Source organism: Vicugna pacos, chromosome 20 (assembly GCF_048564905.1).
Source record: "Vicugna pacos chromosome 20, VicPac4, whole genome shotgun sequence".
Taxonomy (NCBI): Eukaryota; Metazoa; Chordata; class Mammalia; order Artiodactyla; family Camelidae; genus Vicugna; species Vicugna pacos.
This window is the reverse complement of record NC_133006.1, coordinates 23390628-23459598: the sequence shown is the minus strand read 5'-3', so window position 1 is coordinate 23459598 and position 68971 is coordinate 23390628. Positions and strand designations below refer to the sequence as shown.

The following is a 68971-nucleotide window of genomic DNA, read 5'->3' as shown; positions in this document are numbered from 1 at the left end:
CCCTATTTATAATGTTATGTACATTATTGTAAACTTTACACGTTATATGTCTACTTTATGCATGGGGCTGTCCATCCCAGCCATGGAGCTGTACTTGCGAAGAAAGATAAAGGATTTTCAAGGGTCATTTGGACCATACATAAGATTTACCTTCCCAGGAACCACACTCTTTGTGTAAGATGGGGCTACATACCAGTGGCATTGCTGTGGAGAAACATTTATTTTTCACCTTGCCCTCTCCCCTGAACTCTTTCTGTGGTTCATTGCTCATTCAGTTGATGCTCAGGCTCTCTCTCCAGTTTAAATGGAATGTGTTCCATTAGTTGGTCTCACAGAATACTGTTCCTTAACTTCTGAGTAGTTATTTCAATTTACAGTTAATCCTGATTATTTGATTGATGCTGGGGTCTCCTCCAGAATATAAGTCCCATAGGGGACATGCATCCCCAAAGCCCGAGGTTACAAGGGCTGTTACATTATGGTTACTTAATAAATATTTGTTGAATGAATATAACTGCTCATGTTTCCCTCCTTGTGTTTGCTGCTAGAAGCTCAGGTTAATTTGTGGCTTATATATTTCTAATAATTGTAAATTTTGGATATATACTCTGTCTTGATTTGATTTTATATTTTCATTTTCCTTGACTTCATCTCTTCAATTTATTTTCCCTTACTCATTTATTTGGATGGAGGTACTGGGGATTGAACCCAGGACCTTGTGCATGTTAAGCATGCATTCTACTACCGAGCTATTACCCCCGCCCCTTCATTGCTGTTTTGATAGCATTTTTAAAGAGTTGTTCAAAATTGTTATTTAGAATAAGGTAGCTTATAAATAAATATGCAGACATACAATCAGCCAAACATGAGTGAAATATTTCATGTAGTTGAGGAATTGGACTTTCTTGATCACAACCTTCTTCTCATTTTCTCCTTTTTGGCTCTGTAATGCCAAACCCTTCTGTTCTGCTGTCTCAATCATTTCTTTTTCTTGCAGACTCTCCTTGTACTGGCTTTTAAAATGTTGTTTCCTAGGATTTAGTCTTAGATTCTCTTCTCTTTTCCTCCTAGATATTATTTCCCATCCGTACTCTAGAAGTCAGCCCTCACCCACATACTCGTGACTTCCACAGCTACGTATCCTGTTCAATCCCTTTCTCAAACTACAGAACTCCCTTTTCATTTAATTTCTAGACACCTGAGGCATCATGTGTCTAGAAATACAAGATTTTGTTTTTAATTTCCATTGAAAGAGGAGGTAAATTAATTGGTAAATAATTTCCATGTTACATTTTAAAATTTAACATCATTTTCTCAAGATTATACATCATAATCAAGTGGGGTTCATCCCAGGGACCCAAGGGTGGTTCAACATATGCAAATCAATCAGTGTAATACATCCCATCAACAAGAGAATGGACAAAAATCACATGATCATCTCAATAGATGCAGAAAAGGCTTTTGATAAAATTCAACATCCATTTATCATAAAAACTCTCACCAAAGTGGTTATAGAGGGAAGATATCTCAACATAATAAAAGCTATATATGACAAACCTACAGCCAGCATAGTACTCAATGGTGAAAAACTCAAAAGCTTCCCACTAAAATCTGGGACAAGACAAGGCTGCTTACTCTCACCACTCCTATTCAACATGGTCTTGGAAGTCCTAGCCACAGCAACCAGGCAGGAGAGAGAAATAAAAGGGATCCAAATTGGAAAAGAAGACGTAAAAGTGTCACTATATGCCAATGACATGATACTATATATAGGAAACCCTAAAAGGTCCACACCAAAACTACTGGAGCTGATCGAAGAATTCAGCAAGGTAGCAGGTTACAAGATAAACGTTCAAAAATCAGTTGCATTTCTATACACTAACGAATCAACAGAAAAAGAAAGTAAAGAAACAATGTCCTTTAAAATAGCACCCAAAGTAATAAAATACCTAGGAATAAATCTAACTAAGGAGGTGAAAGACTTATACATGGAAAACTATAAAACACTGATTAAGGAAATTAAAGAAGACTTAAAAAATGGAAAGATACCCCATGCTCCTGGATTGGAAGAATCCATACTGTTAAAATGGTCACACTGCCCAAGGCAATCTACAGATTTCATGCAATCCCTATCAAATTACCCAGGACATATTTCACAGAACTAGAAAAAATCATAATAAAATTTATATGGAACCATCAAAGACCTAGAATTGCCAAAGCATTACTGAAGAGAAAGAAAGAGGCTGGAGGAATAACTCTCCCAGACTTCAGACAATACTACAGAGCTACAGTAATCAAAACAGCATGGTATTGGTACAAAAACAGACATATGGACCAATGGAACAGAATAGAGAGCCCAGAAATGAACCCACAAACTTTTGGTCAGCTAATTTTCGACGAAGGAGGCAAGAATATACAATGGAAGAAAGACAGTCTCTTCAGCAAATGCTGTTGGGAAAACCAGACAGCAGCATGTAAATCAATGAAGCTAGAACACTCCCTTATACCACAGACAAAAATAAACTCAGAATGGATTAAAGACTTAAACATAAGACAAGATACAATAAACCTCCTAGAAGAAAATACAGGCAAACATTATCTGACATACATCTCAAAAATGCTCTCCTAGGGCAGTCTACCCAAGCAATAGAAATAAAAGGAAGAATAAACAAATGGGACCTCATTAACCTTACAAGCTTCTGCACAGCAAAGGAAACCGTAAGTAAAAGAAAAAGACAACCTACGGAATGGGAGAACATTTTTGCAAATGAAACCAAGAAAGGCTTAATCTCCAGAATATATAAGTAGCTCATACGACTTAACAAGAAAGAAAGAAACAAGCCCATCCAGAAATGGGCAGAAGACCTAAACAAGCAATTCTCCAAGGAAGAAATACAAATGATCAATAGACACATGAAAAAATATTCAATATCACTAATTATCAGAGAAATGCAAATCAAAACTACAATGAGGTATCACCTCACACCAGTCAGAATGGCCATGTTTCAAAATCCACAAATGACAAATGCTGGAGAGGCTGTGGAGAAAGGGGAACCCTCCTACACTGCTGGTGGGAATGCAGTTTGGTGCAGCCACTGTGGAAAACAGTAAGGAGATTCTTCAAAAAACTAGGAATTGACTTACCCTATGACCCAGGAATCCCACTCCTGGGCATATATCCAGAAGGAACCCTACTTCAAAATGACACCTGCACCCCAATGTTCATAGCAGCACTATTTACAATAGCCAAGACATGGAAACAGCCTAAATGTCCATCAACAGATGAGTGGATAAAGAAGAGGTGGTATATTTATACAATGGAATACTATTCAGCCATAAAAACAGACAACATAACGCCATTTGCAGCAACATGGATGTTCCTGGAGAATGTCATTCTAAGTGAAGTAAGCCAGAAAGAGAAAGAAAAATACCATATGAGATCGCTCATATGTGGAATCTAAATAAATAAATAAATAAATACAAAACAGAAACAGACTCATAGACATAGAGTACAAGCTTGGGGTTGCCAGAGGGGTGGGGGGTGGGAAGGGACAGACTGGGATTTCAAAATGTAGAATAGATAAACAAGATTATATTGTATAGCACAGGGAAATACATACAAGATCTTATGGTAACTCACAGAGAAAAAAAGTGACAATAAATATATATATATTCATGTATAACTGAAAAAGTTTGCTCTACACTGGAATTTGACACAACATTGTAAAATGGCTATAACTCAATAAAAATGTTAAAAGAAAAGAAAAGAAAACAAACAAACAAAAATAAAATCACTTTCTCATACCACAAGTAATTAACACCTAGGTTGTTCAAAACATAACATGTTACTCCCTCTCCTGATTGCAGAATACTACTTTTTTCCCCTCAATTTTCTCTTAATTCATGTCCTTACTAGCAACCCTGGTGTCTATGTCAGAAACCTGGGAGCCATCCTCATCCCGAATAGCTATAATCTTGAGAACAAAGAACAAAAATATGGGTATCACACTCTAATCTATACTTCAAAGCTTCAGGAATTAAAACAGTATAGTACTGGCACAAAAACAGACTCATAGATCAATGCAACGGAATAGAGAGCCCAGAAATGAACTGAAACTTATATGGTCAATTAATCTACAAGGGAGGCAAAACATACAATGGGAAAAGACAGCCTCTTCAGTACATGGTGTTGGGAAAACCGGACAGCTATGTGCAAAAGAATCAAACTGGACTACTTTCTCACACCATATTAAAAAACTAAGCTCGAAGTGGATTAAGGACTTAAATTTAACACCCCAAACCATAAAACTCCTAGAAGAAAACATAGGCAGTATGCTCTTTGACATTGATCTTGGTAATTTTTATTTGATATGTCTTCTCAGGCAAGGGAAACAAAAGCAGAAATAAACAAATGGGACTATATGAAACTAAAAAGCTGTTTCACAGCGAAGAAAATCATCAACAAAATGAGAAGAACAGTTACTGAAGGAAGAAAAGATAATTGCAAATTATATACCTGATAAGGAGTTAATGTTCAAAATATACAAAGAAGTCATACAACTGAACATCAAAAAACAAACAGCCCAAGTAAATATTGGGCAGAAGACTTTAATAGATATTTTCCCAAAGAAGACAAAAGATGGCTCAGAGACACATGAAAAGATACTCAAAATCACTAATCATGAGGGAAATGCAAAGGAAAACCACAATGAGATATCACCTTACATCTGTTAGAATGGATATTATCAAATGTATAACAAATAAATATTTGCAAGGATATGGAAAAAATGAACCCCTGTACACTGTTGTAGGGAATGTAAATTGGTGCATCCATTATAGAAAATGGTATGGAAGTTCCTCAAAAAATTCAAAATAGAACTTTCATATGATCTAGCACTTCCAATCCTGGGTATGTATCCAAAGAAAACAAAAACACTAATTCAAAAACACACATGCACCTGTATGTTCACTGCAGCATTATTTACCATAGCCAAGATACGGAAGTAACCTAAGTGTTCACCGATAGACAAATTGATAAAGAAGATGTGAGATATATATATACACAATATATATAATATATAAAATAGAATATTACTTTGCCATAAAGGAGAATGAAATCTTGCTATTTATGACAACATGGATAGACCTAGAGGGTGTTATGCTAAGTCAGACAGAGAAAGACACATACTGAATGGTTTCACTTATATGCGGGATCCTAAAAAACATGAATGAACAAAAAACAGAAACAGAGCACGAGTTACAGAGGACAAATAGATGGTTGCCAGAGGGGAGGAAGGTGTGGGGAGGAGATAAATAGATGAGAGAGATGAAGAGGTACTAACTTTCAGTTACAAAATAAATGAGTGATAGGTATGAAATATACAGTGTGGAGAATAAAGTTAATAATAAAGTAATATATTTCTTTGGTGACAGGTGGTAACTAGACTCATTGTGGCAATCATTTTGAAACGTATAGACATATCTAATCACTATGTTGTGCACCAGGAACTAACATAGTGTTGCAGGTGAATTATGACATCAGAAACAAAGAAATAAACAAAACCCAACAAACTCATAGAAAAAAAGTTTTAGTTTTTAGGTTACTCTACTGTGGAGAATGAAGATACAGGCAGACCCACAGGAGACTAAGTCATTCAGATGAAAAGTCTAGGAATCCTGTTCTCAGGCAAGGGTAGAATGGAGGGCTTGTGGATAGGAGACAGAACTAACAGGCCTCGGTACTGGTGGAATGCACGTGGCCCTGAAAACGGAATCTGGAATACTTCCCAGTTACTCTGCAAGGGGATGTGGTGCTGAGACATGGAGTTCAGGAAAAGGAGTGCACTTATTTTGCAGCTTAGGCTACATCAATTAATGAGTCAAAACTTGTGCAATGCTGGCTGTCAAGCTGTATTAATGGGCCTAAGCCATGGGTGGAGGATATAGCTCAGGCAGAGGTTTCACTCTGTTGATTTTTTTTTCTGCTTGATCTAGTCTGTTGAACCCTTCTAATGAAGTTTCCAGTTTGATTATTGTGTTCTCCAGCTTGTTAGTTCAGTTTAGTATTTTGAAATATTTCTACGTCTAGGTTGAAATTCTCACTTTACTCATGCATTGTTCTCTTGACCTCGGTGAGCTTTTAGTCACCTGTTTTGTTTGTGTTTGGGTGAATGGAGGCTATTTATTAAACACATATTATATTCAAAGGGAGCACTGTGTAAGGGTTTGTGGAATATTTCCAAAATAATGACCATATATAAGCCATGCATTTATTACAAATAGCACGATGGCTGTTAAGGAAAATACACATCAGCTATTTTGAATTCTCTGTCAGGTAAATTACATAGCTTCATTTCATTAGGTCCACTTTCTAAAGATTTATTTTGCTCCTTTGTCTGGAACATCTTTGGCTGATTATTTATTTTCCTTGACTCTGTGTTGGTGTCTGTGCATTAGACAGAGGATGAGGGGAAACAGTGAAGAAGGAGGGTTGTGAGGGGACAGAAAGTATGAGAGGTTTGGGGAGTATAAAAATTGCTGGCGAGAGGGCAGGGGAGAGAGTGATGTGCAGAGACGGGAGGTGTTGAGCAGTGTGGGATACTTACAGCTGAGATCATGGAGATGTTACAGGTCCAGGTAATGACAAGACCAAGGCATGACTGCGGCACAAGAGGCGCGGTGCAGGAAGGACATTGTCATTGGATGAGGCGATCAAGGTCAGGGTGTGACGGAGTGGTGAGTGGATTGCCTTGGCTGATAGAGGACGCACCAAGAATGATAGTAGCAGTGAACTCTTCCATGGCTGGAGAGGAGGGTGGTGGGAAGGCTGCTGAACACGGGCACCTGGAGTAGCTGATGGGGGTGTAGGATGGCTGTGCGTACATCGGAGTGGCCGAGGCCTGCGGTCCCCTTCACCACCTGGTAGAGTCTTCAGCTTCATCCCCCACCTTCCTGGGACTCAGCCTTTAACACCTCCCTCCACCTTTGAACCTCTGATTCCAGCTCTCCGGAGCCCATGCCTTCTCAGCAAGGAAGACGCCTCCTCAGAGAGGTCAGGCTCTGACCTGCCATTTTCAGTTTTGTTCCAGGGATATCGGAGTTTCCCTGGGCACCAAAGCTGAAATCGGGGGCACTCCTCCAGGAGCTCTGCCCACGTCTCCCTGAGGTGTGACTTCTCTTCAGTACCTGAGGGTTGTCTTGTTTTGTGATTTTTCTCCACTTCACCGCGTGTCCTGTCAGGTGGCCAGGCTGTGAGGCTGCCTGGGGCAGGAGACTTTGTCTTCTCCGAGTGCTTGCAGCTGTCAATAAATGCGCACTGAGCCAGTGAGTGTAGGGAGTGTGTCCTGTAACCTTTCAGCAGGGACGCCAGGAGAGGTGGAAGGGGATGGGGCAGGTGGAGGGGGAAAGCTGTTGTTTTGGGGGAAATGGCAGAGCAAAGACTGGGTCTTTTGCAAAGTCAGGAAGTGTGTGTGTGTGAGTGTGTGTGTGTGTGTGTGTGTGCGTGTGTTTGGGTGGGGAAGGGTGTGGGAGGGGTCCATCCTCACCTTCCCAGGCTTCAGGGGAACAGTGAGTTTGGGGAGCATTATGGGACAGACCAATGAGTGGGGATTTGGTTGGACAGAGATGCTGACGTCCGAATATTCTTCTAAGCAAACACAGTTTTATCCTTAAAATGAATATTATTGTATTAAAATAAATAAAATAGAAGTAATAAAGAAAATGAATAAGAGCTAACTCTTCAGGAAGTCCAGATGCCCTTCACAGGGGGTGTACAACTCAGTGGTGGAGCCTGTGTTTAGCAGGCATGCGGCCCTGGGTTCAATTCCCAGTACCTCCATTAAAAATAAATAAATAAAAAAACCTAACTGCCCCCTCAAACAAAAGAGCAAACAAACAAAGAAACAAAAAATGTAAGGACTTCAGTTAAGCCCCACCACCCTGGGACACTGCGGGTGTCCCTTTTCTGTCCTAACTAGACTTCAGCAGGTCAGGGTCTCCTCATGCATTTTGCTGTTCTTTAACTTCATAGACCAGGAATCGTGCAGCGTGCAGGATTTGTGTGCAGTTTCCTGTGCTCCTGTCCACTTTTCTAATTCCCTGTCTGCGTCTCCATTCCTCCCTCAGTGTCCTCCCCAGGGAAGCGCTCTTTCAGTTCACCGCGCCGACCACTAGAGGGCGGCAGAACCCGATGGAACGTGGGCTGACCCCGCAGAGCAGCCACTCTGGGTGCCCCTGGGTTACTCCTCCCACCCAGGGAGCTTCTGGGCTGCCTCTCAGGCAGCTGCAGCAGGGTGGTCCTGCTGCTTCCCTCTCTGAGACCCGCTGCTTTGGAGAGGATTTCTGGAGTGGCAGTGTGGAGCCAGGGTCTCCGAACTCTCTAGATCACGCACTCCGTTCAGTAATGTATTTTGAACATACATGCAGCTATCACTTATGCACAAATGTTACACATATTATAAAAACATACAGACAATACCTTAAAAGAAATAACATTAAAGCATTTATCATAGAACTTCTAAAATTTTTTCTACCTCCCTTCTTGCCCCCAGATCCCTGGAGCACCCTGGGGCTGGTCATCCCTCTCTGGTCCGCCGTTCAGAGGTCAGCGGAGCTTGGAAGGGCCTGGCTCCTGTGGGTTTGACACACGAAGCCATGACCCTGGGCCTCCGTCTCCCAGCTGTAACATGAAGAAAGGAAGACTTTCCTCAAGGAGTGTAGTACAACATTCACTGAAATCAAGGGTGTAATGCTCAGAGTGAAATGGCACTGGGAGCAGGTGGACTTGAGTATTTGGTGACGGTCTGCAGAGGGCAGGGGCCCGGCCTCAGGGCTTCAGCCTACAGGTCAGTCTGAGGAGACCAGTCTCCCTGACACGAAGGAACAGGGTGTCGGGCATCCTGGGGACCTTAGAATCAGCCTCTCAGGCTTGGTCAGGTCCTCTCTTGCCTTTACTGCCCCAGGCTGCTCTCCTCTGATTCTCAAAGGCCAAAGTGCCAGGCCTGCAGGCCTTTCCCATGACTTGGCATTGAACTCCCTCCTGCCAGAAGCTGCGGTTTTAGCCTTGAGCCCGGGTGAGCCTGACCCACGTGGGACTGGGAGAGTGAGTAAAGTCTTCCCAGGTCGCTGACTGGGTCACCCACGTGGGGCAGTAGAAACACTCACACCACAACTCACACACTGACATGTCAGTGTCTGGGGAACGTGCTTGAGACACCCTGGGCAGATGTGCCCATTCTGGTGTCCTGTCTCAGGTACGTCAGTGCCGAGGGCCAGGAGGATCCTACCCCTTCCTTTTTCCCTCTTCCTCCCTCCCGCCTTCCTTCTGTCCCTGCCTCCTTTCCTTCCCTCCTTCCTGCTCTTTCTTTTCTTACACCATCTTTCTGTCTGTCTGCTTCCTTTCCTTTTAATTTCTTGTTTATCTTTTGCTTATTTATTAGTGCAAAAAATTTATTAGACGTTTGCATTCCCCCTAGTCTCACTCATTTCATTTATACCCCTCAGGGCTTGGTGGGAGTGCCGCCCCCTCATGTTTCCTGGCATCTCAGACTGTGGAAGCAGAGTGGATTGTCTACTCAGAGGGGATCGGGTAGGTGCTGTGGGCCTGGTGGGCCGGGGCAGCGTCGATTCCTGGGAGCAGGAGAGCGGCCTTAGGGCATCCCTGAGCCATGTTTGTTTGGATATTTCAGTTTGGAGATGACAGCCTATTCTCTGCCCTCACTAGAGGGGCAGAAGTCCAGGTTCAGAGGATGGTCCTGTCCCCAGCTGTGGCCTTGGGGACTCTGCTCAGCAGCTCCCTGGGTAGAGTTCCCCACCATCCAGGGTCATTATGGTTAGAGAAGGAAGGAAGAATTTTTAAGTTGAGCCAAGCCATTGCCTCCTGTGTGAGCGTGCGTGTGAGCCTGATTTCTTATTTTTCAGAAAAAGAACAGGTAGAAATAGTTGTTTTAACTTTCCCTGCAGTGTAAATTAACTCCGTGAACACTTCGATTTAAGTGTCTTTTAAAACAAGCTTTATCAGACTGTGTTTTTAAAAAAGGGAGATTATTCCTTCCCATCCAGTAACATTGAAAAATCACAATTTGTTTTATGTCACCATTGTTCTATGGCTCAGGTATGTATCTGAAACTGTTTTGAAAGTACCTGAAGCAAGCAAAAGATAAGAGGTATTATATGGCTGTTAAGAAAGTAAAATATTAACCCCATTAACATTAGGAAAATCTATACTTTGAGAAAGAAAAGCCATCTGTGGCTAGTGAGCAGTCTTTGTTGGTAAAGCAGCCGGAACATGACCCTGATGCCTGGGAGAGGGCTGTGAAGTTTGCTGTTTTGTCCCTCTTGCGGTTGTTCAAGTGTCCTTCCCGGTGCTTGAGGAAACCCTTCCCTGCACTTTGTCATTTCCACCCCCTCTCCCTCCCCGTATGGAATCCAAGGGCTGGCATTCAGGCCGAGATAAGCTTTCTGTCCAGATCACATCGGGGCATTTTGGAGTCCAGGGTCCGCTTTCAGCCTGTCCTTCGGGTGGAGTTGTGTGGCGCTGGGCGTGGGCAGGGGGCAGTCTCCCTGCAGCTCGAGCCCCTCCCTCCTCTTCAAAGCTAGTGGACTGAGTGTACTCAGTGTGTGGTTGTGAATCTGTGAGACCTGGTTTCCTCTACTGCAGAATGAGGATAATAATGACAAGCACTGGGCAGAAGTCAGGTGGAGTGGGAGAGACACGAGCCAAAGTCACTTAACCCATGACCCCCGGGCACAGGGCAGGCTGGAGGGAGCATGCAAGGTGGAGGAACCTGACGCTTCCCACTGAGGGATGTAGTTAGTGATGCATTTGTGTTTGGGGTAGATGGGAAGATGGAGGGGGGCTGTGGCATCCAACCAGGGCTGACTCCATTAGCTCAGAGGTAAGTCTTCATGTTTCTCAGTTTTCTTCGTCTTTTCTCAGGCCGAGAATATTTTCTGAAAGTGGATGAGGCTGAGTAGCTCATGTGCTGTGGAAGGGACTCCTGCAAACGAGGACAATTTAGGTTTATCGAGTGTTTTCTACGTGCTGGACCCGTGAACAGCACACACAGTGCCTCCTCTCCTGGTTTCCAGTCACTCCCCAGACGGACACAGGTGAGGGCTGTGGAGGAGACAGGGTGCCAGCAAAGCCCCAGCAAGCACGTGTGTGGGGCACATAATGGGGATCAGGAGGTCAGCAAATTCCCTGAGCAAGGTCATCTGAGCCAGGCGAGAAATGAGAGGAGCGTGGATGTAGCTGCTGGCCATCGACTTGAATTTGTGAAGTCTCTGGAACTTTTTGGTAGATTGGAAGTAGACTGGGTGGGAGAGGAGAGTGTCAAAAGAGTGCCCCTGAGATTCTGTTGGAGAAAACTGGGTGCCCACAGGTGGCCTTCACTGAGGTGAGGAATCTGCGGGAAGGAAGGGGCTGGAGCGAAGGCCTGGTCTCCTTGGTTTTCCTTTGGAGACCACAGAACCGGGCCTTTCCTGGTGTCCACTGGGGCCTGGCGGGGGTGGGGGGTGGGGAGGTCCTGAGTGGCTGTACCCAAGCCTTGGGTGATATTAAAATCTTAACAAGCCTTAGGGCACTGTCCCTTCGGTGTGGGCAGGCCCAGTGTTCTGGAGCGGGTCCTGGAACCTCCTGATGCCTGGGGTTAACCCCGTGAAGGAAAAGGAAATGAACTAACTTCCCTGATGCTAAAACCGTTTGCTGACTCTTTGTAAGGCATCCCGCAGTTTGCTTTCCTCCCTTACTGCTTTTGTGCTACTGAGTCGTCCCCCCCCCCCCCCCCCCCGGGGCTTCTCCCTCACACCCTTTACAACAGCTTCAGCCCAGGGGCTGTGCTCCAGGAAGAGGGTAATGGGCCCATAGTCTCAGAAGAGTGCCCAGACCCCCTGCAGTTCCCCCAAGACAGGACGGTTCATGGAGGTTGAGGGGATGTAGCAGCACCCTGTAAAGCGCTCTGATTGTTACCACCTTTTCTGTTCCATCCAGTTTCTTCCAATAAAACCTCAAGACCCCAACTCTGAGATGGATTCACAGTGACTAAGGCATGAGCCTGCCGTGGCTCCCTTTGCCTGGCAACGCAATGAAGCTGTTCTTTTCTGTCTTTCCCAAACTCTGCCTCTGAGTGTCAATCCGTTTTCAGGGCACAGAGGCCAGTTTTGGGGCAGGACCCTCAGCTGCCAGGTTGAGGGGAGCTCCTGGGTCATCGGTTGGGGAAGAAAAGAAACAGCCACATGGGGCTGTGTTTGTGTGCAATTTACCAGCAGACATGGAATCATCCCATAGTGAGCGGCTGGTCCGGACAGAGCCAGGCACGGGGCTGGGTACGGTCCTGGCTGTGCCACACACAGTGCCCTCCGCTGAGGTTAAACGCCAGCCTTCCAGGAGGGCAGCACGTGCTCACACTGTGGTTGTTGAGTCTGTGCCTGTCTGTCCCCCTCAGCGTTGTTTCAGGGCACCTGTACCTCCTCTCCATTTGCTGCTCTGATCGTGCTGTTTCCATCTTGATAGCTGGGGTGACCGTCCAGAGGGCAGGGCAGAGTCTGCGGGGAATGCTTTTTGCGAGTTTCACTTTCAAATAGTGGAAGGAGGCAGAGAAGGGCAGACTCCATTGTCCGGGATCGTTCTGACGGGGTCCCCGTGGGCTGGTATCTGCAGATACCCCTCAACCTGGGCCAGACTTGGCTTCTTGTCCCCTCTCCTGGAAGTCCCTCACCTCTCAGACATGAGGAACTCCGATTTGAACCTGGAGTTAGGATCTGGGGCTCTGAGCCACTAACTGGAGGTGCAAACTGTGAGGGCAGATTTGGGATCTCCTGGGGTCCCTGAATCTTCTAATGCTCCTGAGATTAGAGATGCTTCAGAATTCCCAGCCTTTGTAAGCAGGTAAGTTGGTTTTGAAGTCCCTTGTGAGCCAAGAAGAGGAAGCAGGGAGCAGCTGGCTGTGAGGAGGAGGCTGAGCACATGGTGGGCCTGGGGGCAGGGGCTGGGTGGTGCTGGATGATGGTGTGGCCTCAGGATGACCCAGGACAGCCACAGTGAGGGTTGCACCTTCATTCATTTATTTCAAGGTTGTATCTGTAGCACTTCCTAGGACCGGGTCCTGTTCTAATTACATGTAGTGACAACAGTATGAATTCATGTGATTCTCATTAAAAGCTTGGGATGGAGATGCTGTTAATCTGTCCATTTTGTAGATGAGGAAACATGCAGAGAAAGTCAAGAAACTTGAGTCAGGTCGTCACAGAGAGTGGCCCAGCCTTGGAGGGAACCCAGTACTCAGGCCTCAGAGTCTGCCCTGCCCAGGACCCTAAGTTGCCTCCTCCCCCACCCTGAGCACTAAGCCATTTGCGGGTCTCTTCTGTGACCAGGACTCATTTTACCTCCTGCGCTGCTCTGTTTCCACTGGGTCTTTTACGCTGATGCAGAAATCTTCTTGAAAGATATTGAGGATGGGAGGAGGGTACAGCTCAGTGGTAGAGTGCGTGCCCAGCATGCACAAGGTCCTGGGCTCAACCCCTGGTCCTCCGTCAAAAATAATTAAAAAGCAAATGAATAAATGAACTGAATTACCTTCTCCCCCGCCAGTAAATACATAAAATAAAAAATTATGAAGAGAAAGAAACAATAAAAAAGAGATTGAGAATAAGGATTAACCTGTGAGTGGGACTGACTGGGCACCTGGGTGCAGGACCATGTCTTTGGTCCCTCGCAGGAAAGGGCCGAGTGGATTGAAATTCAGGTGAACTAAGCAAGGAACAAAGGCAGCACTGGGTGCCTGTGACGGGACCCATTGTCTCCTTGAGGAGGAGACAAACTCCGAGGCCTCTCGGTGCCTCCTGGTCCCAGCTCAGCAGCCGACAGGAGCTGGCACGTCCTCCGCGGTGAGGGGCCTGCGTCCGGGCCCTCTGTCCTGGGGCAGCACTGGTGGCTGTGAATAATGGAGAGACGGAGGCCGGTCTCTGCCCCAGGGCCCCGGTGCTGAGAAGGAAGTGCCTGTCTTTCTGGGCAGAGTGGGCTGTGCTGCAGGTGCCTTAGGGGTGGGAAGGAAAGGGGTGTTTTTTCCCAAGCAGACCTAACGGTTGTCTAGCACCACAGAGGCCTTTTAAAGGGCTGGGAGGAGCCCAGGCCCAGTGCTTTCCTGCAGTCAGGGTTGTGGGGGTCCCGCCAGCCCATCAGCATAAGGATCAGGAAGGGAAGGCCCCTCTCCTCCTGGGACTGTTGCCAGCCCTCCCCCTGCCCTCTCCCTGGGCCCCAGGGCTCTGGGCTGGCCCTGCCTGCTGCCCTGTCTCTCTCCCCAGCCCCGAGGAAATGGAGGATTTCTGCAGCCGCTCTGTGCTCTGCCATCTCACCTGCCTGCTCCTCCTCGTCCAGCTGCCCACTGCGGGGTCCGTAGGTGAGTGTCCCCGTCCCTCTTCCGGGGCCCTCTTGGGTGGATGGGAGCCACCCAGCAGCTGGGCTGGTTTGTCCATCAGGAGTGGATGGCTGTTTGAAGAGTCCCTTCTCTGGAAAGATTATGCTCCCCTAGCCGATAATTGTAATTAAATATTTAAGAACAATCTAAACCATAAAATAAGGGTAAGGGACTTTGATAATTGCTCAGTGAGGAGTTTATGATGTTTTCAAAAGTCAACTATGAAAAATGTGACAATTCCTTTCCATTCATTTTTTGTTTCCTGGCTTCATTTTATTAAGCATTTGCTCATTCATTCATTCATGCCATTCCACATACATTTATAGGGTGTGGACTTTGCATTAGGTGCTATATTTAAATAAAACAGGCACATTTCCTATTTTTATGGCGATTACAGTAGAGCAGGAAGCAATGAATAATAAAAGAAGGAAGCAAGTGTAATCTCCATTTTGTTACAAGAGATGAGAGGAGGGGCAGTGAAGTAGCCCCGGGTGGGGTGGGCAGGGGTGTGGGAGGTGGGAAGTGGGCCGGCAGCAGTGTTCAGTGAACACAGTGACTTGGGAACAAAGACTTGGAAGAGAGGGGAGTGACCCTGTGAGGATCCCCTTGCAGGAGAGAAGAGTCAGTGCAAAGCTGCCTGAGTTGGCTGGAGCTGAGTCAGTGCGAGGGAGTGAAGCAGGAGCGGGGGGTCAGAGAGGCCCTGGGGGGCGTCCCTCCTGCCTATGTTTCTCTGGGGTATCTGAGGAGCCATTGTTAGGCTGTGGGCTGAGTAAGGACGTGAGTTACAGTGAAAAGGGTTGCAGATGTGGGAGTAGGGAGAGGAAGACACAGGGAGACACAGTCTGCTGTCATCCTCCAGGGGAGAGATCATGGTGACTCAGGGCAAGTCTGGGCGGCTCAGGAGGTGAGAAGTCATTCTTTGTTTTTCTGTTTTTCTTTTTTTTGGGGGGGGGGCTGTGGGGTCGGGGTGCAGGGAGGAGGTAATTATGTTCATCTATTTCTTCATTTTAATGGAGGTACTGGGGATTGAACCCAGGACCTCGAACATGCCACGCATGCGCTCTGCCACTGAGCTGTACCCTCCTCCCTGAGAAGTGTTTCTTTGGACGTCCAGCGGGGCTCTCCTGAAGAAGAGTCGTGTCATGGTCCATCCTCCAGGTCTGAAAAGGCCAGCGGCTCTGGAAAGATATCAGTGGAGTGAATAGTCTTTTTTTTTTTTTTAAAACAAGCTGAGATACGATTTCCTGTGGGTGATGAGAGTGAGGGCAGGTTTTAATGGAAATAGCATTGGTTTTGCTTTTTAGTGCATGTATGATCCAGCTGAGGAGAAAGACATGAACAGAAGTAGTAAAGTTTTAGGGGTGGCAGTGGAGATGTTCCTGGGCGTGGCTGAAGGATCTGAGAGGTCTGACCTAGTCGCAGGTGTGCTCTTTGCTCAGGGCTCTATCTTATCGAAGTATCAGCCTCTGGGTGGTTCTTTAGAAATGCACATGCTGGTGCCCAGCCCCGACCTGCTGGATGAGAAGCTCTGGGAACAGGGCCCAGCAGTGAGTGATTTATAAGCCCTCTTGCTGATTCCACTGCATGCTGAAGGCTGCAAACCCCTGCGTCGCAGCCCTCCATGAAAGGACGTGAAGTCAGGAGTACAGATGAGGGGATTCTCCGTGACATGATTTCTGGGTCACAGAATTGTGGTCGGAAGATCTTGCCCATATTTAGAGTCTTCACAGCTCAGTCCATCAATTCACTGCTCATCTCATCTGACACCGGGGTCTACCCACCTGATGGTGGGTTCCCTGCCCTCGGTCTATGTCTCTCCTACTTTCTTGCTCCTATGTCTGTGTCCACAGAGGAGTTCCTGGTGGTTGGCCCCTCGGAACCCATTGTGGCAGTGCTCGGCCAGGATGTCGCGCTGCCCTGTCGTGTGTCCCCGACCATGAGTGTCGAAGACATGGAGCTGAGGTGGTTCCGCTCCAAGTTTTCAGAAGCCGTGTTCATCTATCAAAACCGACAGGAGCAGAACGAGGAGCAGGTGGCTCAATATGTAGGGCGGACCTCACTGATGAGGGACCGCCTCACTCAGGGGGGAGCTGCTGTGCGCATCCATAATGTCCAGGTTTCTGACAATGGGCTGTACACCTGCTTCTTCAGAAAGGGAGGTTTCTACAACGAGGCCATTTTGGAGCTGAAGGTGGCAGGTTGGTGACTTGATATTTTTGAGTTGTGGAATATTGGGATTGGGAGCAAGTTTGGGGACCATGTAAAGGGACCAGTTTATAGATGAGGAACAGGAGGCACATTAATTCCTTCCATTATTCAGTGCAAATACATAGAAACCCTACTGTGTTCCACGTCCTCTTCTGTGTACCTGGGACACATCAGTGGACCAAACAAAGTTCTCTGTGCTGTGGAGTTTATGTTCTAGAGGCAGTACATAAATACTTAGATCAAGAGGTTACAGAGGATGTTAGCAGGTGGTAAGCACTTAGGATAAAAGGCCAAGTCAAACAGTGGAAGAGGACCAGGATGTGGGCGAGGAGGGCTTCAGTGTTACATGGGGGCTCGGGGTGGGCCTTACTGACAATCTGAGCAGAAGCTGAAAGGAAGTCAGGATTTAGCCAAATGTTCGTAGCAGAGAAAACACCCAGTGGGAAACCCTTGAGGTAGGAGTGTGGCTGGTTTGCTCTGGGCTCACACGGAGGCCATGATGGTTGGTAAGACGAGTGAATGGGAGGGTGATGAGAGGTGGAATGATGAAGAGATGTTCCTGGTATGGGGTGTGCAGAAAGGGTTGCTTCATGCTCTCTGTGGTGGTCAGGAAGAGTTTATAAGTAATACACTTGAATAGGCACTTGTGTTCACCAGACAATGTTCCAAAGAGTCCTTGAGTTTGATGGACGGGAACGTGAGAAAGCAGGGGGCGCAGAAAGCATGTTGATCGTGGTTCTTAGCAGTGAAGCAGAGTGTCCTGGGGGCTGGAGTGTGTGGTCCCTGAGGGGCGCAGGTAGTGGGAGTTGGGAGGAAGAGGAGAGAAGGTGTTTGGGAGGGAAGGCAGATGCCAGGTCATCGAAGAGTTTGTGTTGGGCTATGGAGTTTTGCTTCATGGCTGAGGAAATTTTAAAGGGAGCAGGGCCTGGAATGTCCCCTTTGCCAGCTGTGAGGAGGCTGGATGGAAGGTGAGCAAGGCTGCAGTCACGGATGCAGCGATGAGGCGGAGAGGATGCCTCAAGTAGAGGCAGTGGCATCACGTAGAGAGGGACAGGAGGGATCACACATCAGAGGTTTAAAAGATAGACTCAGCTGAGTGAGTGGATCTGGGGACACAGAGTGTGTGGAGGGGAAAGGGGGCTGCGGAAACTCCCAGGGTTTTGCCTTGGCTGTTTGTTGTTAGTGGTAGGGATATTGATAATTATGTGTGTCAACTGAAGAAACATATACAACCTAAGAGCCGTGAGCTGAGTTTTTTTCAGGATCTTACTGAGGGCTCTATACTCTGGGAAACAGCCTCTCAGTAGCTCTGAAAAACTGACCCAAAGCGGTAGGCAGAGCAGTCAGTATATATAGAATTTTGGCTAGGGAGTAGGTACAGTCAAGCATGCATCTCAGTACAAATTTATTGCTAGTGACGAGGATCAGAGACCTCGGTTAATGATTTTAATGCTTTGCTATGTATGGGAAGATGCAAGAATCTAGGCTCAGTAAATTTTTTCCCCACTGAGATATTTGTAACTATCTAGGGGGCCTGTTTTTCCAAAACACAGATATACCTTATCCTGTTTTTCATCCTGAATTCCTTTTGGCGTGTACTGTCAGTGAGGGACTGCAGCGGCTAATGACTTGATCCTTGTAGAACTGGATGGTGGGCAGCATTCTTTGTGTTACATGTGTTACTTATGTGTTAGTTACCTGTTTCCATAATAAAGCTGTGTAACAAAGAGCCACAAAAATCACAGTGGCATACAACAATAACCATTTATTTACTTCAGGCGTTAAGGGAGTACAGCTGATTTGGACAGTAGTTGACTGACCTCACCTGGGCTGACTCATAGATCTTTAGTCACACTGGCGAAATATAATTGAAAACAAAACCTCCCAAACCAAAATCCTCTTGACAAAGTTAGTAGAGAAAGAAAACAGTTATATTATTAAAAGGGCATTAAAGCAGAATGTGATACACGTGACAGGCAATCTACCAAGAGATGGCAAAGACAAAAAGAACTCTCCCCTTGTATAAACCCAAGCAGATGCAACCGATTACCTAACTAATTCTCAAGTCATAGGACTTGGAAGCACCATTTGCCACGTGGTTCACCCTAAATTTTCCTGGTATTTGAGGTAATCACCCATGTTAGCTAATTGGCTTTACCCAGAGGAAAATAAATCCTCATATCTTTATGACGGGGGGAAGTTTTACACGTTGGAGCACAGTGCCCCCTGAAGTTAGGCTCCTACCCTCCCACAGGGAAGGGGAAAGTGGGAGAACCAGCTCTCCTGATGTTTGTATTTCAGAGAGATGGCCCCCAGGTTCTAGAGAAAGCCATTGCCGGGTCACAAAGCCATTGCCGGGTCACAAAGCCGGCAGAAGCCTATCTAGCTTTTCCAAAAGGATTTATATACGTTTCAAAGAGGGGAGAAAGTTCCCACAACTACAGGTTTCCCAAAGTAAACGATTTAAGAAAAAGGAGGGGGTCAACCTCTTCCCTCGAATGAAGCCTCTTACTTTAAAATTTTATTTGTCCTTACGGTCAGCTGAGGAGGTCACATGGGACCTTGGCTGGGTCTGTTCACAGGGGTTTGTTGCAGTGACTGTAGGAAAGCTTCAGCTGCAAAGGCTGTGCTCGACCAAACAGGTCCTTCCCGAGGCGGAGCGCAGCCCCAGGCGTAAGCACTTTACAGCCTCTGCTCGAGTCGTGTGGCTGATCTCCCACTGGCCGGTCAAGTCCCGTGACCCAGCCCAGGGGCAGAGTGTGGAGGCGCTAAAAAGTGTGTAGCAGAGGGTGAGCTGGACATGAAGATAAGTGAAGATCTGGCCTAATTTTCGTGATCTATCACTGACAGGGAAAAGTCACATCCTCAGTTCTGGGACTCTGAGGTTGAAGTGGGTGTGAGGAAGCCCAGCAGAGGTGAACTGTGGGTATCAGGAGGGTTCCTCAGGGGACAGGGTTGTCAGCTGATCTAATTTTGGTGATGACTTACAAAGAGAGGCAGTGGGTGTGGAAGCAGGCGCCCTGGGAGAGTGTGTGAGGTGAGGAGCGTTAGGACAGCGGTGGAACCCGGGGCCAGATTCCTCCCGCTGTTCACCTGGGTGTCAGCCGTTCCACCTGCTGACTGGGGAGAAGAGCCTGAGTCCCTGTAGGTCTCCTTCCTTCTGTTCCCCGTGTCAGGGCCGTTGCCTTGCTCCTTGCAGGGGGCAGCCTGTCCCCAGAGCCCCCAGAATGCAGAATGAGTGGCTCCCCCTGCAGTTGTGCAGATGTAACACTGCCAGGGTCCCCAGGAGCCAGGCGGCCCCCCTGGGTTCTACATGTTCCCTCCCGCAGGTGTGGGCTCTGCCCCTGCAGTGCGCATCACAGGCCCGGAGGAGGACGGGGTCTGCGTGGTGTGCACGGCCTCGGGGTGGTTCCCGAAGCCCCAGGTGCAGTGGAGAGACCTCCATGGAGGGAAGTTCCTGGCGTTCTCTGAGGCCCACGCCCAGGATGCTGAAGGGCTGTTCAGTGTGGAGGCCACTCTGGTGGTGAGGGACAGCTCTGTGGGGAACGTGACCTGCTCCCTCCTCAACCCTGTCCTGGGCCAGGAGAAGGCCATGGCCATTTTCATCCCAGGTCAGTGCTGCTCCCAGCTTCCGGCAGGGCGGGAGGAGGGCCGGGCGTTCCTGAGCGTGCCAGGCTGGGCCGCCCCGGGCTGTGGCCCTGACGGGGTCTGTGGCTCTGACGGGGTCTGTGGCTGGGCGGCAGCGCCCTTCTTCCCCCAGGCGTCTCCCTGGAAGCTGGCTTTCCTGGTGAGCCTGACTGTGCTGATGATCCTCCTCCTTGGGGCTGGATGTTACACCAGGAGAGAACATTCCACAAAGTTGCAGGAGGTTGCGAAAAAGAAGAGTCTGTGCCTGGATAAGGAGCAGGACCAGCGGGAAAAGGAGGAGGCATGGAAGGAGATCGGTAAGACAGGACAGCGGCCACGGCCACGGCTGGCGAGGGTGGCAGCCTGTGCTGAGAGGGCCAAGCTGACCGCAAGGCCAAGTCCTGGGCTCCAGCGCTCCAGGGAAATCCAGGCCCGGAGCGGGTGGCTGGGGAGATGCAGGGAGGACGGCCGGAGCCGTGGAGGCTCGGATGGGTCTGGAGTGGGAACGTCTTCCAGGTCACATACAGAGAGGTGGTTTTTTGTGGATTCTTTTTCTCGGGGATGGGAGTTATGCATTCCTTTCACTGTCTTTCAGGTGAACTCCAGGCCCAACTTGGTAAGTCCTGCTTTCCCTCCTGAGCTCTGTGCATCACCGTCGTAGGAGACCTTCTGGTTGTCAGCTCACCTGTTTCCTGTACGTTGCCTTTCAGCCTGGAGGAAGTCAGTGTACCTGGCTGGTGAGTGACTCTCCAGATGTGCTTGGGTCTCCTTTCCTGCCTGTGCCAGGGCACCACTGTCCTTGTTTCTGTCTAGACACCAACATGTGGACCCCCTCCCCTGGGGTGGACGTGGAAGCTGGTGGGAGGCAGAACGCAGCTCCAGGGGTCTCCCCGATCTGGGCTGCTCTTTCCCACCCAGTGCTTGCGAGCCTGGCTGTGACGGTGACCCCTGGGGCCTGCCATGCACCCGGGGTCTTATTCCAACCCTGACTGACCCGCTATACGGATAGTTTCAAGCCTTGAATGCATCTGGTTTTCAGTCAGTACCTGGAAGCCAAAACCATGTGCACTGAGATGTCATTAAAGGAGCTACAAAAGAAGGGGGTGATTAAGTTTAGGAGTGTGACTTCCTGTCTCCATCTCAAAACACCATCCCAGAAGAGTCCAGTCTCTCCAGTTTCTGTGGGTGCTGATCAAAAAGTGGTTTTAGGGAGAGGGGCTGGACTGAGCTGACCATGCATGGGAATGTCATGGGCTGGGTTGTCAACAGCCCAGAAAAATGATGTTTGTGTCTAGAAATATTTCATCTGAGAACGATTGGCTGCTTTTACCCCAGAGCTCACCTCACATTCCTGTGCTTATATAAATCCCATTTCAAGTGATTTCCCAAACATCTTTGACAGAAAAAGACTGGATATGAGAATTCTTTCTTAGAACAATGTAATAATTTGTCTTTTATTTGTTTGATCCATAGTGGCAAAAATGAATGCAGATTGTATTTTAATTTTTGAGGTTTTTTAATGTTTTAGTGGAGGTACTGGGGATTGAACCCATGACCACAGCATACTAAGCATGTATTCTATCACTGAGGTATATTCCTCCTTACCAAAAATGTTTGAGGTTTTTGAGCACAGAACAACTAAGTAACTTGCCAAAAGTCGCATCGCAGCAGCGGGACAGTGGTGGAACTCAGTCTGCAATGCAGGCCTCCCGCCCTGTGGTCCAGGGGATTCCGCATGGGACCTGCTGTCTGCGTGTGGCAGGAGGTCACCTCCGCTCCAGGCTCTCCCCCACTGCAGTTAGTCTCACCTGCAGAGCAGAGGGGAGGCAATGGCCAGCGGAGTCACGCTGAGTGGGCTGGTTCTAGCTGAGGTCTCACCAGGGTGTTTTCCCTTTCAGCCTGGAGGAAGGCCCAGCTGTATGCAGGTGAGCGGCTCTGAGTTCATATGGCCTCCCCTTCCGAGCTCCGACTCTGCCCTCTTCTCCAACCAGGGAGGGGTTGGTGTTCTGTCTCCTCATCACTTCTGTAACCTCCATCCGCAGTCTGCAGGGACTCCTTGTGGGAACACAGGCCTGCCTCCATTCTGGGCTATCCCTCCACAGGTCACTGTTAGGGTTAGCAACACTCTTCCCAGACTCCTTGTCCAGCTGCTACTTCTTGGTGCAGAGAAAATGGAGCGGTCAGTTGCGAGGGGAGATGGCAGCAGCATAATGACTCAGGAATCTCTCATCTTGAGAAGATTCCACAAACCATGCTTGCTTGCTTGGGACTCAGGTTTTCCTAAGGGAGCCTTTTGGCTCTTGATAGCTCTTGCTCCAAAACTCCTACTCTGTTTGGATCTACTTTTGGTTTTCCCGCTTCTTCCTTGTCCTCTGGGTATTGGTCTTCTCTCTGCTCCTTATGCTCTGACTCCCTGTCCAGGCTGTGTTTCTTCCTCCAAGCCTCCTTGGTTACTGAAGAATTCGTTGTTGTAGAACAAGTTTTCTGAATCTGGGGTCCAGAACCCGTGGGATGTTTATGGATTCTTAGGATGAGGGTCTGTGAAAGATCAGAAATTATATGCAAAAATCCTACATATATGTTTGTGTAACAGGAACCAAATGTAATAATCATTCTCTCTCCTTTTCTGTGAAATCTTATTTGCTGATAGGCTCATTCCTTGTTGGGCTTATTAGGGGCGATATGTGAAGACTGGGAAAGGAGCAACCTAGGGGAATCAAAATTGTTTCGCAGAGAAAGGGTGGGGAGCATATCAGGGAAGATAAGAGCAGAAGGAGGAAGAGAGGAGGCAATGACGAGGAAGTAGAGTGTCTGAGATTCACCTTATAGAGATTTGGGGTGGCTTGGAGGGTGGGAGAGAGACCACAAGTCACAGCCATGTAGCTCTGAGTTGGGGAGCACATGGCACATGTACAAATTATTTCAGTGCATAAAGGGTAATCAGCTCTTCGATACATCTTTGAGAAATTTCAGTAAAGACACTTATTTTAAAACCATTTTAAAGGAACTGCCTAATTGAGTTTGCCTCTGATAATGAGACCACCTCAACCTTGTTGTGGTGGTTGGGGTAGGAGTGTGGTGCGGGGGATCCTACTGCAGGGGTGGATTGTCCAGAGGCCCCATCATCTTTGGGGTGAGTTAAAATCTGTACCCTCTGAACCTGTGTTCCATGCCCTTTCCCTGCTAAGAATGTTTCTTTTTATGGTCAAGACTATAGACTGTGAGGGTTGGAGAGAAATATACCAAGGGGTGAAGGAAGCCTGGGGACCGGAGGTGTGAGGAGTGAGGATCCCACTTAAGGGATTGTTACTGATTCTCCCTGGGATTTATATGTTAAACCTGAGGGTCAGATAGTCTTCTTTTAGCATCTACTCCATTGTCTGCCTGATTAAGGAGCATGTGTTTTAATGTATACCTTTCATACACCTTTCTATTTCTGTAAGGACAGACCTCATTACGTCAGAATCGACATTTTTATATTGACAGAATCATGGTGTGAGGTGATGAAAAGTCTGACGTCTTTTATTCACAAAATTGAAAAAATGATTTGCAACTTACTGATTTTCTGTGGAAATTAAGTGAAGAATAGCAGAACACTGGACACATTGTAGAGTTTCACAAATGCCAAATCTCTTTTCTCCTCCTCCCCTTTCTTCTTTGGTAACCTCTGCTGGTTGTGATATAGAAGTCTATGTCTGGTATCAACTAGTGCCTTTGTGAAGAACAAGTGAATTAGAGTTCATTTTCTTCTCAAAGGGTCACATGGGTCAGGCCATTTTGCGTGATCTTATTTCCATCAAGCAAATCAACAGAGATCGAAATGTCAATTTCTGCATAAACCTGTGTTAAGTGGAAATAGAGGTCATATATTTATACCCCAAATGTGCAAGAAAATGTCATTTACTTATTTCTATAAAGATTCTAACCTTGTTCCCCAGTCTCCACCCTGTTGGAGGCAACAGCTCTCCCAGTGCAGACATTTCAGGGTCCTATGACTTTTATAGGTTTTGCTTTGCCCCACGAGCTTCATTTCTTCTTCCTAAAAGGGAGTATGAAGGTTGGAAGAGATCATGTGGCTCTGAGTCAGTGGGGTAGGGGTCCCTTCACTCTCCTCTTAGTTGCATCAGACCATCACTGTGTGGGGACTAGCCGGAGCTGGCCCTTAAGATGCTTGGCTTGGGGTCTGCTGAGGACTGGCAGGTCCTGTGCTGCTATTTGGGCTCTGTTGCTCCCCCCATACTGGTAACCCCATCTCAGGATCTCAATCATGTCTGTAATGTTCCCTTTGCCACAACACATTCACACATTCAGGAGTTTAGAACGTGGGCATCTTTGGGAGCCTAGCACATTGAGTTTCTCCTGGAAGCTTCCAACCTTTCTGGGCAGTTATCGGGGGCAGCAGATGACTAGATCCAATATTTTGGGTTCTCCTTTCTGTAGAGGGATGTTTTTGCTTCACTAGCCTGTGAAAAGGTGAAGAGAATTCGTTAGTGTCTTTTCCTCTCACTGAATATATGTGTTTCTCACTTTGAACATCTCTCTCCCTTCCTTGAAACCTCTCTGTTGCCTCCAAGCTGGGTAAGACCTCCCTGATGCTCTGTCCTGGATTGTTTGTACACAAGGCTTGTAGTCATCCTTTGAGTCAGTTCAGCCAAGTTGTATTCTGTCTACCGATGTCTTGGAGGTAACCTGCACATTCAGCTCAGTTAGTTCTTGATCATTAAATGGAAGCCTTGGAAATTTTGATCTCCCCAATTCTTTCTCAAGAAAACCTAGCTTTCAGGATAGATGTGACTAGGGCCTTGAGAAAGCATTAGTTTATAGTGAAGTCTGGGCAATGATCTTTATGTTCAAATTGACATCAAGCCTCTCAGTCCCTCGGTATTAAGGTTTGTGTCTTAGCCTTCATGGGAGGCTGCAGCATGATGGTTCTGTGTGTGCGTGTGTGTGTGTGTGTGTGAAGAAATAAATGCATCAGTTGAATGTTTCCAAGGCATTTCTCCCTATAACTCTCTCATCAGTATGTTTCAGTAGATTAGGTACCGACTCTAATGTGTAGTCTCTGAAACTCCCTGAAAGGAAACCCGTGGTTCTCTTGTAGATTGGCGGAAGGAGAAGTTCCAGGCCTGTGAGTGACTGCGTGTCCTTTCTGAGTATTCCTACTGCTGTCCTGGGGCCTCCCCTTCAGTTGTCTGTGGTGATACAGATGCCGGCGTCATCGGTGGTGGTGGGATGGGATGTGGCCGTTTTAGTCACATAGTTGGGGCTGGTGGGTGTGGCTGACTTTGGATGCTAGGTAGAGATGCTTCAGCCCTTGGAGTCCAGGCTGGTCCTCAAGGGCCCTGGGACATACCTAACCCCCAAATCAGCCTTGTGGTTCCTTCTCCTGCCTGGAGGGCCATGGGCTTGATTCACAAGTTTCTAAACTCAGGCAGCTTATCCTTCCCCCCATGCAGCTGGGAGTCCAAGCTGGGGGGTGTTTGGGAGATCTTGTTATGGGGCAGGGGAAGGCCCTGTATGACAGGCAACTTTCTCTGCAGGTCCTGTCACTCTGGATCCAGGATCTGCCCATTCAGAGCTTGTCATCTCTCATGAAAAGAAAAGTGTGGCCTGGAAGGACTTCAATAATGCCTCATCAGACACCTGCAGCGTACTGGGCTTTGAGGGCATCACAGCCGGGCGCTGGTACTGGGAGGTGGAGGTCAGGGATGGAGACAGAAGCGAGTGGGCTCTGGGAGTCTGTAGGGAAGGTGTGAACAGGAAAGGTTGGTACTTTGAATTACCAGACAGGGGGTTCTGGGTTTTGGGTCGATTTGAAAGTGGATACTGTGCCCGTACTAACCCTACAACTGATCTCTTCTGTAGGCAGTTTCCCTACAAGGTGGGGGTGTTCCTGGACCATGAGGAAGGGGATGTCTCCTTCTATAACATGACTGATGGCTCCCACATTTTCTCCTTCCCTCAGGCTTCCTTCTCTGGGGCCCTCTTTCCATACTTCATGCTTATGTCAGGAGATGTGTCCATGACTGTCTGCTCCATGGCGGGTGGGTCTGAGGGGCTCCCTGTGCCCCTTAACAGTTCTTCTCCGGAGGAGCCTGGGAGCCTCCCAGGAGAGGGGTTCTGCTCAGGCTGTGGTGCTGATGCTCTCCTGGGGGCCCAGTCTCCATTACTCCCCTGCAACCCTGGGGCTGCATCCCCATAGGGCCCCCTCACTGTCCCAGGCCCCTCACTATGGCCCTTCCTGGAGCTGCAGACCCCATGTGACTAAGGCCTCTGAGTGGACTGTTGATGGCTGGGAGTCTTGCCCACCTGCTCTGGAGACAGACTCTTGGGCGCGTGGTTAGGAGAAGAGTCAGTTCATGCCATGTGCTCAAGTATCAGATTATAAAAGTTGACCCTTGGAGCTGGTTTGGGGATAGGGTACATTTTATTTTGGAAAGTTTTTTTTCTTTGGGTAATGAAAAATATTTCATGAGGTTCTTATACTGTTTGGATAGGATAGGTGATGAGAGGTTGAATTACTCTGCAGAATAAAGAGGTATTTCCTTTATCCAATTTGAGTTTGTGCAGAAGAACCCAGAGGCTGACAGTGGGTCTCCAGCTCTATTTGGGGGATCTGCACTCTCAAGCCAGAAAAGCTGACCATCCAAAAATTTCCAGGGAGTTGGGTGGCTCCTGAACGTAGTCTGGTATTTTTATTTTATGTATTTGATATTCTGAGATGGATAAAACACACCCATTTTCCTTTTGTTTAAATTGGCTTCTAGTCAGTTGACATTGTTGTGTCAATTTCTGGTGTACAGCATGGTATTTCAGTCATACATATACATGCGTATATTCCTTTCCATATTCTTTCTCACTATAGGCTACTACAAGTTATTGAATATAGTTTCCTGCGCTATACAGTATAAACTTGTTTATCTATTTTATACATAGAAGTTAGTATTTGAAAATGTCGAACTCCCAATTTATCCCTTGCCACCCCCTTTCCTCTGGTAACCGTAAGTTTCTTTTCTATACCTGTGAACCTGTTTCTGTTTTGAAAACAAGTTGATTTGAAACACACCGATTTTCCCAAACCTCAGTAAATTTCCATTACCTGTGAAAAACTTGTACCTTGTTTATTTGAAGAATTGAGGAGAAAGATGTGGGTTTTTAATTTTTGTCAATAGCAAGTGGAAAATAGAGAGTTTCTGTGTGAATTAAGATATAAACGAAGAGAAAATTTTCAGAGGCCAGGGGAATTGCAGAAAGCTTTGAGCACGAGCATGGAGCCAGCTATTAGCGTACTGTCTCTCAGGACTCCCGAGTCCAATGGTAAAGGTTAATGGAAAACTACAGCAAAGAAAGAGAAGCAGGACTGTTGAGGACTGAGACCTCTGGGAATGGAGGTGTGGTCACTCAGCCAGGTGGACAACCCTGACCTGCTCTGGTTCTGCGTGAGAAGACGCAGAAGGTGGGAAGTGGAAGAAGTCACGGGTCCCGATTCTGCCCTGTGACCAGTGACAGAAAGAGGACTTTAGCAGCCTTGTGTGTTTTCTCTTTCTTGTCATATATGTGAGTGTGTGTTGATTTGTGTTCATGTTCCAGTTTCTTCCTCTCCCTTCTTCTTTCCCTTATGCTTGTATTCAAGTTGTTGCAGGTCATGTTTTTAATATAGTCTTTGGGGACCCGAATGATCCAAGGCATTGTGACTGTGTTTGAGGAGTAGATAACGGAGCAGTGTTGGCTCCCATTTCTGCGACTGTCTGTCTTCTCATTTTGGGGGAAGGGTGAGAAATTGTGCAGTTGTAAGTGGAGCTTTGTCTCGATGGGTGAGAAGGCACAGTTGTGTTATTATGTGGAAGTTCAAGTGTGTTGCGTGGCAGCTGAGTGGCTGAAGTGTGGACTGTGCTCCTTATCAATTTGTTGCCTCTTGGTCCCCAACCTACCCTGTATTTCCCCTGCTTTGTGGTCCTGGAGCTGAAGCCCATAAACATCTCCTCTCGCATGTGGTGCAGTGTCAGTAAGTGAAGGGGACACCGCGGACATAGCAGAGGGCAGGGCTTGTCTTGTCAGTCTGATGCTTTTCTTCCTACGATGGGACAGCCAGTGGCCTGCACAAGGTCTAAGATCTCTCTTTTTTTGTGAACGTGTCTAGCATCGCAGCAGGCTGTTTTCCAGAGGCTTGCTTCCCGTAGAATCTTGCAGTCCTCCAGTGGGTGGTGTCCTGCCCAGCAGCCTTGGCTGGTGACACATCAGAGAATTCTTCAGTTTCCAGGGGGCTGCAGTCCCCTTTTGCCCAACAAGCTCTGAATCCCAGATCCTCTCTAACCAGTGTTTTCTCCCAAATTCCTCCTTTCCTTGGGTGTCTGCCTCAGCCCTAAAGGTATTGTGTGCTGTGCCCCCCTTACCTGCTGTTTCTCTATTCCTTAGTGTGGTTTGTTTTTTCCTCCTTTAATAGTTAACTACTTTTTGCTAGTTAAGAATTTCTCATCTCAATTTTCCGTGTTCAAATGACTTATGTGATTTCTGTCTTTTGACTGGGCTCTGACTGACGTAAAATCTGAAGTGCAGTGTAGCTTGGAGCGGGGCCCTGCCCTGCCCCCAGCGTGTGGAAGGAGTAGTGGAGGCGCTGACAAACTCATTAAAGTGGTCCAGCCCAGCAACAAAGTCACACAAATACATTGTTGGAGTGTTTGTGTGGATTTTAAGTATTCTATATGTTAATATATTTTCCATTATGCTTATCCCCACTTCCATTTGTCTTGTACCTTTATGATATTGTTACTTTTGGAGGAGCTATAGGCATATTTTCCTCAAACTAAAGAAAAGAAAGAAAGGTACGTGTGTGATATGAATCATCCACACAAAAGAGGAATAATCTTTTAAAACAAGAGGACTAGTTGCCTGAGTAATTCCAGAAAGAATAATAAGAAGTTCCACTATGAATTTTCTTCCAAGGGAAGAAAAAAGAACCGGGCAAAACAAGGCAGCAGTGTAAATGGAAAACTATTTCACTTGACTCAGGACGAGTCAGCCTTGGTTTCAGTGTGTAAAGGGAGATGTTAACTTTTGTTCGTTTATGAGACCTCTGTTCCCCAGGTCTCACCATCTGAGTTTTCAAACACTGAGTAGGATTTTCATGTTTAAAATGCATGTTTCATTTGTTACAACCCTATGTATAAAGTTACGTCCATTATTGTAAACTTTACACATTATATGTCTACTTTATGCATGGGGCTGTGCATCCCAGCCGTGGAGCTGTACTTGAGGAGCAAGAGAAAGGATTTTCAAGGGTCGCTTTGACCTTACATAATATTTGCCTTCCCAGGAAACACACTCTTTGTGTAAGATAGGGCTACATACCAGTGACAGTGCTATGGAGAAACAGATTTATTTTTTACCTTGCCCTCTCTCCTGAACTCTTTCTCTGTTCGTTGCTACTCATTCAGTTGATGCCTAGGCTCTCTCTGCAGTTTAAATGGAATGTTTTCCATTAGTGTGTCTCCAGAATACTGTTCCTTAACTTTGGAGCAGTTATTTCAATTTGCAGTTAATCCTGATTATTTGATTGATGCTTCAGTCTTCCCCACAAGGAAAGTCCCATAAGGGACATGTATCCCCAAAGCCCGAGGTTACAGTGCCTGTTATATTATGGTTACTTAATAAATATTTGTTGAATGAGTATAACTGCTTATGTTTCCTCGTTTTTGTTGCTAGATGTTCAGGTCAATTTGTGGCCTACATATTTCTAATAATCATACATTTTGGATGTATATTCTGTCTTGATTTTATTTTATATTTTCATTCTCTTTGATTTCATCTATTCAGTTTATTTTTACTTACTTATTTATTTGGATGGAGGTACTTGGGATTGAACCCAGGACCTTGTGCATGTTAAGCATGCATTCTACTACAGAGCTATTACCCCCACCCCTTCATTGCTGTTTTGATAGCATTTTTTAAGAGTTGTTCAAAATTGTTATTTAGAATAAGGTAGCATATAAATAAATATGCAGACATATAACCAGCCAAACATGAGTGAAATATCTCGTGTAGCTGAGGAATTGAACTTTCCTGATCATAACCTTCTTCTCATTTTCTCCTCTTTGGCTCTGTAATGCCAAACGCTTCCATTCATCTGTCTCAGTCACTTCGTTTTCTTGCAGACTCTCCTTGTACTGGCTTTTAAAATGTTGTTTCCTAGGATTTAGTCTTAGACTCTCTTCTCTTTTCCTCCTAGATATTATTTCCCATCCATACTCTAGAAGTCAACTCTCACCCACATACTTGTGACTTCCACAGCTACATGTCCTGTTCAATCCTTTTCTCGAAGTACAGAACTCCCTTTTCATTTAATTTCTAGACACCTGAGGCATCATGTGTCTCTAAATACAAGATTTTGTTTTCGATTTCCATTAAGAGGAGATAAGTTAATTGGTAAATAATTTCCAAATTACATTTTAAAATTTAACATCACTTCTCAAGATTATACATCATAGTCAAGTGGGGTTCATCCCAGGGACACAAGGGTGGTTCAACATATGCAAATCAATCAATGTAATACATCCCATCAACAAGAGAAAGGACAAAAACCACATGATCATCTCAATAGATGCAGAAAAAGTATTTGATAAAATTCGACATCCATTTATCATAAAAACTCTCACCAAAGTGGGTATAGAGGGAACATATCTCAATATAATAAAAGCTATATATGACAAATCTACAGCCAGCATAGTACTCAATGGTGAAAAACTCAGAAGCTTCCCACTGAAATTTGGGGTAAGACAAGGCTGCCCACTCTCACCACTCCTATTCAACATAGTCTTAGAAGTCCTAGCCACAGCAACCAGGCAAGAGAGAGAAATAAAAGGGATCCAAATTGGAAAAGGAGAGGTAAAAGTGTCACTATGTGCAGATGACATGATACTATATATATAAAACCCTAAAAGGTCCACACAAAAAACACTAGAACTAATCAAAGAATTCAGCAAGGTAGCAGGTTACAAGATAAATGTTCAAAAAGCAGTTGCATTTCTATACCCTAACAATGAATCAACAGAAAAAGAAAGTAAAGAAACAATCCACTTTAAAATAGCACCCCAAGCAATAAAATATCTGGGAATAAATCTAACCAAGGAGGTGAAAGAATTATACAAAGAAAAGTATAAACCATTGATGAAGGAAATTAAAGAAGACTTTAAAAAAATGGAAAGATATCCCATGCTCTTGGATTGGAAGAATCAATATTGTTAAAATGGTCACACTGCCCAAGGCAATCTACAGATTTAATGCAGTCCCTATCAATTTACCCAGGACATGTTTCACAGAACTAGAAAAAAATCATAATAAAATTTATATGGAACCAGAAAAGACCTAGAATTGTCAGAGCATTACTGAAGAAAAAGAAAGAGTCAGGAGGAATAACTCTCCCAGACTTCAGACAATACTGTAGAGCTACAGTCATCAAGACAGCATGGTATCAGTACAAAAACAGACATATGGACCAATGAAACAAAATAGCCCAGAAATGAACCCACAATCTTTTGGTCAACTCATCTTCAACAAAGGAGGCAAGAATATACAATGAAAGAAAGACAGTCTCTTTAGCAAATGGTGTTGGGAAAACTGGACAGCAGCATGTAAATCAACGAAGGTAGAACACTCCCTTACACCATACACGAAAATAAACTCAAAATGGATCAAAGACTTAAACATAAGACAAGATACAATAAACCTCCTAGAAGAAAATACAGGCAAAACATTATCTGACATACACCTCAAAAGTGTTCTCCTAGGGCAGTCTACCCAAGCAATAGAAATAAAAGCAAGAATAAACAAATGGGACCTAATGAAACTTACAAGCTTCTGCACAGCAAAGGAAATCATAAGTAAAACAAAACGACAACCTACGGAATGGGAGAATATTTTTGCAAATGAAATCCACAATGGCTTGATATCCAGAATATATAAGTAGCTCATACGACTTAACAAGAAAGAAACAAACAACCCTATCCAGAAATGGGTAAAAGACCTAAACAAGCAATTCTCCAAGGAAGACATACAAATGATCAATAGGCAAATGAAAAAATGTTCAATATCACTTATTATCAGAGAAATGCAAATCAAAACTACAATGAAGTATCACCTCACACCAGTCAGAATGGCCATCATTCAAAAATCCACAAATGACAAATGCTGGAGAGGCTGTGGAGAAAAGGGAACCCTCCTACACTGCTGGTGGGAATGCAGTTTGGTGCAGCCACTGTGGAAAACAGTATGGAGATTCCTCAAAAGACTAGGAATAGACTTAGCATATGACCCAGGAATCCCGCTCCTGGGCACATATTCAGAAGGTACCCTACTTCAAAATGACACCTGCTCCCCAGTGTTCATAGCAGCACTATTTCCAATAGCCAAGACATGGAAACAGCCTAAATGTCCATCAACAGATGAGTGGATAAAGAAGCGGTGGTATATTTATAGAATGGAATACTATCAGCCATAAAAACCGACAACATAATGCCATTTGGAGCAACATGGATGTTCCTGGAGAATGTCATTCTAAGTGAAGTAAGCCAGAAAGAGAAAGAAAAGTACCGTATGAGATCTCTCATATGTCGAATCAAAAACAAAACAAAACAAAACATAAATACAAAACAGAAACAGACTCATAGAAATAGAATACAAACTTGTGGTTGCCAAGGGGGTTAGGGTGTGGGAAAGGACAGACTGGGATTTCAAAATGTTGAACAGATTAACAAGATTACGCTGTATAGCACAGGGAAATATATACAACATCTTGTGGTAGCTTACAGAGGAAAAAATGTGACAATGAATATATATATATATATATATATATGTTCATGTATAACTGAAAAATTGCGCTCTACACTGGAATTTGACACAACATTGTAAAATGAGTATAACTCAATAAAAAATGTTAAAAAAAACCCCAAACCAAACCAATCCAAACAAACAAACAAAAATAAAATCACTTTCTCATACCACAAGTAATTAACACCTAGGTTGTTCAAAACATAACATGTTACTCCCTCTCCTGATTGCAGAATGCTACTTTTTTCCCCTCAGTTCTCTCTTAATTCATGTCCTTACTAGCAACCCAGGTGTCTATGCCAGAAACCTGGGACTCATCCTCATCCCGAACAGCTACAATCTTGAGAACATAGAACAAATCTGGATGTCACTCTCTAATCTATACTCCAAAAGCTTCAGTAATCAAAACAGTATAGTACTGGCACAAAAACAGACTTATAGATCAATGGAATGGAAAAGAGAGCCCAGAAATGAACCGAAACTTATATGGTCAACTAATCTACAACAAGGGAGGCAAAATATACAATGGGAAAAGACAGCCTCTTCAGTACATGGTGTTGGGAAAACTGGACAGCTACATGCAAAAGAATCCAACTGGACTACTTTCTCACACCATATTAAAAACTAAGCTCAAAGTGGATTAAGGACTTAAATTTAATACCCCAAACCATAAAACTCCTAGAAGAAAAGATAGGCAGTATGCTCTTTGACCCTGATCTTGGTAATTTTTATTTGATATGTCTCCTCAGGCAAGGAAAACAAAAGCAGAAATAACAAACGGGAGTATATGAAACTAAAAAGCTGTTGTACAGTGAAAAAAACCATCAACAAAATGAGAAGACCACTTACTGAAAGAGAGAAGATAATTGCAAATTATATACCTGATAAGGAGTTAACCTTCAAATATACAAAGAAGTCATACAACCTAACATCAAAAAAATAAACAGCCCAACTAAATATTGGGCAGAAGACTTTAATAGGTATTTTCCCAAAGAAGACAAAAGATGGCCCAGAAACACATGAAAAGATACTCAAAATCACTAATCATGAGGGAAATGCAAAGGAAAACCACAATGAGATATCACCTCACATCTGTAGAATGGCTATTATCAAAAGTATAACAAATAACGAATATTTGCAAGGATATGGAAAAAATGAACCCCTGTACACTGTTGTTGGGAATGTAAATTGGTGCATCTATTATAGAAAATGATACGAAATTTCCTTGAAAAATTCAAAATAAAACTTCCATATGATCTAGCACTTCCAATCCTGGGTATGTATCCAAAGAAAACAAAAACACTAATTCAAAAACATACATGCACCTGTATGTTCACTGCAGCATTATTTACCATAGCCAAGATATGGAAGCAACCTAAATGTTCACTGATAGACAAATTGATAAAGAAGATTTGATATATATATATAATATATAAAATGGAATATTACTTAGCTGTAAAGGAGAATTTATGTATTTATGACAACATGGATAGACCTAGAGGGTGTAATGCTAAGTCAGACAGAGAAAGACACATACTACTGAATGATTTTACTTATATGTGGGATCCTAAAAAACATGAATGAACATAAAACAGAAACACAGCACGAGTTACAGAGGACAAATAGATGATAGCTAGAGTGGAGGAGGGGAGGAGATAAACAGATGAGAGAGATGAAGAGGTACTAACTTTCAGTTACAAAATAAATGAGTGATAGGTATGAAATATACAGTGTGGAGAATATAGTCAAAAATAACGTAATATTTTTGTTTGGTGACAGGTGGTAACTAGACTCATTGTGGTGATCATTTTGAAATGTGTAGACGTATCCAATCACTATGTTATGCACCAGGAACTAACATAGTGTTGCAGCTCAATTATGACTTCAAAAACAAACAAACAAAAACGAACAAACTTATAGAAAAAGAGTTTCAGTTTTTAGGTTACTCTACTGTGTGGAGAATGAAGATATAGGCAGACCCACAGGAGACTAAGTCATTCAGATGAAAACTCTAGGAATCCTGTTCTCAGGCAAGGGTAGAATGGAGGGCTTGTGGATAGGAGACAGAACTAACAGGCCTCGGTACTGGTGGAATGCACGTGGCCCTGAAAACGGAATCTGGAATACTTCCCAGTTACTCTGCAAGGGGATGTGGTGCTGAGACATGGAGTTCAGGAAAAGGAGTGCACTTATTTTGCAGCTTAGGCTACATCAATTAATGAGTCAAAACTTGTGCAATGCTGGCTGTCAAGCTGTATTAATGGGCCTAAGCCATGGGTGGAGGATATAGCTCAGGCAGAGGTTTCACTCTGTTGATTTTTTTTTCTGCTTGATCTAGTCTGTTGAACCCTTCTAATGAAGTTTCCAGTTTGATTATTGTGGTCTCCAGCTTATTAATTCAGTTTAGTATTTTGAAATATTTCTACCTCTAGGTTGAAATTCTCACTTTATTCATGCATTGTTCTCTTGACCTCGGTGAGCTTTTAGTCACCTGTTTTGTTTGTGTTTGGGTGAAAGGAGGCTATTTATTAAACACATATTATATTCAAAGGGAGCGCTGTGTAAGGGTTTGCAGAATATTTCCAAAATAATGCCCATATATGATTTAAGCCCTGCCTTTATTACAAACAGCAGGATGGCTGTTAAGGAAAATATACGTCAGTGATTTTGAATTCTGTCAGGTAAATTACATAGCTTCGTTTTATTAGGGCCACTTTCTAAAGATTTATTTTGCACCTTTGGAACATCTTTGCCTGATTCTTTATTTTCCTTGAGTCTCTGTGTAGGTGTCTGTGCATTAGACAGAGGATGAGGGGAAACAGTGAAGAAGGAGGGTTGTGAGGGGAAAATATGAGAAAATAAAGTGGTAAGGGGAAGCTGGGAGGCGAAAAGGCAGTGAGGGAGAAACTGTGAGGAATGAGAGGGCTTGAAAGTGTAAGGAGAGAAAGCAGGGAGAGGAATCCTAAAGGGGAAAAGGCAGTGAGGGGGACACTGAGGAGAAAGCAGGGAGGGGGATATTGCAGAGAGGAGGTTGTAAGGTCAAATTGTTGTGAGTGAAGACATGAGGGGAAAACCAAGGGGAGAAGGCTGTGAGAGGAAACTGAGGGAGAACGCATTGGGAAGGAAACAGTGAGGAGGAAAGACAGTGATAGGGAGACTGCGAGGACAAGGCAGTGAGGGGAAAACTGAAGACAGAAGGTGGTGAGGGACATTGTGAGGGAAGAGGGTCTAAAGTGGAAAGTGTGGGGAAATAAGGTGATACAGGGAAACTAGGAGGGAAGGCAGTGAGGAGGAAACTGAGGGAGAAGGCATTGAGCAGGAATTTGGTGGGAGAGAAGGCTGTGAGCGGAAACTGACAGGAAGCTGTGAGAAACTGTGAGGGGAGAACACAGCGCGGTAGAAACAGAGAGAGAAATAGGAAACTGTGGGGAAAAGAGGCTTGAAGGAAAGTTGTGAGGACAGAAGGCACCGAGGGAAAACGTGTGAGGGTAGAAGGCGGAGAGGGGGTAATTGGCCGTGAGGCAGAAACTGAGAGAAGAGAGTGAGGGGGAAAATGTGCGGGGAGAAGGCTGTGAGAGGGACTCTGTGAGGAGAGAGGTGGTGAGGGAGAAACTGTCAGGGGAGACAGAGGTGAAAGGATAAACTGAGAGGAAAAGGTGAAGATAGAAAGTGGTGAGGAGGAACCTGTGAGGGGAGCAGGAACCTGTGAGGGGAGCAGGGACCTGAGAGAAAAGTGTGAGGAGAAACGTCTGTGACGGGACACTTTGAGGGGAGAAGATAATGAGGGAAACTGAGGAGACAAGGCGGTGAGGGAAATGGGGGAAGCTGGGAAAAGTGTGGTGAGGAAGGGGGTGAAAGTCAAAGACAGAGGAATAAGGTTCGCGGTGGGGGTGGGGCGGGGAAGACGCCAGGTCGGCGCGCGGTGGGCGGGAGCCCGGCGAGGGGCGCGTAGCACCCGGAGCGCCAGCCGCAGGCAGCGCTTCCCCGAGCTGCCTCAGCCTGAGACTCGGGTCCTGTGCCGGGCGCGCGCCTGCTCTGCTCCGGGTCTCCACCTCGAGGCTATGAGAGTGCCTTCTGGATCTTCCCCGTTAGACCCACCACGGCAAGGAGGTTTGGCTTTGAGAGGAATTCTCTGAAGGGTCAGCTTCAGAAGAGAGACTTCGCTCGCCTCTTCCACAGCGGTAAGTTCCTTCTCCACCGCTTCCACCTCTTACAGTGGTGGCTCGCAGTCTGACTAAACCTGAACAAATGCAGTTCTTTTTGACTTGTACTTTTTCCCAGAACAGCAGCTGTAGGACTCTTAGGACTCTTCCTCCCTCCCTTCTTTCTATAAACCTTTTTATTTTGAATTAATTTAAGACTTACAAGTAGTGGCAAAAATAGTGTAACCAAAACAAAGAAGCCAGCAAACAAACAACCCCTCCAGAGCTTCCGCCGCCACAAAGTATCTTTCACCCATCTTTCCCCATTTTACATGATCATACATTTTTCAAAACCAGGAAACTGACATAGGTACAGTGTTATTAAGTAAACTACAGACCTTATTCAGATCTCATCAGTTTTTATATACTTTTTTTGGTGTCTATAGTACTATGAAGTTTTATCTCATATGTAGATTTATGAAATTGCTACTGCTGTCAGAATACAAAATAGTTTTATCGCCACAAAGAATCTCCCTCATGCTATGTTTTTAGTTAGACCTTCCCCCAGCCTTAACCCTAGACAACCACTGACTTGTTCTCCATCACTATAAGTATGTCATTTTAAGAGTGTTATAAATAGAATCATACATATGTAATCACTTGAGGTTCAAACAGCGAATCACCCTGGAGGTCCATCCAAGTTATTGTGTGGATCAGTAATTTGTTCCTTTTTGATGGCGTATGGTATTTCATTGTATGGATATGCGGCATTTTGTTGTCTGTTTGCCCACTGAAGGACATTTGGATTGTTTCCAGCTTGAGGCTATTACAAACGAAGCTACTACGAATGTTCCTGTAGTTTTTCTGTGTGGTCATGTTTTATTTCTCCAGGATAAATATCCAGGAGTATGATGGTAGCTAGATTGTATGGTCACTGTATGTTTCACTTTGTAAAAAACTGACAAACTGTTTTCCAGACTTGCTGTATCATTTTACATTCTCCTAGCAATCTGTAAGAGTAAGTTGCTCTAATCGTTTTAACACTTGCTGTTGTTATCAGTACTTTTAAATTTTAGCCAGCTGGTAGATCTTTAGTGCCACCTCATATATTTAAATTTGCATGTCTTTAATGTCTGATGTTGTTAAATCTTTTCATCTGTCTCCTCTTTGGTGAAGTGTCAGTTCAGGTCTTTTGCCCATTTTCTAAAGGGATTGTTTGTTTTCTTAACGTTGAATTTAGAGAGTTCTTGACATATTCCGAAGACAAGCCATTTGTTGAATATGTGTTTTGCAGATGTTTTCTCCCAGCCTATTGCTTGTATTTTCATCCTCTTGACAGGGAATTTTGAAAATCAAAGTTTTAAATTTTGATAGAGTCCAATTTATCTAATTTTTGTTTTATAGATTGTGTTTTTCATGTTACATCTAATCACAATATTTTTCTCCTATATTTTCATTTATAATTTTTACAGTTTTTAGATTTAAATTTATGATCAACTTTGGCTTATTTTTTTTAAAATAAAGTGTGATATTGAGGTTGAGATTAATTTTATTTTTGTTTGGTGGAAGTCCAGTTGTTTCAGTCACATCATTTATTAAAAATGCCATTTTCGAAGGATACCAAAATTGCCTTTGAATTGCTTTTGCACCTTTGTGAAAAATCAGCTGGGAGTATGAGTTGGGTTCTTTTTCTGTGCTATCATGTTCCGTTGATACACGGTTCTATTCCTCTTCTGGTACTATAGTGTCTTGACACTGTAGTTATATCGTAAATCTTAACATTGGTTTGTGTGATTCCACCTATTTTATTATGATTTTTCAATACTGTTTTAGTTATTCTTGTTCCTTTGCTGTTCCATGTAAATTTTAGGACCAGCTTGTCTGTATATACAAAAGAAAGCGTTTGATACAAATTATGCTAAACCTATAGATCAATTTGGGGAGACATGATATCCTTACTTTGTTGAGTCTTCCAGTTAACTAACACTGCATGTATTTCTAATTAGATCTATCTTTATATCTTTCATCAGCATTTTGTAGTTTTTAGCATTCAGATTCTATATATATTTTGTTTGATTTATACCTAAGTGTTAGTTTTCTTTGCAGTGGTTGTAAATGGTATTGTGCTTTAATTTTGGTTTCCTATTTTTTGCTAGTTTATAGAAATATGATTGATTTGTATTTTGTAGACTTGCTAAACTCCCTTAATAGTTCTAGAAATGTTTTTATAGTTCTTTGGGACATTTTCTCTGGATATAAACTTCTGAGTTGACAGTTCTTGTCTTTCAGCACTTGAAAACTGTTATGCCACTTTCTTCCAGCTTCATGGTTTTTGATAGGAAGTCCACTGTCATTCAAGTAGTTGTTCTGTAGGTAATGCTTTTTTTTTTTCTCTGAATGTTTTCAGTATTTTTTCTTTGTCTTTAGTGTTCATAAATTTGAGTATGATATGACTGAGTATGGATTTCTTAGAGTTTATTGTATTAAAGAAAGGTTGACTTAGTTTCTTGAATTGCATGTTTATGTCTTTCACTAAATTTGGGAAGCCTTCAGTAATTTCTTCAATTTTTTTCTAGCACTCTTTGTCCTCTTTTTTTGAGATTCTGATGACAAGAATGTTAGTTAGTTTGTTATTTCCCACAGGTGTCTGTGGTGATCTGTTAATTTTTTTTTCTCAGTTTGGATTGGGTAATTTCAATTGATTTATCCTTAGATTTGCAGATTCTTTCTTCTGTGACCTCAGTTCTATTATTGGTAACCCCCTCCAGTAATTTTTCATTTTGGTTATTTTATTTTTTAATTATAAAATTCCTATTTGCTTCTTCCTTACATTTTCTATTTCTTTACTGAGATGTTCTATTTTTAAATTTGTTACAAAGGTGATCACAATTACTTGTTGGAACATTTTTATGATAGCTGCTGCAAAGTCCTGGTGAGATAATTCTAACACCTGTGTCATCTTGGTGTTGCCATTGTTTGCATTTTCTTACTGAGGTGTGATTTTTGAGGGTCTTGGTAATGACAACTGATTTTTTGATTATATGTTGGACATTTTGGATATTATACTATGAGACTCTTGCTTCTATTTAACTCTTCGTTTTAGCAGGCAGTCAACTTGCTTAAGTTTGGAATACACATACTGACCTACTTTTGTGGGCTGTGGTCAAATATTAATGGTTTTTAAGGCCTTTGCAATGCTTTTCTGGCCTGCCCCAGTTGTGTTTTATTCAGAGGCCAGTTTGAAACCTGGTAGTATTCCAGATCAATGCTCAGTTCTCAGATCCCTTAAGGTGTCATTTCTGGTCAGTTTTTTTTTTTTTTAGGTTTTCTACACTAAAAATTAAAAATTTTAAATGGAAATATAGTTGATTTACAATGGTGTGCTAGTTTTTGGTGTATAGTCTGGTCAGTTTCTTAGATGTACCACTCAGAAGGATTTCATACAGAGATTCAGAATATCCCCATCTCCTTTCCCTTTTATCCATCATCTTTCTTGCCCCACATTCTCTAGTTGGGAGGAAAACACTGCCTTGTCATTGCAAAGTAGGGGTTCTACCCCCAGTCCCCATAGCTGCTGTACCAGATAACCTTTGATTTAGGAATTACTCTTTTGAGAATTTAACCCCTTTTTTAAGTCTCTTACATTTTTTTTTAATTGAAGTAGAGTTGATTTACAATGTGTTAAATTCTAGTGCACAGTGTAGTGATTCATTTATACATCTCTATATATTCCTTTTCATATTCTTTTTCACCACAGGCCATTATAAGGTATTGAATATAGTTCCCTGTGCTATATACTAGGACCTTATTGTTTATCTATTTATATTTAGTCGTTTATATATGTTTATCACAAACTCTTAATTTATCCCTCTCTCTCCTTTACACCGGTAACTGTAAGTTTGTTTTCTATATCCGTGAGTCTGTTTCTGTTTTGTAAATAAGTTCATTTGTATCATATTTTAGATTCCACATATAGTGATATCTTATATGTCTTTCTCTGTCAAGCAGTACTTTCTTAATATTAAGTGTTCCCTGACCTGGTTGACTAGGTAGAAATCTTCCTATTACAGGTCATTTTAAGAATAATTGTTGTTACAATTGCAGTTTTACATGTTTATTATTGGATTAATGTCTTTTCCTTTGGAATAAGTTCCATGAGAGCATGGGCTGTATTTAATTGTGCCTACCAGTGCATTTTCAGCACTCAGGGCAATGCCTGGCATGTAACAGGCACTTGATACATGTTTGGTCAGTGAATCAATCAAAATGGAGGAGTAAAGTATGCAGTTGGAAATATAAGCTTGGATCTCATATAATTAAAAAAATGAACTCTACTTTGGTGTTATGTTATAATGGTTATTATAAAAAGTCTCTCAATTATATATAGTATCATAATTACTATAGTGCAATAGTGTGAAGCCATTATTTATTATGTCCCAACAGTTAACAAATAACTTACCTTTTTCCCACTGAATTTCCCTCCTTCTATGATTGGTGCCTTCATCTTATCAGTTACCCAGCTTTGTCAAAACCTTGGGATCATCTTTGAGGTTCTCCATGTCATATACATTCAGTTAGTTGTCAAAGTAAGTTCATTTCTCTTTCAAGATAATTTTCACATCTGTTTTTTTCATTTTATTCTCATCACCTCCAAATTAATTTAGTCTCTTGTCTTTTTATGGCTGTATCACTACAATAGTCTTCTACTGATCTCTCATCCTTTCTCATGTCTAAACCACCAAATTACTCTTCCTGAAAGACATCCCAGCTTATATTTCTGTTGCCTATCAAATAAATGAAATAAAAGTCCAAGTCCCTCCAGAACCCTGGTTTTTAATTTCAACCTTATTTTCTTCTATTACCCTCAGTGTTTGCCAATTTCATTCATATCCCACCACTTGTCATAATTGTTGCCGTATCTAAGTACATACAAACTGTACTATTTTTTATTCAGTATTTTTCTTTAAATTGACTCATCATTTTACTTAGTCTCATCCTAATCTATAATTTCTTCAAAATCATGGGCTTGATGGACTGTATACACCTTTTTTTCTAATTCATGTAATAATAAATATCAAGTTTTATATTAAAATATTTACCTGTGTACCACCTGAAATCATTCTATGCATTATTGGTGGTCTGGGGAACTAAACGTTGGGGAACTTTGCTGCACACAAATTCTCTGCTCTTCTCCCTGCATTTAGAATACATTTTTTCATGTCTAACCTTTTTCTTTTTTGTTCCCTCATTTCCTTTCCCAGTCAATTCAGTTTAGTAAAGATTGTAACAGGCACTGAGGATAAAGGTAATGGTAGGAAACAGATTTTCCTTCAAAAAGTTTATACTCTGTTAAGGAATTACTAATCCACAGTCTCAAACAATATAAAACTCCTGTCTTTTACTGATGCCCAGCTCAAATTCTACTGCCTGTTAAAGTCCTTCATGTATCACCTCTGTCCAAAGAGATTCTTCTCAGAGGGGAGGGTATAGCTCAGTGGTGGGGCATGTGCTTAGCATGCACAAGGTCCTGGGTTCAATCCCCAGTACTTCCTTTTAAAATAAATAGATAAGCCTAATTACCTCCCCCTGCAAAAAACCAAAAACAAACAAACAAACAAAACAAAGAGGTTTTTCTCTTCTGAATTTTTCCTATTGTATTTACTGCTCAGAATCATTTTTTGGATATTCATATTTTTAACATTATTTTAGTCTTTTCATTTATATTTATCTTCTTCATGAAGATATTTTTGTATTCCTCTATGGATGTTGCATTTAGTAGGGACTAAGTAAATAGCTATTTGATTAGGCAGGGAAATTCCATACTTCATTGAGAAAAAGAGTTCTACTTTTCTTTAATCAGAATTTTATTTCAGAAAAATTGTAATTTCCTGACAGTGATGCATCATGCACATACATTTTGAAAAATTTACACTTGGAAGCTGAAGTTTGAGACTAAGAGACCTAAAAAGAAAAAAATTTCTGAAGGGTCTTTTGCCAGATTGCAAGCAAAGGAGTAGAAACTTTGTGGCTAAAGAAAATGTAAGGAGTCTGTCATTTTAATTGATACTTTAGAAGACTGGGAGCTAGTTTTGAAGCTGATGTGTTGGAGTGAATTTATTCAATTTTATTTTATTAGTTTATAAAATTTGGTGCTATTTTTCTTCAACGTGACCTTTTTTTACTGTCCCTTTTCTTCCTGGAATCTTCTTTTTGGTTTATACCCTTCTCCTCTTTACTTATTTTTGTTTTGTCCCTTTTATTCTTAGAATCACCTTTGATATTCTTGCTCTCCTTTTTGTCCTTGACTCCCTTCTTGTCCTCTGTCTCTGTCTTTTTGTCCTCATCTCCCTTCATGCCCTTGTCCTCTGTCTTGTCCTCATCTTCCGTCTTATCCTTGTCCTCTTTCATGTCCTCGTCTTCCTTCTTGTCCTTGTGCTCATTTTTGTCTTCATCTCCCTTCTTGTCCTGGTCCTCCTCCTTGTCTTCATCTCCCTTCTTGTTTTTATTTTCCCTGTCCTCATCTCCCTTCTTTTTCATGTTCACCCTTTGTTCCCCTTTTTCACCTTTATCTTTTTCACCATCCCCTTTATTTGGTTGGTCCTTATCTATTTTCTTTTCTTTGTCCATGTCCTCCCTAGTATGTTTCCTTTCATTGTCTTTCTCTCTCTTCTCTTCTTTACTCTGAGTTTTCCCAGGAAGCTCTTCAACTTTCACTCCAGTTTTCTGTTTTTGTTCCTTTTCATAGGTCTCCTCAGGGCCACCTACTTCTCTTTCATGTTGGTGCTTAGGACCACTTTGGCTATTTTGTGGTGGGACTGCCTGAATTCTTAAATGAATATCCTGTTTGGAGATAGCATTCCTTGTTTCTCTAGTGCCACTTTTTACCTCTGTTTTTGAACCTTCTCTCAAATTACCTGAAAATATAATAGAGCATATAAGTGCATAATTCATATCTTAAGTAATTTTTATCTGCTTGCATTTTTTGTTATCAGACACTTTTACTTTGCATTAAGCTTGAATCAATAAATTTGTCTTCCCAATAATATAAAATTTGTGAAGCTGTATACACACAAAGGATTTGATAAGAGGTCATTGAAATGCAGACTCTTTTCAGAAATTGAATTGAGAAAAGGGAAAAATACAACACAAAGGAATTGGTAATTGCTTAGTAGAATATGGCTAGAGTGTATGATTAAAATTATTAGAGATATAAACTGAAAAGGAGAACTTTTTCTGAGAAAATTATATTATTATATAATGTTCATGATTTCTTAAGGAAGCTTCATCTCCCTTTAAGTGATAAGAATTGCTAAACTAGTAATTTGAGAGACAGTGAGGCTGGAACTTTCCTTAGTTATCTCACAGGTTTTCATGGAGTCTGCATTTAAAGTGATTTAGAGATGATAGCATGACTTAAGGTCAAAAAACATCTGGTTCTTGTAGGGCCTATGCTAAAAATAGGAATATTTACTGCTGTGTGATACATAGCAAATTAAAATTAATGTTTTTATAAATAGGAAAAGTAAAGCATGATTATTTTACTGAAATACAGATTCTTTTAGTTACATTTTGTTATTAATTTATCTTTTTATTGATCTTGAGTGTTTGCTTCTGTCATGTTTCAATACCCTTTCCTTATTTTAATATAGAGGAAATAGGACCAGTAGTTACTGAAATGGGATAGAAAATATAATTTAAGCAAGTTTTGAGAGTTAAGGGTCTCCCCAAATTGGGAGTGGGTCAAGAATTTAATGAGGCCTCATGCTGTGCTTCATAGTGGTGTCCCTTGATAAGAGTTCCAGATACTCAGCACTCAGATTTATTCAGTTGGTTCTGTACCTGTGGATGACATACCCTCTAACTGGCTCTTCCCTTTGGCTGAATTCTAGGTGGGTGTTTTGTGTTTGGGTACTGGGTACCCCCATATACCCATTTCCAACCTTTCTGTATTTTATTAGCAAAGGAAGGTTAACATTTATGCAGTGGGAACACACAGCTGCTTGAAAGTTGTGGGAAGAATAAAGTAATTTATAATTTGTGAAACTGGACAGGTGATGTTGAGGGTAGAGAGATAGGAGAGGATAACTGTGAAGAACATTCTAAACAGGGTTTCCATCCTGGAATGTGGACATTGTGAAATAGTCTTGTTTCATGTTTTGAGAAGGCTTGTTGGACTGAATTCAGGATAGTGGAGAGATCATTGGATGAGGAGTTAAAAAATATTTGAGTTCTATTATTTATTATGTGGTTTTCCCAAAGACCCTTAATCTTTTTGTATCTTACCTTTTTTATTTGTATAATGAAGTTAATAATACTGGCCATATTCACCTCACAGAGTTATGTGAGGACAAATGGAGAAAAAGCACATCGATGTCTTTTAAAATTGCTAAAATAGTATGTGACAAATACATGAGATTAACTATTTGTAGCACAAGGGAAATTTTACTGTAAAAAGTAATTACTACAGTGATCTTTTAATTAAAAAAATATTTAATGGTTCTGTGTCAATAATATTGATTGATATGATCATTTAAGTGTTTACATGATATTCTATTTATATAATCTCAATTTTAAAACAACCTCCTGTTAATAAGTATTATTTTCAAGTTTTAATTATTATAAATAATCCTGCAATAAACCACTTAATGTATATTCCTTTGAAAAGCTGCTCTTTTTTTCATAGAAAACATTTCTAGAGGTATAAATTCTTAGACAAAGTATGTGCACTTTTTGTATTTTGAAACATATTGCCATATGCACTCTTGAACATTAAAGCCAAGTTACCTTAATATCAATAGGGCATAAAGAGGGGAGGATGTAGCTCAACAGTAGAGTGCCTGTGTAACATGCATGAGGTCATGGGTTCAATCCCTAGTACTTCCATTAAAAAAAAAACAAACCTAATTATGCACCCCCCCAAAAAAACCCAAAAAGAAATGGGGCATAGGAATAGAAATGTGGCCAAACCCTAAAAACATTATTCTCTGTAAATATCTTTGATCTTTCACAAACTGATAGATTAAAAAAAATAGCTCTTCTTTATCTGTGTTTTTTATTAACTAGTAGTTTTGTTTCTTTAGCATTTATTTTTTGCTTTATTTATTTATTTTCCCCCCAGAAATCATTATATATTCAAGAGAGAAAATATTTTTCTGGTATAAGTGGTTTTGTTTTCCAAATTTCTATTTGCTTTTCAACTTTGTTTTTGGTAATTTCTTTAATATAGAAGATAAAAAAGAGATGTAGTCTAATTAATCAAACTTTTAAATTACAGTTTCTGTGTTTTATATCATTCTTAGAAAATAATCTTGTTGCTCAAGAGAGCACTGTAGGATGTTAGTTTACAAAGTAAAAAAATTATTTTTTAATGCATATAAATAACCTAATAATCATTTAAAAAATGATATGAAACATCTTTATAATGGAGGATATTGATTTTTTTAAAGTTAGATTTTTAAAAATTATTTTTTCTTCCAGTTTTGTTAAGATATAATTGATATACAGCACTGTATAAGTTTAAGGTATACAGCATAATGATTTGACTTATTTACATCATGAAATGACTACCACTATAAGTTTAGTGAACATCTATCATTTCATATAGATATAAAATAAAGGAAAAAGAAAAAAATTCTCCTTGTGATAAGAACTCTTAGATATACTTTCTTAACAATTTTCATGTACAACGTACAACAGTGTTAATTGTATTTACCATGTTGTACATTACATCCCTAGTACTTATTTATCTTATAACTGGAACTTTGTGCATTTTGACTACTTTCATACAATTCCTCCTCCCCTTACCTTCTTGTCTGGTAACCACAAATTTGATCTCTTTTTCTATAAGTATGTTTTTGAAGTATAATTGACCTATGACACTATGTTAGTTCCTGGTACACAGCATAGTGATTTGATATTTCTGTGTGTTACAAATGATGACCATAATAAGTCTAGTTACCTCTGTTACCATACAAAGATATTACATTATCAGTGACTATATGCCCCACACTACATTTCATACATGTGACTCATTTATTTTGTAAGTGGAAGTTTGTACCTCTTACTCTCCCTCACCTCCACTATAATGGAAGATATTGATTAATATTAAGGACTTCCCAAAACTTCCAAACTTTGGACTTGCATTTTCCTAGAAAGCAGGCTAGCATTGAAAAAAGAGAACAAAATCTGAAGTCAAAAGAACTGGTTTGAAATTCAGGTTTATCACTTAGCAATTAGGCAACCTGTAGAAAATCACTTCTCTGAGCCTCAGATCTGTTAAATATGTTAAAGGCATACTCGTTACCTAATCATAAATTGCTGGACAATGGCCAAGCAGGGTAGGGCTGAGTCCATAGAGGGTTGGGGCTACTTTTGGTCTGGCAGATAGAACCATGTTTGGTGAGATTGCCACCAGGAAGTGGGCCTGCCTTTTCAAAGCAGCTATCCTCAGTCTTGGGGTTTACCTACTACCTGGATCCCAAATCTCCACAAAAGTCACATTTGTCCATGAATGTCTACCAGTTAGTTTGTGTTGGGGAAGCAAGCTGGTGACCTCCTATTCCACCACATTGTTGACATCACTGTGCTTCAGACTTTTCAACAACCACCTCTTGCTGACAGAATTAGACATGTCTGCATGCCTAATTCTAATGTAGACATTGTCTAGAGAACTAGACTTCTGGATGACATAGAAAGTACAACATTAACTGGCCTCAACAACCACATTATCTTTCTTTAAGATAAACACTTAGAATTGTTCACTGTACCTAGAAAAAATTATATATCTTGCTGGTTTCCTGTTGTTGATAAGCATTTAAGTATTTACCAGGAGAATTTTCCTCTCTTTGTTATTTCAGTTAATTAAGGGAATATGTTTTTCCTATAACACCATTAACAACTTGATAATAAACAAAGTGTGGAAATTATACTATCAGGTTTCTTTAGTGTTAGTAATGATGGTTCCCTCTAGAAACTATGAAAGAACAACAACAAAATTGTAGTTTAGGGGGAAAATAATGTGAGTTCATGGGTATGATTTTACTACAGATTTTTGTAAAATAAAAACACAAAGGTGACTTGGTCACAGGCTCTTGAATATGGTTATAAAGATGTACTTCTTAGGAAAGAAGCTCCAGCCCTCTGTGTCTGTGTCTGTGGAGGAATACCCTTGCTCAAGGTAGAGTTTTAGGAGGAGGCAGAAGACATAAGTGGCTTTTATCATCTTTTTTTCTCTCAGCCCCTATAAGAAATGGAAACCTATCAGAAACTGTTCAAATGTCTCCTTTTGAAAAATTTGCTGCACTGAATTTTATGCATCTTCTTTACTTTCTAATTCTCTCCCCTGCTCCTCATTAAACTCAGGTAGTTTAGTTTTTAGTTTCTGCCTACAACTTACTAGAAGCAGTTCTAGAAGATTACTTGCTTACTTTTTTTGTCTTAGGTAGGTGAAATCTCTGTTTTCAGACTTAATCAAGAAGTTAAGGGGTTACTGGGTAAATATCTAGAAGTGAAATTAGTGAGTGCAGAAAATATTGAGAAAGATGTTTTTATAGATGCTGGAACTGAGGATTAAAGAGCTTACCAGTGGGTACTGAAGGTTCCGTGGAAGGAAAACAAAATAACAGGTTATTTTTTGTTGAACAACCTAGTTTATTCAAAGCGTTTACTGTAAGCTTTAGATGTATGACTTTTAGGGAGAACCAACCCTTCCAAGTCACTAGGTTGTACTGTACTGTGTGTGATAGGGACTTTAGAAAGGCTCTGCACGGTGTCTCCATAACTTCGATAGTGTCAGCCAACTAAAATAATGTGGAGTGAAACCCTTTCAGTGTGTTCTTCCCCTTCAGTCTAGAGGTAAAACTCTTTGGAGATTGTTTTGGGGTCACCCCATTAAGTACCCTCTTCCTCTAGTTTCCATTATCCATCTTTCCTCTTCTCTTTCCTCCATTCATTCTTCCTGACAATCATGTCCTTTAAAACATTATCAATAACTTAACTGGATGGTGAATGAGGAGAGAAAGGGTTATGTAGAAACATCCTTTTTTTTCAATATTAGAAATGGTATTTTCCTGCAGGAACTGGAAAATGCAAATAATATGTGTGTAGTTACTACTAGATATTGCTAAAATATAAATGTAAATGGAAATATAAATATAAATACATATATCTTAGTATGCCATGGTCAGAAATGTGGACTATGGTCTTAATACTATCCTTAATCAAGAGGGAAACCCCACCCTCTCCATCTCTGTGTCTGTGCTGCCACAGTCCCATTCCATATAGTACTTCAGGAAGAGGAAATGGAGGGGAACATGCTCCATACTCTCCTTTCACTCTGTACTAGAATTGGAGACCTATCAGAAACTGTTAAAAACTTTATAATACCTCTGTAAGAAGGTATTGAATGAAGAAGTGAAGAACCTCTGAGAAATGAAACCTTGAAATTTGGAATTTTCAGCAGAGGCAAGAGGTGAAGTGGTCTGGTCATGGTTTAGTTTGAATAGCATCATTTGAGACAAGACTTTTGGGCAGGATAGAAATAGGAATTTCTTCTGCTTCCCCACATGGTGATCAGAGGAAGATGGCACTGGAAAACATTCCATTTACATGACTTTGTGAATGTTTCTTTTTCCCTGCCAGACTTGGAACCAATATTGCCTAATTTTTTCATATACATGATGTCCATTTCAATAAATCTGACATACTTTTGGCCAAATGGTCTAAGCTTCCTCCAGTGTTTTTAAATGTTTCTTTTTTACTGAAGAGAACCATAATTTCTCAAGCTATGGCAGTCTTCTAGGTTTATAATTGGAACTTTTGAAGTTGGCTTTCTTAAAATTTAGTCTAGAATATTTGACAATCTTTAGCTGTTTATCCTCAGATACCACAAAATCTAGGCTCATGTGATCCATTACTTTTAAAAAATACTTTTTCTTATTAGTACAAGTCTTTTTGTTAGTATGAATTGGGTCAATGGTAACTCTATGTGCTTCTTCTATTCATTAAGATACAATATAGTCAGTTTGATTCTTTTGCGCTTTGCTGTTTCCATTTCCCCATCTAATTTATCTTTTTTTCTTCAGGATTTCTCTTTTCATCCTATTTGTAATATTAATCCTAATTGATTCTATTCTATTAATTTTGATATCTTAGAATTAACATGGATATAGTCCATTCTTTTATTCTCTTTACTTGTTCAAACACTCAGCTAAATTTTTGGATCCTGTGTGTCAGATTTAGAAGATTTATCAAGGTATTTAAAAAATTATTCTTCTTCCATATATTTCTCTATTTTTTCTTCTCAGCTCCAACTCATTTTTATCCCTAGTAAGAACATTCTTCTTTGTTGCAGGTAAGTCAGTTGACTTGACTAAATGATAGTGTACTTCTGTATTTACTCTTTCTATAAATCATTTGGGTTTAATTTCAAGATAATTGTCAGAAAGAGTAAAATTCTTGACTTTTGCTCCACTGGAAAATAACAACCATAGAGCTTAATAACAGATCTGTGCATGCAGCAATAGACTACATCAGTAGAATTATAAAATATTGTACTTACTAGGAAGTGGTGAGGTTGAGGTTTTTGCTAAAATAAAAACACAATTATTATTATTATTATTATTATTATTATTATTATTATTATTATTATTATTATTATTATTTAGCTATTAAGTATACAACACATTTCCCTTGTAAATATTCCTGGTGAGGGTCTTATAAAATAATATTCAAGAAGCACAAACATGGGGAGAGGGTATAGTTCAATTGGTAGAGCGTGTGCTTAGCATGCACGAGGTCTTGGGTTCAATCCCCAGTACCTCCTCTAAAAATAAATAAATAAGTAAGCTTAATGACCTCCCCCCTCAAAAAATAAAATAAAATAAATTAAAAAAATATTAAAAAAATAAAGCACAAAGACTTTTGCATCAGTTAATTTGATTTCTAGTGGGATGGATGGTCCTATATGAGACATAAAATTCACACTCTCAGGACTGAAGAGTAACTTACTTGTTAGGTCTTCTTTTTACCTTTATACCACAACATCTTTTTTATTAAACTATAGTTGATTTATAATATTATATTGATTTCAGGTGTACAACATAGTGATTCAATATTTTTATAGATTATACTCCATTTAAAATTATTGCAAAATAATGGCTATATTTCCCTGTGCCATACAGTATGTCCTTGTAGCTTATTTATTTTATACATAATAGTTTGTGTCTGTTAATTCCATATTCCTATCTCACTCCTCCCCACTTCCCTCTCCCCACTGGTAACCTATAGTTTGTTCTCTGTATTGGTGAGCCTGTTTATATTTTGTTATATTCATTCAATTGTTTTATTTTTTAGATTCCTCGTATGAGTGATAATATAGAGTATTTATCTTTCTCTGCCTGACTTATTTCACTAAGAATAATACTTTCTAGGTCCATCCAAGTTGTTGCAAATGGCAAAATTTCATTCTTTCTTTGTTGCTGAGTAATATTTCATTGTACGTATATACCACTTCTTCTTTTTTCTTTTTCAACACAAGAAAAAAATGTAACTATGTATGGTGATGGATGTTAACTAGACTTACTGTGATGATCATTTCACAATATGAATGAATATTGAATTATGTTGTACACTTGAAACTAATAAAAGTTATATGTTAATTATATTCAATAAAAAACTGTAGGAATAACTTTCAGAGTGTTATTTAAACTGAAAGACATAATAGTGAGGAAAAGAAAAAAAACTTACAAATTGGTTCAGCAAATCCTGATTCAGAGAAAAAAAAATTGTTAGTTCTAGTTATAAAGTCATATGTTATCATATTAAACACCAATTCTTCTATGGCATTTGGACTCTCTTCTCGATTTTAGCCATGATATTTACTTACTTGTAAATATATTTCTAGAAATCATGTTCTTTTCATTTGTTTCATATCCTTAGTAATGCCCAAATTGAAACTATGGGCTAAAACACACAAATAATGAATTATTTTGAAGACTTGTTACTTACCTTTAAATCTAAAGATAATTAAATCTAGAAACACACCTGAAAAACTATTTTTTCACTATAACATCTTGATTTTTGTTTATGATCATGTAATACATATAAGAAATACACTATAGTAGTTAAAATTAGAATTCATTTAGTGACTGTTGGTGCTTAATATTTCTCCATATGTTTACTGTTTGAATTTTCTTTTGGGCAAATTAATGGTACATGTTCTTCAACGATTGTCAACAGAAAAATTATTGACCTATAAAAATGGCACAAACAGTTTTGGTAGGTCAAACTTGCACTAGCATCTAAGGTATCATTTCCACTCTGCTGCTTTGAAGAAATCTGATTATATAGTTGATGTTGTTGGTGCCTCTGTTGTATTCTAAGAGAAGACTTGATGGATGGAGTGAGGGCTCCTTTTCTCTGGTTTAAGGGCAAAGCAAATTGTCTTCCTTGAGCCTATTTAGCTATGGTTTTCTTGCCCATTGTCATAGGTTTATACTATTTTTGGACCTGTCAAGAAGTCCTACTACTTAATCTACGTTCTTCTTTTTGTACTTTTATTAACTTTCCTTATCTCTTTTTTTTATGCTTATGAGTATCACATTGGTGCAATATCAAAACTGGTTTGATAATAATATTTCTCATAATGGGTATAATCTATTAATTGTTGATTAATAGATCTTCATCTTTTACAGTATCATCAGTTATTTATCTGTATCACCCAGAGAAAGTGTATAGAAATATGAGCACTGAGATTTTAGACTACTAACACTATAATAGCAATAGGGAGTAAAACTGGCTTACCTTCTACAGATTTTAGGATTTGAAAAGGAACTTACTGATGGTTGATGCAGGTACTTTAAAACAGAAAGAAAAATAAAGATGTAAGTAATGTGTGGCATATGAAAATATATTCAATCAAGAAATTTCTCTAGGTGTGTGGATGTTAGAACAAAATTGTCACTCATGCAATTTCTAGAAAAGTGTTCCAAAACACAAAAGTCAAAGGAATTTCAAAACAGTTGAGATTATCTGTGTTTAATGGAAGATCATTTTAATATCTGATTAATCCCAGAATTTTGGTGGTCTATTTGAAGGGACTCTCTTGAGAGGATATTTTCTGTGTACTTTACCTTTCTTATGGAGGGCAAAGAAATATTAAAATCTTTTAGGAAGGTGGTATGATGTTGCATTAGTTGAAGTTTTACCTATCACTCTACTTCTCTTTCAAAACTGGACTCTTGTCTTCTATATAGATTCCTTTTACATTTTGTTTTGAAAAGGATTTTTATTTGTTTTGTGGTATGTAGTCTCACAATACGTATTTTTAAGCTTTCCTGCAAATTGTTAGTGATCTATAAAGAAGGCTCACTAACGTGAAGTGAATATAGAAAGTGAAATAATAACATTGGAATTTGCAAAGTTGATTATGGCCATAGTTGGATTTATCTATGAAAATGTCTTCATGCACATATTTTCCGGATACTAGTCACAGAAAAGTAACTTAGTGGAAATTTTCTCAACAGTTTCAAAAAACAAAAGTAAAGGAGAATGAATGTTTGACCTACTATCTTAGGCCTACCCAAAATACTTCTTTATGTTGTTTTAATACCTAGCTTTTAAACTAGCTACAGTTATCTTTTATTTTGGACATCTTAGCAGAAACATAAGTATATGAATCATTCTTGTATTTACCTTCTTCTCAAATTTCTGTCTTTTTAGTGACACAATGTAATGCATATAAAGCTTAGTTATCTCTTTAGTTAGTTCCTTCTTCCTCCTTTAATTCTGTGACAAGTTTCCTTCTCGCTTCCATTGCATCTCATTTTAAAATGGGGTTTTTTTCTGTCCTAGTATGGATATGTTAACTTTTAAAAATAGACAAATCAGTTTTCTTGATATAACAATATATTTATCAGTTTATTCTTTCTACAAACCATTGTGGTTCATTATAAGTTAATCACCAACAACTCTAACTTTTGATCTTCTGAAAATGAAAAATCTATTAATAAAATCTCACCTATAGTAGTCCAGTATATACTAGTGTTATAAATAAGATAATATTCAATTTCTTGTAATAACATATAATAGAAAAGAATCTGAAATATATACATGTATATGTATAACTGAATCGCTTTGCTGTACACCTGAAACATTGTAAATCAACTACAGTTCAATAAAAAATTTTTTTTAAGAAAAAAAATAGGGTAATGAACTTACTGGTAGGTGGTATAACTCTCCCTGAAATACAAAACAAGTAAGTGTTAGCTCATTTCATTCGCCTATTATTGGACTTAAGGTTCCCCTGGGGAATCTTTTGAAACGACATGCAAGAAACACCAAACCTACAGTTATCTTGTTAAAAAAGTTCACTTTTCCACTTTTCATGAGCTCTCCTTTTTTTTTTTTTTTTTTTTTGCTTTTTGCCTCCTTATTTCTCTGGCTAGCTTCCTTTTCATGACTCCAATTCATTTCACCCCAAATTTCTTGGTATATACCTTTTCTTTGGCTGAAACTTTTTTAATATTGGAAAGTCAGTTGACCTAACAAAGTCCTTTTCAGTTTATTCAGTAAGACTAAATTTCAGAGACATTGTCAACAATTTGGTAAAATGCTAGCTTTGCACTATTGAAAAAGAAAACTGTCAATTTAACAAAAGTCCTACATCATGTATCACTACAGTAATATGAAAATTACAAGCAAGATAACTTACTTAAAGGTGGAGCTGGTTTTGCTGAAATATAAATACAAGCAAATAATTTTTGTCAGTCTTTTGTGTGTTTATTTACTCATTGTTAATCTTTCCCCAAGGGTCTTTTACAGTAATACCCAATAATTAACAGAGAATTATATTTAATTTCTTATAACAGCCTATAATGGAAAATAATCTGAAAAAGAATAGATTTATATATATGTGTGTAACTAAATCACTTTGCTGCATACCCCAAACTAGCACAACTTTGTAAATCAACTATACTTCAATAAAAAAAAGAATAAAAATAATATCCAGTAAACATCAAAAGTGCTACATCAATTACTTTGATGTTTTAGCCTCAGAAAATGAAGTCTTTTGTGAGTAAAGTATTAAATTCGGAGCTGGAAAGTGTTTTACGACTTCATGGTCCAGCCACTAACCACAGTTGTGTCCCTCTGAAGTCTCTCCACCAAGTGACAAGCCTGTATCAGTGTCTCTTTATCAAAGGGAGTTTCATCCCATTCCATGGTCATCATTTCTTCTTGGGCCCAGACTCTCTGTCACAAAGTTTGTGAATACATGTTAGAATTTCTTCCCATTCTCACTTGGACTTGGAAAACTTTTACAGTTAGGTAACATACTAATCATTTAAACCTAATAGTATGAAATAAACAGTGTGGTTTGACTGGTAGGAGATTAAGACTCAAATTACTGTTCTAAGAGTTGTTTCATATCTAATTTTTTAAAATCCTGAAAGTTTCGATACCGAATACTGTGGATAAGCAGAGAAGAGATAACATGGTTTCAATGTTTGGCTGTATTTATTTATTTATTTTGTTTGACAGTTATTTAAAAAATTTCCAACTAATGAATAGGATTGTGAATATGGAAGAAAGAATGAGTGAAGAGTGGTCCCTATGCTTCTGGCATTACTCCCTTTCTTTTACCCCTAGGCAGCTTTTGATAGTTTAACCTTCTTTCTTAGCATTTCCTCCCCTGGCTTCTGGGACACTACTCTCTCTGGAGACTGTTTGTTCTCCTCACTCACTCCTCATGTTTCTTCTGATCTCCTCTCGGAGTTCTCAATTTCTAACTTTTGGAAGGCCCCAGGGCCTCGTTTTCTTTTCTCTATTTGCACTAACCTCCTAGATGTTCTCATTTTGGATTCAAGGGTTTAAATGCCATTTATATGCTGACAAATTCCAGGTTTATATCTTCAGCCTGGATCTCTTCCTTGAATTAAAGAATAGAAAAATGAACTTACCTGTGGATTTTACAACTTTTCCTAAAATAAAATACAAGGAAGTGAGTATGAGAGGGTTTGTCACTGGGGAGAGTAAAGATCTTGATAATGTCTTTGGGCTATGACACACTTAGAGCATCCAAACATCCAATACTAATAGCCAACATTTGGTAATCATAAGTGATTAGATAGCAGATATTGTTTGAAGTATTTCTTGTCATTTAAATGATTTAATCGTATGGGTTCTGAACTCTTATTCCAATTTTATAGAGCAAGAAACTGGTCACAGAGAGATTAAGTAGCTTAATCTCTAACATTATCTCTTTTATTCTCTCCCAGTTTCTAGCAGCTTTAATTGGTAGTGATGTGATATGAGCTAGGCAGAGGTGCACTGGAGGTCATCTTAACCTCATGTGTCACAGAATTCCATGTGGACTATTTGGCACTGGTGTCCCAGACATTAACCTAAGTTTCTTTCTTAAACTTAATTTCCTTCAGAGCTTTTTATACACTATTTTACTCTCATTTCCTTTATTTTCTTTTTCATCTTTTCAGCTCTTCTCTGAGACACAAGAAGGTTTTAATTTGGTCACAGTCTCCAAGTTTGTAAGTGTCCAATCAGGGACTGGAATCAAAGTTTGTTTGACTATAGTTCTTGTGTCAGTTTACCTTTTCCCTGAGTGTATAGAAAAGGGTGATATTTATTTAATAAATGTTTCTTAATACATAAGATGCTGGTGATAGAAGCATAATAAGAACATTGTGCCTGACTTTGAAAGACTGAACAGTTTAGGAAAGGAATTGGTCGTTTAAACCAAAACTGCACAGATGCGAGACTGATAGATGTAAGTTCAACATACAAAAGAACATGTAGTACAGACTGTACCTATGTCTCTTTATAGGAGACTGTACAGTGGGAAGAGCCAGGTTTTGGGGATGAAAGTCCTAAATAGGAAAGGTAAAATAATAAATCTAATGGAAGAGAAGAGGATACACACTAGTACGTTCATCAGAGTGTTTGTGGTGCTAGGGAGATGGGGGCAGCTAAGGATCCATTACAAGAAAATTGGTTGGGTGTAGTATACCCATACTCCCCACATTTTAGAGTGCATGCCCATGGTGGAAAGGGGATTGGGAGTGGAGGAAAGGGTGAAGGAGAAAAATAACATTAAAACAGAGCCTGAGAGCATGCACTTTTGATTCATTTTGTCTTTAGTTTCAAGCTGTTTGCTTGCAGTTGATAATTTTTTTTTAAACTCTACTATGTCTCAGCTTCTTCATCTATAAAATGATTCTAAGCAGTATGTGATTTGTAGAATTGTCCTGAGACTTAATTAAAAATATATATGAAGTATCTAGCATTTAAACATGCTCAATTAATGTAAGTTTTTGTTTTCCCTCTCATCTTCCCTTTCTGACCCCACATCACTTCTGTTCAACCTTTACATTATTTCAGCACAGCTACATGGATTTTTCACTTAACCTTATTTCTTTTATTGTTTCTCTCTGCCTTTACTCTCAGACTCTAATCACAAAATGTACTATTTTTGGCTGATAAGCCAGAATAATCATTCCCAGGATACTCATTATTCCTCCTGTGTACCACCTCGAGCTCCTCCACCCCTGCCCTTCCCAATTGGGCTTTTATTTTCTAAAAATTCAAATTGAAACACACAAGTCTCAAAGTTTTATAAATGGAATTAAAAAGAGCTAGTGCAAGAAAGGGTCCTAGACATACCTGAGAACACTAGAATTTAGATTAAAAATACTTACCAGGGGATGGAGAAGTCATGCCTAAAAATAACACAGTGAAACAATTTAGATAATAATCATCCAGATTAGTAACTCAACTCCTATTCATTTTATTTTTAGAGAAATGTCATATATGATTTCTTAAGGTAGAGCCCAAACTCCCAAATCAGATTTTGGGCAAATGTTTCAGTATTCTCTGCTTTGCTATGAGAACAACTCTAGTTCTTTTGTTTCTGTGAACATTCAATTACAAACTCCTTCAGGGTGTTGGGATAGGATAGTCTATTCCACTTTTTTTTTTAATTTATCTCTGAGCTCTGATCTCTATTTAAGGGACTCACAAGTATTTAATATATCCATTCTTCTTACTATTTATTCTGTTTATCTTTCTTTTGTCATTTCTCAGCTATATCCTTATTCTAGAATATTTCTGTTGCTGAATAGTTTAGTATAAGATGCCATTTTTTTTGTTGTTTGCAAGATATTTTCAGCATTTCCAGGATATTTCCCGCTCTATATTAATGCTTTCTATCCGTGAAAGTTGTATATATTTTGTAAATTGGCGTCATTAATTTGGTAAGAGAGAGGGAGGAGTGTGGCTCTGATCTGTTATGCAAATGACTGTGTTAGCTTCTCATCCAAGGTTCAAAACCAAATCACATTACATGGAGTCAATTGAAAAGGAAATTGTTTGGAGTAATTTCAGTTATTTTTAAGATAAAATGCATATATATTATCTTCTGTGTCTGGTATTTGGTGACTATAGCTCCTGTTAATAATCTTTTTTTCCTTAGAACATCAGGTCCTAGAGCCACCAAATTACCTCATGACAAATTCTATGATATTGCAGCCTTTGTCAATGCAGACTTTTGAAAGGCTGAGAAAGAAGTCACCCCAACCCTTTCCTTGCATTTAATTTAAGAGAGTTGGAATGCCTATTCAAATTCACCTCTGGAGACATATACCTGTTGCTTTCTTTCTGCTAAATCATTGGAATTTTACTTTCTGAAAAATTGTGAAATGGGAGAATTCTATATAGAAGGAAATCTGAAGTTCTGAACATGTAGAGCCATAGCCCCAGACTTTATGAAAGACTGAAATATATCAAAAATAAAAAATAGAAAAAAACTTACTTTTAAATTCTGAAACTCTTTCTGAAAAAGAAAACATTTTCATGTATGCGTACGCACGCACACACACACACATTAGTATTGGGTTCTCTGGATTAACAACAATTTCTTCTGATACTGTTCTGGAAGGAACATACTACATTCACAATGCGCCAGTTTCTTCCAGTAGATGATGGGCATTAAATGTAATTTTCAGCAGTCTCATCTGATGGTTCTTCAACTTGTTGGACCTTTGGAAAGTGCTATGAACTCAGTGTTTGTGTCCCCGCAATTCATATATTGAAGCCGTATGGTCAATGTAACGGTATTTAGAGTTGAGGCCTTTTGAGAGGTAATTAAGGTTAGATGAGGTATTGATGGTAGGGCCCTCATGATGAGATTAGTACCCTTATAAGAAGAGACACCAGAGAGCTTGCTTGCTCTCCTCTTTCTCCCAAGTGAGGACAGAGTGAGAAGGCAGCTATCTGCAAATTAGGAAAAGAGTTTCCTTGTAAACAAATTTTATTTCTCTTTTCCTCTGTCTAGATTTTGACTCTGTTTTATTTCACTGAATATTTTGTGTCTATTTCTTCTTAGTAAAAACATCAAATTTATTATTGATAAACCAGTTGACAGAATTCTCAATGTATTCTTTCTTAAACCGGTGGGGCTAAATAGCAGATATGCTTTCAATTACTCATGAAAATGCTTAGTTTCTGTGCAGGTATAAATGAAAATAGCCAGAGTAAATAAAATCCTTTGTCACATGTGCACTATTATAGTTACCAAATAGTAAAGTAACTTACCAGTAGATGGTCTATGTTTTTCTGAAATACAACACAAAACATACTTTCAGTTGATCATAATCTCTTTTCAATAATCTTTTTCAGGATGGCTTTGAAAAATGACACTTTTTAAAAAAGGCACCATAATATTTGCATCATTTATTTTGAAGCTGTTGACCCAGATAAAGAATTCCTTGATGCAGTACTAAAGTATAGTTTAAGGATTAGAAGGGATCCTGGGAAACCCAAATGTTGCTGTATCTGTATCAAGTAAGAAGTCTGTGCTTCTGACCTAAATAAAAGCTTAATGTTTCTCATTAGCCATTCACTTTATCCTTAAACAGAGCTGAGAGGTATAAAATTCATTTATATGCATTTGAAACTTTCTTTTCAGTTTTCTTGGACTTTGACATATTTCTATGGCAAAAAACTTTTTTGTGCCTGCCTGTTATAATTTTTTCCCTCTTATTTTTTCTATTCTCTCATTTTGTGTCTCTGCCTTCTTCTATTCCACCTATATTCTATTGGATTGAGCATTTCCTCTTTTTCAGTTGGTATAAATTTTTTTGTCAAGCTCCTAATTATTTTTATCAATTCATTTCTTTCTTTTCCCATCTAAAATTCATTAGTTACTCAAGAGGATGACTATTATTTAGAATGAAAGGCAGTTGGAAACCATATTTTATGCAAGTAGAATTTAGAACAATCAGTGAGGGACCTTGTTCAAAATTCTTGAACCTAATACTTCAAAAAATTTTTAATTAAAGTATGATTGGTAAACAAAAAGCTATATTTAATGTATACAACTTTGTGTATCTGGAGGTAAGTATATACCCATGAAACCATTGTCACAGTCAATGCCATGAACTTATCCAACACCTCCAAACGTTTCCATGGACAAAGAACCTGAGTAGACATTTCTCAAAAGAAGACATACAAATGGCCAATAGATATAATGAAAAGTGTTCAATTTCACTAATGCTCAGGGAAATGCACATCAAAACAACAACAATGAGATACCACTTCATATTTGTTGGATGGCTATTATCAAAAAACCCTAAAAGGACAAAAAATGTTGAGGAGGATGTGGAGAAAAGGGAACTTTGTACATTGTTGGTAGGAATATAAATCGGTGCAACCACTATGGAAAATGATATGGAGTTTCATCAAGAAACTAAAAACAGAATCACCATATGATCCAGCAATCTTAGTTCTGGGTATATATCAGAAGGAATTGAAATCAGGATCTGAAAGAGATATCTTTACGCCCATGTTCTTTGCAGCATTACTCACAACACTTGGAAGCAGTCTAAATGTCCATTGATGAATGGATAAAGAAAATGTGGAATATACATACAATGGAATATATATTGGTCTTTAGGAGAAAGGAATCCTTCCATTTGTGACAAGACAGATGAACTGGGAGGACATTATGCTAAGTGAAGTAAATCAGAAACCGAGGACAAATACTACATGATCTTAGATATGGAATCTAAAATAGACTCATAGAAGTGATTGACAGGGGTTGGGCGATGGGGAGGTGGAGAGTTATTAGTTAAAGGGTATGAAGTTTTAGTTATACAGGATGAGTAACTTCTGGTGGTCTGTGCAGCATAGTGCCTATAATCAACAAATATTGTATTGATACTTAAAAATTTGCTAAGAGGGTAAGTCTTATGTTAAGTGTTCTTATTACCAAAAAAACAAGAGAGATGAAACTTTTGGAAGTTTATAGTACAGATTGTGGTGATGGTTTCATGGATGCACACTTATCTCTGAACTCATCAAGGTTATACATTAATTATGTATAGCTTTTTGTTTGTAAAAAATTAAACAAAAGCAAATACTTACAAAGAAATCATATCAATAAAAAAGGAAAGGATATAGTAGAACATGGAAATCTAAGAAGGAGCAAATCTTTCTTTTTTAAAATTTTATTTTTTTATTGACGTATAGTTGATTTACAGTGTGTCCATTTCAGGTGTATAGCAAAGTGATTCAGTTATACATACCTATATATGTGTGTGTATATAGATATCTTTTTTTTCAGATTCTTTTCCATTATAGGTTATTACAAGATATTGAATTTAGTTTTCTGTGCTATACAGTAGGCCCTTGCTGGTTATCTGTTTTTTATATAGTAGTGTATATAATCCCAAACTCCTAATTTTATCCCTCCCTCCCACCCCTTTCCCTTTGGTAACCATAAGTTTGTTTTCTATGTCTGTGAGTCTATTTCTGTTTTGTAAATGAGTTCATTTGTGTCATTTTTTAAAGATTCTACATATAAATGGTAGCATATGATATTTGTCTTTCTTTGTCTGACTTTCTTCACTTAGTATGGTCCATCTATGTTGCTGCAAATGGCATTATTTCATTCCTTTTTTATGGCTGAATAATATTCATGTATATACACACACACACCATATCTTCTTTATCCATTCATATGGACATTTAGGTTTCTTTCATGTCTTGGCTATTGTAAATAGTGCTGCTATAAATATTGGGGCACATGTACTTTTCTCTGGATATATGCCCAGGAGTGGGATTGCTGGATCATATGGCAACTCTATTTTTAGTTTTTATTTATTTATTTATTTATTTAACTTTTTTTTATTGAGTTATAGTCAGTTTACAATGTTGTGTCAATTTCCAGTATAGAGCACAGTTTTCAGTTATACATGAACATACATATATTCATTGTCAGATTCTTTTTTGCTGTGAGCTACCACAAGATCTTGTATATATTTCACTGTGCTATACAGAGTAATCTTGTTTATCTATTCTACATATGCCTGTCAGTATCTACAAATTTCAAACTCCCAATCTGTCCCTTCCCACCCCTGCCCCCTTGGCAACCACAAGTTTGTATTCTATGTCTGTGAGTCTGTTTCTGTTTTGTGTTTATGTCCTTTTTTTTTAGATTCCACATATGAGCAATCTCATATGGTATTTTTCTCTCTCTTTCTGGCTTACTTCACTTAGAATGACATTCTCCAGGAGCATCCATGTTGCTGCAAATGGCATTATGTTGTTGTTTTTTATGGCTGAATAATATTCCATTGTATAAATATACCACCGCTTCTTTATCCACTCATCTGTTGATGGACATTTAGGCTGTTTCCATGTTTTGGCTATTGTAAATAGTGCTGCTATGAACATTTGGGTGCAGGTGTCATTTTGAAGTAGAGTTTCTTCTGAATATATGCCCAGGAGTGGGATTCCTGGGTCCTAGGTAAGTCTATTCCTAGTCTTTTGAGTAATTTCCATACTGTTTTCCACAGTGGCTACACCAAACTGCATTTCCACCAGCAGTGTAGGAGGTTTTCTCCACAGCCTCTCCAGCATTTGTCACTTGTGGACTTTTGAATAATGGCGATTCTGACTGGTGTGAGGTGATACTTCATTGTAGTCTTGCTTTGCATTTCTCTGATAATTAGTGATACTGAGCATTTTTTCATGTGCCTATTGATCATTTGTATTTCTTCCTTGGAAAATTGCTTGTTTAGGTCTTTTGCTCATTTTTGTATGGGGTTGTCTGTCTTATGAAGTCATATGAGCTGCTTATATATTCTGGAGATCAAGCCTTTGTCAGTTTCATCTTTTGCAAAAATGTTCTCCCATTCTGTAGTTTGTCTTTTTGTTTTATTTATGGTTTCCTTTGCTGTGCAGAAGCTTGTAAGGTTAATGAGGTCCCATTTGTTTATTCTTGCTTTTATTTCTATTGCTTGGGTAGACTGCCCTAGGAAAAGATTTATGACATGTATGCGAGATAATGTTTTGTCTATGTTTTCTTCTAGGAGGTTTATTGTATCTTGTCTTATGTCTAAGTCTTTGATCCATTTTGAGTTTATTTTTGTGTGTGGTGTAAGGGAGTGTTCTAGCTTCATTGATTTACATGCTGTTGTCCAGTTTTCCTAACACCGTTTGCTGAAGAGACTGTCTTTCTTCCATTGTATATTCTTGCCTCCTTTGTCAAAGATTAGTTGACCAAAATTTTGTGGATTCATTTCTATTCCATTAGTCCATATGTCTGTTTTTGTACCAATACCATGCTGTCTTGATGACTGTAGCTCTATAGTATTGTCTGAAGTCTGGGAGAGTTATTCCTCCAGCCTCTTTCTTTCTCTTCAGTAATGCTTTGGCAATTCTAGGTCTTTTGTGGTTCCATATAAATTTTATTATGATTTGTTCTAGTGAAATATGTCCTGGGTAATTTGATAGGGATTGCATTAAATCTGTAGATTGCCTTGGGCAGTATGACCACTTTAACTACTTTTAGTTTCTTTAAGTAACCTCCATACTGTTCTCCATAGTGGCTGCACCAATTTACATTCCCACCGACAGTGTAGGAGGGTTCCTTTTTCATAAGGAGCAATTCTAATGTGTCAAACAGCCACTGTAGAAATTGATCTACCTTACTATAATTCAATAAAATTTTTGAATTGTGTATTTAATTGGTTGAACAATAATAAAAGATCAAAGGAAAGGGTCAAATATCAATTGATATTAAATAATTAAAACATTTCTTGCTATGAATTCACAATATGGAAAAACACTATAAGCTTTCCAGAGCTTATTAAGACATGATTCATTTCTATTTTGATTATGGTGTACATGTAAGCTTGAATTTTTTCCTACCATTTATTACATTGTGGAGGCTAGACTTAATTATCTTCATAATTGTCATTCCTAATTATAATAAGTTGGGTTAATCAGCTATACTCTACCCACCTATTCAGAGTTATGTGTTTGTACTCTTTGCTAGATTTGTTATAAGATAGCACCTTCTCCTAGAATTATGAATATATCTATTTCTTTGTAAACATACCAACTTTGGGTTTTGTGTTTGTTAATCTAATATATGATAGGCATTGCATGTTTAATTTTAATTTCTGTAATAATAGTCGAGGTTACTATTTCTATTTCTGTTGTTTTCTGTTGTGTGAATTAACTAATGCCAGGAGTGCATTTCTCTTATTGATACCATCTATTAATTAGTGTATTTTAATTTCCCTCAAAATCGTCTAATGTGTATGCCATGGAGAAATTGTTAAGTAATAAATATTAATTTTTTTTTTTACCAGTAGGAACTGTAAATAGAAGTAGGGAAAACGATAATTCAAATCTGATGAACTTTAGAAGGCAATTAACTACTGGATTATCAAGTTTCCTTTAAGAACCAAAACTAAAAAGGAAAGAAATATCGAAATATGTTTAGGACATGGAAAGATGTAAAATAAAGGAATTACTTATATGTTTCCTGGGTTATAACAAAATTGTCAGTCATGCACTTTAGTGGGGTACCTCACAAAAAAGAATTTTAGAGAATTTTTGAAAGTACAAATCATTATGCTCAAGAAAGATAATTAAAAGAAATGAAAGCTTCTTATCATTTAAAGAGTTGACCTATTATGTGGGTTGCATTGTGCTTCCTCTTTGGTGGATCTCTGCTTATGAAGATACAGACTTTAGCATACTTTCGCATTCTTATCCAGTGCAAAGATAAGGTTGAAGTATTTAGCGAAAGTGGTAGAATGTTGTGCTCTTTTTCATCACTCCTCTCTCTTTTTCCAAACTGGATTCTCTTCTCCTCATGTATGCCAGTTACAATGTATGTTTTTAAAAATGACTTGTAAGTTTTCTGTTGTTCTCTCTTAATCAATCAATGCAATTAAAATTTCCTGTAGACTGTCAGTAATCTACAAAATGCTGACTAATGGGAAATAAAGTGGACTGAGAAATAAGATTTGCCAAGCTTGATATACTAAGATCAGATTTAAGCAAAAAGCCTTCACAAGCTTTGATGTTCAGAAACCATTCAAATTAAGAAATGGGAATGGAACTTACTGAGGATGCCCTCGATATTTCCTAAAATGCAAACATAAATTAATAAGTTAGTGTGGTTTGACTGGTAGAAGATTAAGGATCTTCATAGCATGCTTATCTCCATCAACGTTAAAATCCAAACCTTCCATATCTGATACTATGAGCTAGGAGCAAAAAATCTTTATCTTTACAGTTAGATTATATTGATGCTTTTTCATTCATGAATGTAATTAAAATTTTACACTAAACAAGTTTCTGAGAAAGGAAGAGAGGAGATGAAAGAAAATATGAGCTCTTATATTTGAAAAATTAGACTTATTTAAGTTAGAGTTTGCAAAAGTTCCTGCTAATTCTAAACGGTAAAAGGCATTAGTTAGTGAATGCAAAACTTACCTGTGGTTGCTGAATATCTTCCTAAAACAAAACATAAGCAAATAAGTGTGATGTGATTTGCTAAAATGCTTGATAAAAACATTGTTTAGGCTTAGATTATCTTGGAGTACTAAATAATATCAGATCATTTTTATTGGCAAATTACCATGTGTCAAGCACTTATCTAAGAGCTTTATGTGATTGATATTACTTAATCCTCAGCAACCCCATGATGAAGATTCTGAGCACAGAGATTATCAAGGTCACACAGCTAGTAATTAATGGAGCCACAGTCTACTCCAAGCACTCAGGATCTAGTCTTGCTTTGAAAAACTATTTTTTGGTCAATTTGACACCATAATCTCAGTATTGGTCTGAGTCTGTGAACTTTTTTTGGATAATATCATGCTCTTATTTCCTTTATTTTCTTTAATGGTAGACCTGGACCTGGAATCTAGGTTTATTATACTCTATAGAGTCTTCATGTAATTCAACCCCTTTTCAAATTTTTCAGAAGAGATGGTATACTTTCATTTATTCCACAGGTGTGTATTGAATATATGTATGTTCTAGGCATTATGTTAGGTGCTGGACATAGAACTCAAGATGGAACACTGAGCTGACCCTTGAAGAATTGAATAGTCTACCAAAGGAATCAGCCATCATAATAAATTATTCCATCAGGGTAGTGAGTACTCTAATAGACATGTGGACAAGGTACTTTAGGAACATAGAGGAGGAAGTATCACTCTTACTCCCTTTTCTCTCAGCCCTTCTGAGGAGTTGATACATTTTGGGAATTGTTGAACTCTGCCTTTATGGCTTGATTGTAAAGGAAAAATGTTTCTTTAATAGGAGACAAGGAGGGATAGAGTACAATGGGAAGGCACTGATAGATGCTTTAAAGAAAAAAATGAAAGGTAAAAGTAATATAAAATAATAATATAAAAGTAATGGAAAAAATTGTAGAAGAATATCTCTTTGAGGTTTAAGTTGGGTAAAAATTCAAACCACCATAAGCCAAACCATAATGTGAAAAACTGAGTTATTTGAGTACATAAAATTTTAGGATTTCTATTCAGTGAAGCACACAATATACAGATTTCAGAGATAAGCAACAGACTGAGATATCTTCAATATCTAAAACCTGAAATACAGTAATTGAGATGTATGAATGGCACCTGAAAACCCATAAAAAAAGACAAAAAATCTAATAGAAAAGTGGCAATGATATGCATTCAAGCTCACAAAAAGGAAACAATGCTTAACAAGTATGTGTTGAAGTGCACAAATCCACTGACACCATAGAAGTACAGATGAAAGCAACATTGATAGACTCTTCCTCCATCTGACTGGCAAAATTTGCAAGCAACATGATTCAAGATATTGGTAGGAAAGTGGTTCAACAGTCCTGGATTATAGGTGGGAATATAAATTGTATAGCAATTATGCAAGTTACCTGGCCTATGCTGTATGCCAGATATCCATTTGCTGAAAATATATCTCAAGGAATTCTAACTCAAGTCCTCAAGGGATCACATATCAGGATGTCCAATTACAGTATGTTTGTGACATTAGAGTGTTGAAAGTATAATACAAAACTTCTCTATTGAATTTTTTGTCTTTTTCTTACTGATTTACAGGTGCCACTCATACATCTCAATAACTACATTACATTAGTGATGTGGCTACCACCAGGAAAATGGAAATATGAGAGACAGTTTCTGTAATACTTCACAAAACTAGAAACAGAGTATGGGATGTACATACAGCAATATGGATAGATCTTTAGAGTTATTAACAGGAAAAAATGAGAAGAATGAGATTAACTGATGAAATTAAGTATACATACATGTAAATAAATGCTACAGGTTATTTAGGTATTGGAGGATATTTAAGGACAAACAGTAGTTGTATATACTTGTGAAAGGAATGGGACTGAGAGCTGTGAGTGAAGGTGAAATATTAAAAAAGCAGAAGAATTAGAATTTTTTTTTTTACTGCTTTGCTGCCCTTTTTTTTTAAAAAAAAATTGAAGTACAGTCAGTTTACAATGTTGAGTCAATTTCTTGTGTACAGCATAATGTTTCTGTCATCCATATACATACACATATTTCCTTTTCATATTCTTTTTCATTATAGGTTATTAAAAGGCATTGAATATAGTTCCCTGTGCTGTAACAGTATGAACTTGTTTATCTGAGTTTGAATTTTAAATCCACTTTGATTTGATTTCAGCCTTGGATTTGCTTAAGAACTATATGGATTTGAATACATATTTAACTCAATATGCATGATTTCTTGCCTCTAAAATAAGGCAAATGATAGAATTATATTGAATTTAAGAAAAATAATATATGTAAAGTCCTCTTATGTGCTCAATTCATATCCTTTCCTTTTCATCTCTTTCTTTCCATCCCTGTCTTTCTAGGGATACCATTTCTGTTTACCTGATGTTATTCGAACATCACTACATTAACTTTTATTTAATCTTACTTTCTTTATCTTCTGTTCTTTCTCATCTTGCTCTGTTTTATTCTGTTTTTCTTTCCACTCCCACTGCCCCTCATACATATTTATACATTTATTGTTTTTGATGATGAACCACTATAATCATTCCAATGAGATTGCTGATTTAATCTTTTCCTGTCTCTGGAGTTAAAAAAATACCTCACTATGAAATATTTCATGCATATATAAGAGTTTAGATATGTTTGTGTATAGTTTAAAGAATAATAGCCATCTACCCAACATCCAGGTGCCCTGAGCTGTGTGCTTTCCTTGATTGTATTTTCCTCTTCATTTCTTTTTCTTTTCTTCTCCTTTTTTTTTTTTTGCTTTCTTGAATTAACCAGGGTCCTGAATTTTGTCTTAATCCTTCTTGATTTACTTTCCATTCTTTTTATTAGTAAGTTCTCTTCATTTGCTCAACATTTATAAGCAGTCTAATGAAATTCTGATTATGTAAAATTAAGA

General features: G+C 39.8%; 3 protein-coding genes across 8 annotated transcripts in view; 2 read left to right on the top strand and 1 right to left on the bottom strand.

The window, feature by feature from the left end:
- The window catches only part of LOC116278350 (butyrophilin subfamily 1 member A1-like), a 20500-nt gene extending 19893 nt beyond the window's left edge, over positions 1-607 (top strand). For all 5 annotated transcript variants that reach the window (XM_072945296.1, XM_072945298.1, XM_072945297.1 and 2 more), the window contains one exon: positions 1-607. This exon is cut by the window's left edge and continues 3607 nt beyond it. The gene's annotated coding sequence lies outside the window, so the exon portion shown is untranslated.
- An 8107-nt stretch (positions 608-8714) lies between these two features.
- LOC102527356 (butyrophilin subfamily 1 member A1-like) lies at positions 8715-29857 on the top strand. 2 transcript variants are annotated; one of them, XM_072945293.1, is made up of 12 exons: positions 8715-8843; positions 9502-9586; positions 10937-11109; positions 14302-14396; positions 16265-16612; positions 19952-20233; positions 20366-20566; positions 20845-20865; positions 20960-20986; positions 22148-22174; positions 25351-25377; positions 25790-29857. In XM_072945293.1, the coding sequence occupies exons 4-12, from the start codon at positions 14312-14314 to the stop codon at positions 26449-26451; spliced, it is 1680 nt and encodes a 559-aa protein (XP_072801394.1). In that variant the 5' UTR covers positions 8715-8843; positions 9502-9586; positions 10937-11109; positions 14302-14311; the 3' UTR covers positions 26452-29857. The 2 variants fall into 2 exon arrangements, with proteins under 2 accessions (XP_072801394.1, XP_072801393.1); XM_072945292.1 differs by having other exon boundaries at positions 8810-9586.
- A 13440-nt stretch (positions 29858-43297) lies between these two features.
- Positions 43298-57940, bottom strand: LOC140687870 (uncharacterized). The gene is made up of 4 exons (XM_072945818.1): positions 57922-57940; positions 56170-56190; positions 50772-50798; positions 43298-44127 (listed from the first exon to the last, which is right to left on the bottom strand). Exons 1-4 carry the CDS (start codon positions 57938-57940, stop codon positions 43376-43378), a joined length of 819 nt encoding a protein of 272 aa, XP_072801919.1. The 3' UTR covers positions 43298-43375.
- Positions 57941-68971: the final 11031 nt, after the last annotated feature.

Excerpts from the sequence above, each read along its gene's own strand:
- LOC102527356 (XM_072945293.1), top strand. The coding sequence starts at position 14,312 with ATGGAGGATTTCTGCAGCCGCTCTGTGCTCTGCCATCTCACCTGCCTG. Across the intron at positions 20,234-20,365 it reads CATGGCCATTTTCATCCCAG|CGCCCTTCTTCCCCCAGGCG; the intron begins GTCAGTGCTGCT and ends GCTGGGCGGCAG. Across the intron at positions 20,567-20,844 it reads GGAGGCATGGAAGGAGATCG|GTGAACTCCAGGCCCAACTT; the intron begins GTAAGACAGGAC and ends ACTGTCTTTCAG.
- LOC140687870 (XM_072945818.1), bottom strand. Across the intron at positions 50,799-56,169 it reads AAAAGTTGTAAAATCCACAG|CAAAAACCTCAACCTCACCA; the intron begins GTAAGTTCATTT and ends TTTTTATTTTAG. Across the intron at positions 44,128-50,771 it reads CTCAACCTCACCACTTCCTA|GTAATTTGAGAGAAGGTTCA; the intron begins GTAAGTACAATA and ends TTATATTTTCAG.